The sequence below is a fragment of the Ixodes scapularis genome, unplaced genomic scaffold (genome assembly GCF_016920785.2).
Source record: "Ixodes scapularis isolate PalLabHiFi unplaced genomic scaffold, ASM1692078v2 PGA_scaffold0__279_contigs__length_252992795, whole genome shotgun sequence".
NCBI classification, from domain to species: Eukaryota; Metazoa; Arthropoda; class Arachnida; order Ixodida; family Ixodidae; genus Ixodes; species Ixodes scapularis.
In genome coordinates this window covers 91,120,042-91,184,917 of record NW_024609835.1, presented here as the reverse complement: position 1 = coordinate 91,184,917, position 64,876 = coordinate 91,120,042, and the positions used below count along the sequence as shown (strand labels likewise).

At 42.6% G+C, this 64,876-nt stretch overlaps 1 protein-coding gene across 3 annotated transcripts; it reads left to right on the top strand.

The window, feature by feature from the left end:
- The first annotated feature begins 5,145 nt into the window (after nt 1-5,145).
- LOC8033959 (adhesive plaque matrix protein 2) lies at nt 5,146-24,240 on the top strand. Of its 3 annotated transcripts, none has more exons than XM_029978040.4 (8): nt 5,146-5,420; nt 7,958-8,122; nt 17,554-17,658; nt 18,432-18,507; nt 18,940-18,995; nt 21,550-21,637; nt 22,784-22,823; nt 23,286-23,932. In XM_029978040.4, exons 1-8 carry the CDS (start codon nt 5,303-5,305, stop codon nt 23,313-23,315), a joined length of 678 nt encoding a protein of 225 aa, XP_029833900.2. In that variant the 5' UTR covers nt 5,146-5,302; the 3' UTR covers nt 23,316-23,932. The 3 variants fall into 3 exon arrangements, with proteins under 3 accessions (XP_029833900.2, XP_029833898.2, XP_002407006.3); XM_029978038.2 differs by lacking the exon at nt 23,286-23,932 and adding an exon at nt 24,063-24,240 and having other exon boundaries at nt 5,179-5,420; XM_002406962.3 differs by lacking the exon at nt 23,286-23,932 and having other exon boundaries at nt 5,179-5,420; nt 22,608-22,807.
- The last annotated feature ends 40,636 nt before the right edge of the window (nt 24,241-64,876 follow it).

Below are 64,876 nucleotides of genomic sequence, written 5' to 3'. Positions count from 1 at the left end.
TCATTAAAAGGTGTCATTTTGTCTCTCTGTGATCAGAAGAGGTTTACGGTGTTGAGGATGTTATGGTTCATTATGAAGTGAACTGCTGTCAAAGAAAATGCCGCACATTTTACGTTCGTGATGTAAGGAACATTTCCTCGCCTGGCCAAGTTGCGACCGGTCGTCGAGCAATAAAGATCTTCCAGCCCCTAATACATACCAGTTTGTGTATCACATTGGCTGGCAACAGGCACGTAGTCAGAAGGGGGGGGGGGGGGGGGGCATGGGGCTCGGGCCCTCGCCCCGCGAAATCTTCCATTTTGCTGGGGCCTCCCCTCCCCCTCATACAGCATTTTGTAATGGGCGCCCCCCCCCCCTCCCCAACTCGAAACAAAATCCTGGCTACGTGCCTGGCTGGCAATGCTGTCATCACAAGACATTTAGAGATACCACGACCCTAAAAGAGCGCTGGATATTGTCACCGGCCGCTATGAGATAATCTTTGGCATTTACGGTGAAGATATGAGGAAAGCTAGGTCACTTTTCGCCATAGAAACTCTGGAGGCATGACGTCTTTGCGTGCAGTTATGATGAACTTCGGCTTGACAGAGATTTATTTGGTCATTTTCCTATTCAGTGTCTGAATATTTGCCCGAACCTAATTTTTTATAGCAGTAGCTGTTCTGAGTTCACCTTTATATAGCATGAAGTACTGTAATTATTAGAAGTTGCGTGTATGCTATTCTGGTGATATCTGACTCTTTCGTTGTCATGTATAAAGTTAATACGAATAGTTATGTGTAACACTGATTTGCAGTAACGCCTCTCGGTCATAGTCGCACTATTTTTCACACAGTAAGATATTTACGGCATCCTTGAGAACGCATCTATACTCGTTATTTTTGGATGATTCAAATCAATCCAAAACTCCATACCAATTTCAAGATCACCATATGACAGCCTTCCAACGGAGCAACAGTGTCAACAGTGTTCGATTTCCTCGTCATCCTTCTCGCCTGCCCTGGATATATATTACTCCGCGACATTTGTTCCAACATCTCTTAGTGCTTTTCTTTACAGAACGTTTCAATTTAAGGAGATATCAGTGATCTTGCTCGGTACAACGGAATACATCTTCGTAATGGCTCTTGGGGCAGGTTTGTTTGATGTTCATTTATGGTGAACAGAAGGCGGTTTGAAAGCCCCCCCCCCCCCCCCCCCCATCGTAGGCACTTCCAGAATAAATTCATTTTACAGGGACGTCTCTTTCTGGCACTCTGCTTTAGTGTTTTGCGTCGTGATTTTTTTTATGAATCGGTATTGTTTTTGTTACTATAAGTGTTAAATTCGTTCGTGCAGTATGACTCATTGGTTGGTCAGGCATATAAAATAAGGTAGTGTCATTGCTTTTTGTTTTGTTCCTTTCGTGTGCCCTTTTTGTTTACATTTATCATCGAAAAAATCTATTTATTGTCTGTAGCGACGAACTTAGTATTGTAAGAGATCTCTCGTCCCATCCGCGCAGTGGCTGGATTTGTGTTTTCTTTTTCTTTCGGCTGCTATGAAACACGCCGTTATCTTCTTTTTTTCTTTTTTTTTTTTGCTGTAAATTGGCTGCCGAGCATTGAAAATGCTGTGTAACTTGGTGTCGTATTCTGAGTTCGTCTTCGGGCCACCAGATACCATATGCGTCTGAATTAAACTAATGGCCCACTTAAAAAAGTAAAGGGCTCTTTTTAGTATTTTATATAACTTTCTTAAAAGGGTTGCAATATTTAGCCGACACCAGCAGTGCAATGCAGAGCATGTTGATGCTTGACTTCTTAGTGAAACGAAAGTTAATAGATATCTGCACTTAAATCAGCATTGTTTCAAAGTAAACATGACAGCTTGACATATAAAAGTCCTTAAGAAATATTGTGCGCTTAAAAAGAGCAATGCTGAACCAGAGTTGAAGAGGAAAAAAAAAGGTAATCCGTTGCTCAGTTGCCCGAACCCCGCTCTTCTACCGCTATGCGAATACAAATCCAACTCTATTTCATTCGCAACTTTCAATGCGAAGATCTGTAGGAGAAATCTGAATGTGCCTACACTCTCGCAAAAAAATGGCATATTCTTACACCTTTTGTCACATAAAAGACCCGACAAAAGTTTACTTCGACGTACAGCGCGCTGACGTCGAATCGACGCTACCAACTTTCCCCAGCGGCTTAATAGCCTGGTGGTACAACTCAATAAAAAAGCTAGTATACGTATTACTGGCCAAAAACATAATCGGTATTTTTTTGGCCCTTCTGCAAAACCTCATTGCTTTCTTTCTGTGGACATTGATACGTACATTAGCAGTTAAATAAGTTATATCGCACCGTTATCAAGCCCCTCGTAAAAGATGGTGCCGTCTATTCGACGTCAGTGCGCCCTCCAATGAACTGAAGCTTTAGGTAAATTATAAGGCACAAAAAATGTAAGATGACACCCTTCTTTTTTTTTTTTTAAAGAGTACGCAAACTTTTGCAGTCTTTTTTTTTTACAATTTTATCTATGGGTTGGTGTTTCTCTCTAAACAAGCGGCAGCGGATTTTACAATGCTCATCTTATTCCGATAATTTTCTGCTTGTAAGTGAGCTTGTAAGTGATAAGCAAATAGAAATAAAAAAAAAAATTTCTTCTTGCGAGCATTCGCAAGCACTCAGGGCAACATGGATTTCGAAGGTTTTATTCATGTGAAACTCAACTCCTGACCTTTACTCATGACTTTCACGTAACACTTGACAGGGGTTCCCGGGCTGACTGCATATTTCTTGATTTCTCAAAAACTTTCGACAAGGTTCTTTACGCGCTGCTTCTTCATAAACTCCGTAAACTTGACATAGATCTTAATATAATCGCTTGGATAGAATCGTTTCTATCAGACCGTTACTAATTTGTTCACGCTAACGGAACTGATTCTTCAACATCATGTGTCAAGTCCGGTGTCCCACAAGGTTCCGTATTAGGTCCACGTTTATTTCTTATACATATTAATGATCTTCCCACGCATGTATCCTCTTCTATTAGCCTATTTGCTGGTGACTGCGTAATTTATAAGAAAATTATAAACGACTCTGACATATCTGCTCTTCAGACCGATATTTACAACGTCACCCACTGGTGCGATAATTGGCTTATGGAACTTAACACCTTTAAATGTAAATCCATGAGAGTGCCCCGTCAAAATAACACTTGTCCCTCCTACTGCAATAATAACTCCACCTTGCTTTCTGTGTCAACCTATAATATCTCGGTGTTCATATAACTAGCGATCTCTTCTGGAACATCCATGTAGAATATATCCCTAACAACGATAATCGCTTATTAGGCTATGTTAGAAGAAATTTTTTCCTTGCCCCTGTTTCGCTTAAGCTTCTCCTATATAAAACTTTAGTGCGCACCAAACTTGAATATGCGGGCTCTATCTGGAACCCTGGTGTATTCCTAGCATCATCCATTGAATCCATTCAAAATCAATCCGCACGTTTTAAACTTTCTAACTATCATCGTACAGCCAGCGTCATCTCCATGAAAGTGTCTCTACATTTGCATAACCTCTCCTTTCGTAGAAAAATAGCTCGCCTCTGCTTATTTCACAGAATTTATCACTCTAACCCAGCACTTCGAACCTCATTATTTTCAGAACCATCATACATATCGCCCCGCACCGATCATCCACTAAATGTTGGAATCTCCTACTGCATCACCTCCAACCTTTATGCCTCCTTCCTACCCCTGACCTCCGTCGACTGGAATCACGTTCCCGCATCTGTAGTCTTACTTACTGACGCTGCTGATTTCAAAGCCACTATAACTGATGTTCTTAATAATGTTCCATAGCGATTCTGTACCTTGTGTTTTGTTTTTTTGCGTTTCGTTTTCATTGTTCACTTTATATTGATGTATGATTCCACTCCTCTCTGTAATGCCTTCAGGCCCTGATAATGAAATTAAATGAAATTACCAAAAATATAGTGTCAACGTTTCCGCTTGGAAACAACCGCAGTGGCAAAAACATTTGGTTAATGAAACAAACAGTTATTCCAGCATTTCAAATAAATGTTCTGTTTTCTGTGCACTCAAAAGGAAGAGAAACGGAAAAAGGAGTAACGTAGAACACCCACACGTATTAACATGCGAATAAAACATTGTCTAAACTCCACAAACACCTCAAATGCCTGTCTTCAATTTTCTGACAAATAACCATCCCTTGAGCGGCGTTTAATGTCGAAGCCATGGCGTCGGTTTTTAATAGGCCTGTTCTCTTTTTTGCTTCAATATCTAAAACGGTATCACCGAGTTATAAAATGCGATAGCACCACCCCAGGACTCACACTAAACAAAAATTTGCGAATATTTTTTTAAGTGGCATTTTTTGTTATTTTAAGAAAAAAGGTTTCGGTGGCCACATCGAAGCGTTTGCGCATGGGGAATTACGCGTACGTGCTGTCCTTCTTTCCTTATCACACATTCGGTGGTCGCGGAACGAGGTGCTCACAGGGTGTGCCGCACTTTTCATCCTGCCTCGCAAGAGAAAGGAGCTGGCTGAGGGAAAGATAGCTGTACAGGAGCGGCGACGTTGGGCGTACGACCGTGCTCAACGTTCCAAAGAAACACCTGAGAGAGAGAGAGCGGGGGCAGAGAGACCAACCTTTAACTGCGGGTAGAGAAGCAAGGCGGGCTCTTTCTGCTACGATGGAAGGTCGTGAGAAGAACGGAGAAGGCGACAAAGGATTTGTACATAGCTACTCGCTTTAGGGTTCGCCGCAATTTAATCGGAGGAAGATATCCTTCATTCAAGAAAAGCAAAGGTACCTAAATTCGACATAACGTGCAGTTGGCCACATCAGAAGCACGCACCCAGTAAAAATTATTTTAATATTTGCATTGTTTGTTTTTGTTTGCAAGCAAGTTTATGTAGTATAGTTTTCTCTGTGAAGCTTCTTGACTGCAAGATAGTATTCTCATACCAAGGCTGTCTTTTTTTATCAAAAGTGGCTAACGATAAAAAAATCAGGACTTTTCGCTAATGGACCACAACCTGGATAAAAAATAATGTTTTTTTCTTTTCTTCTTCTCCGGCGTGTTGCTCGTTTCCGAGAATTATCTGTCACCGTAACGCGCAGCTACCATCGTATAGACTTTCAACGATATCCCGATAAGCGACGCCCGCATTGTCGTCCGCCAACAGACAAGACCGTGAGACGGCTAGAGATAACCGACTGCGGCTACGCACTCCACACTGTTCTCTATACTTGATTTAGAAAGAAACGCTCACAAAAGCTAGCAGAATATGATCCCACTAATGTTAATAATTTGCACCGTTGGTGTAGTCAACGTAAGCGGTTCTTCAGACTTACCGCCTCAAGTGCCACAAGCACAACTCGAAGATAAGAGCACCGATTTGAATGGTGAGAAACTTTTTTTTACTCATTTTATCACAGTTTATGTGTGCCGGCCATCCAGTCCGTGATTTGTGGGATAATTACAACTTAAAAAGGACAACTGCGTCTCTCCTTACTGGCAGAACACAGTTGTAATCAAGCGGTACGATCTATGCAGGACATCCAGCGAACGAGAGGATTAAAAAAAACACATCTTGTTCCAGGAAAATGAGCGGACAAATTATAATTCGCATTGCTCTGACGGAAATGACTTTTTCGAGCTCCCCCCCCCCCCCCCCCCCCCCGCTCCCCCCACACACACACCATCCGTCATCTTTATATTCTCACACTTTCCTAGATCACATCAATTCCCCTGTCTCTGCATTCAGAGATAGAAACTAAGCGACTTTTTTATTATTATTCTTAGAGTGCAGGGCCATCTGGGGAAAAAATGGGAATACTCGGGTGGGATGTGCCACAGGAACCTTGTGGGTAGTGATAGGCAGATAGGTCATCGCAGTGACAGGCGATTCACAACAGCTCTTTTAATGACTGCAAACAGTACCAGAGTTCTGCCGACTATTGCTCGTATCTCGCACTCAGCACAGAGGGTTATAATGTAAGGGTTATCGAGGGAGAAATAAATCACTGTTTTAGGGGTTTTTCCTTATTCACGAAAACATAACACAAACAATCGAAATCCAAGTCGCCGCCAGAACTAGGCACTAGCGGTTGGAACAAGGATATCAATGGGGAATTATATATTTCTCAAGTAATGACAAAATTTTTAAAGATATTGTGTGACAAGTATGTAGCGACCCCTCTAGTCCACCCGTCTGTGGCCGCCAGGCTCGGCGGGCAACATTGGTCACCTCGCCAATAAACACCGTGGAGCGCACGCCGCCCCGGTCAGTCATCGTCCACCCTCGCAACCAGGCTGCGAGTCGTTTCCTCTCGGCGGGTGCTTCGGCCCCCTTCGTCCACGTTCTCAAAGAATCCTGACATATTAATGTTAAAAAAAGTTTTAATTTTGCCGCTTCCGGCAGAAAACACTATTCGGTTTCACGTATTGAGGTTTGTGTTTGCCTCCAATTTTCTGATGAGAACTTCCCAGAATGAAAGAGACTCCCTGATTTCGAATAATGCACACGAAAACAACTACTTTGTTCCGGCTTCACCTGGGTTGAAGGATATAACTCTCTTGACGCGGTAGCATTAGAACGCTCGTTTTGATGAAAACACTTCTGTTTCTTTTGTTTGACAGTTGTCGCGTGCGACGCTCCCATTGTTCCGAAGCGCTGACGTAAGCACGCGTCAACATCTCCCTCTCACCCCAACACTGACAAACTGACAGACACCTCCAGGTCTTCATCAAAACGAGCCCTTTCGTCTTCGCCAAAGTAATGCGCACAGCTGGAGAGGAGTCATAAGGGAGGCGCCGCGCAACACTTCCTAGATGACAAAGCCGTAGTGCTGAACGAAATGGCTTAATCAGAGAGGGCTAACGCTGGACACAGATTGGAAATAAGTGCTGTGACAGCGCTCGGCTTCAAGTCAAGTTTGAGCCTAACGTTGACGCAATCGTCGGGTCTAATTTGTGCCAACGTTGGCCTCCTCTGATGATGCCATCTCAATTAGCACTACGGCTTTGTTTTCTAAGAGGTGTTGCGCCGCGGCGCGGTAGAAGGCGGGCGAGCTCAGAGGCCGATCTGCTGTCGTCGGTTTTTCTTTGCTCTGAGTTCCCGTAGTAGCGGTGTGTGGGCTGTGATGTGTGCGCGTAGTTAAAGCGATGGATGCGGTTCATTCGACGAGTAATATGGATGCGGTTCCTTCCACTAGTGATATGGGTGTGGTTCTTTCCGCGAGTAATATGGATGACTGTATTCAAGGGCGTCGACCTACCCTGACAGGCGGAGTACAAAAAAGCGTGAAAAAAATTACAGAAAGGTCTATTCATGGGTTCTTGGGGAATACGCAAGCATACTCCTTGAAAAACGCCTCAGACGCCTTTTTTGCAAAATGATTGCACTGACCCCGTAACGAGGCCAAAAGGAGGCAGCAAAAAATAGAGGAAGCAAGAGAGAAAGCCGAAAGAAAAAAGTGAAGGGGTCAGCATTAGCCTTCCCCAAAAGAGGGCAGGTGTGGCGTATCCAAGAGTCATGCTAACACATTCCCTAAGAATCCATGAAAATTTCCTCCAGTATTTTTTGTATTTAATTTTATTAGTGATCTTACACGACGATTGATTAAACTATGAAAAACGCAAAACTTAGAATAAAAGAGTTACTAATAAAATTTGCGCTTTGTTGTTTTTCATTGTGTGCAAATATATTAAGGGTGCAGGCGAGCTGGTGAATATTAATCATGTTGAATTAACCTGAGAATGGGGACGAAAATAAACATTAATACATATAAGGAGCAAAAATAGAGAGGACGACGTCGGTGAGACGTCGTACTGTCTATTTTCTATGCCCTCTACGTATTGATCTTTCGCTTCTTCACCAGTCTCAGGTTCTTTCAACTTAGTTTTCATTGTGTGTATTATTTTGTGTGTCTTTTTCCAGAGGAAGATCGATGTTTAACCGACTTCAAGGATGAGGCTGAAATATTTGAAGGAAAACTCGAATGTCAAAAGGACAGTGAAAATGGCTATAAACTTGCTTGCGTGGGACAATATAGGGAGTATATGAGCTACAAAAAAGGAGATCTAACAATAGAGATATGTGAACGTAAGTACAATATGAACACATCTCACTCCTTACTGTACTCTCATTGTTTTCAATATGTATAAACTATATGCGGTATTGTGAATTCATTGAAGATCAACGTGATTTTAGCGAGTGTATGATTTGCAATGTTTGTAACGGCCACAACGAGAATGAAGATACTCTATTACACGTCTTATTTGTTGTTAAGAGAGATGCAGACTTTTCCAACACAAGGAAACGGTATTGGGACATCCAGCAAATGTTGATGACGTACCATAAAGCAAAATATCACAACATGATATAGCGCGCTGGCCTTCTGTGTGAATTTGCCATTAAAAGCCTCATTTTCGATCTAAACCAGTGCCTTCTTTTTTACTTAAATTTGAAAAGTATATTAGTCTCACATTAAATCTAGAAGTTTTCAGCTTTTTTATAACCAAATTTTTTATTGGAGGAGTGTAGTAGCGGCGCTTTCATTATGCCATCCCTCCACCAATCGGATAGGTAATTTGTCACGATTTTTTAGAAAAGGATTTTTGAACGAATTATTTTTCACGCAGTACATGGCATGTTCCATCAGAAGAATATTCTAATAATTGTTCACATCTTTATCAGTCACTCTAAAGCATACACGCAACCAAATTCAACATATATTTTATCTTCACCGCACATCACCGCTTCTAGCAATGAGCGTTCCTTGAATTAGATTTTTTAATTTACAGACGGCAATAATGAGGTATTTCTACTCTCATGTGGCCAGAATTTTAAATGACAAGTTCAGAACCTGTAAACTCAAAATATAACATTATCATCATGATAACGATTCAGTTAGGTCCAATTTACGCGCCTGTAAATTTATGTTAAAACCGCCGCAGCTGATTTAGCATTAACATTCACGTGATCTAGCGAAGAAAAAAAACGGTCATGGTGATGTTGCAGTGGGTATTTATTTAAACAACTACCTGATAAATTGACCTACAAGAAATCTTAGCAGGCTCAATATCACGTCGCACTGGTATTGGTTCTTCAGGAAGTATATGGCGTAAGCGTGTCAGGAAAATAATTTGCTGCATTTTTCTTTGCGTCTTTTAATAAATCTATTCTTCCCATATTTTTAAGTTCCCCACGTTCTCCTAGGTGACTAGACCAACCATTGTTTTCTCTTTGATAAGCAATTATTGAAAAAAGTGGGAGATTTTTTCTTGGAAACTTTGGTTATTTCTTGTGCGCCTGCGTTCTAACAAACCACTCGAAGCATCATGTTTTGTGTTCTATTGTGCGAGCGAAATAAAATAAAAATACTAAAATATTTTACCTAAAATTAGGAATGTGAAACGTCATGTCCAGTTTCAGGTGTTAGACTTGATGTTTTATTTTAAACCTCCTTTCAACCTCGCCAGGAGCTACGGACTCTTGTGCGCACATCTAAATATCGTTACTTTAAAGCCACGATGCACAACTTTTTCATAGAAAATCCAAAAAAATGTTCTTGGTTCATGTGACAAAAGAAAAGTATGATGATTAAGGAGCTTATTAATACCGGGGAGACATTTGCCGATGAAGTGAGCATAGCAAGTGAGCTTAATTATTTTTTTTCTCTTCTGTCTTCACGGTTGATAACTGTATGCTGCCTTCATTTAAACATGTCAGTTCTGGAATCAGTGACTTGCTGGTTTCTACAAAAGGTATCTTTAACAGTCTTTTGCAATTAGACACTAGAAATTCGAGTGGCCCGGATAGAATTCCTAACGCTTTCGGTACTCGGGCCGTTGCTATTTTTGGTTTTTATCAATGACCTGCGAGCTGATAAGCACTCGATGCAATGCCAGTTTTTTGGGGTTTTTTTCCTGATTGTGTATCGTTTTCAAATATATCTTGTGTATCTAATCAAAAAAGCGCTTCGAGGAGAGTATTCAAATGGTGGTTTCATTTTGGTGTGAAAAATGGCAAATGTATCTGAATGTCAACAAATGTGTGCAGATGTCACTTACACTGAAGAAGGTGTCTATCTTTTTTTTTCTTATTTCATCCATTCAAATGCCCTAGAAGTAGTTAATGAATACAAGTATGTGGAAGTAACTATCACGTCCAACTTAAGCTGGGCTAGTCATATTGAGCAGACTGTCACAAATGCGTCAAGTAAATTGCGGTCGCTACGTAAGAAAATGTGTCACTGTATTCCTGCGCTGACGGTCTATAAATCGCTGATTCGTCCTTTGCTAAAATATGCTGATGTTTTATGGGACCCGCACTCGCAATCGCTCATTGACAATTGGAAGGCCTTCAAAAAATCGCTTAGGTTTATTCACAACTCATACGGCAAAGATTCACACATGTCACCGTTGTAGACCGCCTCCGGAGTGTCTATATTTTCATGTCGGAGTAAAGTAAAGCATTTGAAAATTTTCGCATAATATAATTCATAATAAAGCTGGTTTAAAATTTTCTGATTATGTTCAGTATAACGCGAGTCATGATACAAGGCAGGAGCACGAAAATTTGCTCTCTGAGTTGCGCTGTAGAAAAGTTGTTTTTAAATACTGCTTTTCTCCTCGTTCTGTTTGTGAGTGGAATGAGCTGCCACCAAGTGTGATGGCGATTGCTTCTACCGCTTTATTTGCGAGTGCAGTTGGTGAATTGTTTACTGTCACCGATGACTAAGCTACATGTTAATTGTTGTTTGTTCATTCGACCCATTGGTGGTTTCTGATGTGGTCTATCATGCATTGGCCCTCCAAAATCGGCCGGCAGTATTCTCAAATAAATAAATAAACTTAATTCAAAGGCCACTAGCGCTGAAACACATTCGGTTTCGCCCCCTTATGGCTTCCGCTTGTTGCGCGACGATTAGAATTCGCCTCACAGTCACGTCATGAGTTGCAAAAATATTGACATATTGACCATTTATCCTCAGTTACAAACTACAGCTCGATGGTGTGTGTAAAAATAACAATGCAAGCTTGGAGTGATTGTATTTTTAACATTTTACTTGCGAGATATACGAAAAGTGCTTAAAACATACATTTTATATTAATGTTTGACAAGATCGATTAAAAAAAGAAAGCTGAAATAAAAAAAAATTGTGGTAACATTGCAAGTTATAGATCTGCTGCCCGTGAGCAACACCAGGTGAAAGTCAGAAGGAGGCTTCCTTGCGTAACCTCTACGGATCACTATGAAATGTCAATATTATCTGCACACACGATAGCCTCAAGTAAAACAATCACCTACCGCAGTATATTAGTGGCAAAAGAAAAACACTCATTCGTATTTTTCGCCCCAAAAACCTGGGTAAAACGTCCTCTTTGTCGTCGCGTATTTGCGCTACAAATTGCTTCTTTTTTTTTTTCTCCTCGTTGTCTTATTTTTTCACTAGATGGCCCCGTAGTTTCGAGCTTGAAGACTATTGTCAGATCAATCGGTAAAAAAAAAATTAAAAAACAGGTGATGGAACCTGTTACTGTTAAACAAAAGGAAAATTATTATGCGGTTTTTTGCCAGTTGGCAATAGTCGGTAACAAAGGGACGATGTTGGTCACCACTCGTCAACAAACTGTGGTGACGTTGGTCAACAGTTTTCAACCAACATCGTCACGTTTAAGAAACTGAAAGTAGGCTAATTTCCATCGAAAAAAGAAAAAAAAAATGGAAGCCGTTTACAACTCCCTGTAATGCCGAATTAGAGCGCAGCTCTTGAGGAGGAGTAGGGAAGGGTACAGAGGGGGGGGGGGGGGGGGGTCATGCGACCTCAGGGGGGTCACGTGACCTCGGGGGTGGGGTAGGGGGTCACGTGACGCCCCAGAGACATTTTTCCAAGCGGGAAAATTTTTTCGCTAAATTTAGCGGGGAAATTTTTTCGCTAGATTAAGCAGTTAAACTTTTCCGCTAGATCTGGCGGGGAAATGTTTCCGCTAGATTTAGCGGGGAAATTTTTCTGCTAAATTAGCGGTGAAATTTACCCATAATGCACCGCGCATTTACGTTGACGGCGACGCCGACGCCTCTCGAGCCGGAAACGGGCGCCTAAGAACTGCACTCTAAAACAATTAATCCAAACAACAACGTCAGAGTGAGTGTATGGCCAAACCCGAATTGCGACCGAAGCGACGCTTTTGGTCCCGCACCTCGCTAACGGTCACTGACTGCTGAAAGAAACGCAGGGCGTGGAGTCTTGCAAGAATATTATTATCGCTCAGCAGCCAGACTGCGGCTTTAGCCAATGACAGCGCCCAAGAACCAATCACGAAGCGTGAACATAGAAGGCCACGCCCTATGTTTTTTTTTTTTTTTTGTATTTCTTCTTAAGCTGTAAGGAACTGTATTAGCGTACGATCACCAACAAAACCCTCGGGTTCAAGGCATATTCACTGCACTTTGTAATCGGTTTAGCGGATGATAGCGTACGCGCAAAAAGGATAAAGAACGCTAGGCTGTCGACTGCTCTTTAAATTTAAGGAAAGGAAGTCTTGTACGCTGGCGAATAACGGTCCCACTTGCATTGCACAACGACATTCTGAGCTTCAACACTGCAGAGAGAGACTCCGTGTGTCGGTGGTTTTTCCCAGCACTGTGAAGGCCATGAATGAGGCGGGGCTGTTCGATTCGAACCGCGATTCGCCCGTTCCTAATATTTCAGACCCGCATTTGCCGAGCTCTTTCCAACGTTTGCGGAAACCTAGTAGCGCGAGCATGTTTATGATTGATGCAACGTTCAAAAATTGTACCCGACTTTGGGTTAGTTAGTCCTTTCGAACAATGCTGTTATATATTTCTTGTTATTGTTGTTTCTTTTTGTAAGCAATAACTGGTTATAGTCCGCGGCGACTTTTCTTGGCAATGCATTGGAAGGTAGAGACACGCGTTTCCTCTCCCATTTTGAGCGCTGAATAAAGCTGTGCGCCGTCTCCCCTCCCCTTCCCGGAAATGCCACAAAAAGTTGTCACCCAGTATAGCAGACAAACTATCGCATAAGCAAGTTCTAGCCTTTTGTAGTTCGCATTAAGCATATGATGTCATTGAGCTTAGTGCGTACGCGAATTATGCTGGCTGAACTTGCTAGCAGTCGGCAAAGAGTCAAGCTCCCTGCATTTGTTTTGTTAAAAAGAATACATTCATTAAGGACTTTATTTTCACATATTACGTCATACAAAGTGTTTCCCTGGCGCTTTCCTTAAATTTAGTACATTGTCTACTCGGCAAATTACGTTGCAATCAATTGATTTTTTTACACGGTTGTAATTAGTATGTTACACATCGTTTTATATCTATTTTGTCTTGATCATTTAGATGTATTCCTAATAAAACCCAATCAGTTCCATGTATACTTTTCATTTTATTTCTTGATAGGACGTTTTAAGGGCACGTCTTAAGTTTCGCTTTCTCGCTTGAAAGGCTTGATGTATCCGGTGTGTTCTCACGAGAAGTTGGATCGAGACAGTGGACTATTTTCTCCTGCCAGTTTAAGAGCTGCTGCCTCGGTCCATTCGCTTTCACTTTTGTCATATATAAACGTTTCCGGCGAGAGATGCGAAACCAATGAAATCCCAAGGAACCCCCTTTCCCCAATTCCTAAAAAAAAAAAAATAAGCTTCGCACTATTTGTTTCGGGTACTTTGCAGAGTAATGCTAGAAAGGTTCGAGCTATGGCATATAATCACATTGATGAGTAGTTTTTAAAAATGCTTCGTAATTCTGGAATAAAAATGCTTTTGACAAAAAGAACGTTAGGGAACAAACGACCCGGTGCTGGTTGAACGTCATTGGCTAACCCCCCCCCCCCCCTTCCCTTCCACACACACAGACTTGGATGAGAAAGGACGGACAAATAGAAAACCTGAAATACAGATGATTATTTTGTTTACAAACGATTTTCATTATATAGTTTTCAAGCTCCACAAAAATAGAAGTGAAAGAGAGAAAGACAAAGGGGAAAAGAAAATATAAAACATGTTTTCCACAATAAACAGAGAGACAGTGACCACCATTTGGAAACAAAACAACAAAGAAACTTTTGTATAAAAGGATTGAGAAGCAGTGACCTCCGCTGAACAGCACATTACAGAAACTTTTTTTTTTATGTAAATGATCACAAAGGCATTGACCAAATGTAAACCACGTCTCAGAGTTTGATCTAGAAGCACTCAAACGCGCCCAGTGTATTGCTGACGGTACAAACAATATAAAAAAGTAATCTAAAAGACAAAAATACAGAAAAACGAACTGTCCTTGAAAGAACTTTTAACCATGAAATTCCCAACAATACCTGCTAGGACGTGGATAAGTGTTACCGAACGCCGAGAGATAAAACTTCTTTTCAATTTTGTGTCTAAAGTGAGAGAGGGCTTATTTAAGAATGTCCATGCTTAATGATAGTTAAGATTCCTTTACCAACCTCTTCGATCGTCGTTTTCTGTTAGGACTATTGGGGCTGAGACCACAAAGGCACACAATTAATACACTCAATTAGATGTTTTGATAGTTCAGAATACAGATCCTTGTTTTCGACACAGCGTTTGTGTTCGGTGAGACGATCGTTCAGACAGCGCATGGTCCGTCCTATGTAGCATAAACATCAGTCAAACAGGATCTTCTATCCTGTTCCCGGCACAACTGTTTTTTTTGTTTTTTGTTTTTTCAGCGTTTCTTAGTGCAACCGGCTTTGGCGGAAGCAAATGAAGTCATTCGTCTCAATTTATAACCATTTGAAAGCACTGTCCTAACACCATACTTGTTTCGATTGAAGCAATATTATTAAAAAAAAAATCTGGCATAAAAACAGAAGAACCCCGCGCTTCGTTGGTTTAGGAATACCATGACATGTTTTCTTAACGAAGATGAGGACCAGCAAACATCTGTGCATCGTTTCCGTTTAGAAAAAGTGACAGGGCATTCTTAGGGCCTGGCCACACTAACGGCGACGGCGCGGCCGGTCTGTGCCGCTGGGCGGCACTGCCGTCCGTCGTCCCAGCGCCAGGGGCACATTGGCCTCCGTTTTGCGGGCGTCGCGTGACAGCACTGGCACTGGCGTCCTTAAGATTGCGTGAGTGCCTCGGCCGGATTTCCCGCGCTTTCGTCGTCTCCTCTTCGTAATTGTGTTTTTCCGTTTCTACTTAACTTTCGTATATATCGGCGTCGAAACCGCACTCGCTGTCTACATTGCAGGTGTCGATGATGATCTGGTTGTCAGCGTGGATGTTATCATCCTAACCTGCTCCAGGGGCGGATCCAGAACTCCGTTTGGGGGGGGGGGGGGGGGGGGGGGGTAGGGGGGAACATTTGTAAGGATGCTTTTCTCCCATTTTTTCGTGAGCACCGGGGGGTCCACCCATGTCATATTGCCCTCCAAGAAAGGGGGAGGGTGGGGGGGTCTGCTTGGTTTGGGGGGGGGGGGCCACCCCCGTCGCCCCCCCCCCCCCCCCCCCTTGGATCCACCACTGGCCTGCTCGTTGATCTTGCGACATCGCCGCGCTCTGAAGGGAGGGAGGCGCAGGTTCCGGGTCCGGCCGAGTTGGTACTACCGAAACACCCAGGGACGGGCCAGGGCTTTGCTGCCTCGGCTGCGCGCCAAAGATGAAGGCTACTTTCGAGAGTGTCATCAAATAAATGCGACATTCGTCACAACGCCGGCGACATGCAACGAGTGCCATTGAGAAACTCGCCTGTAATACCGGATTAACCTCCGATAATTTCTCAACGGTTGCTCCTAGCGTCCTTATCTAGGTAGTCTAGCTCCGCCCTGTCATACAGAAAGGAGAAACGTCGCGCAGTGTCAAGGAAATTCTATGCTAAAAAAAAAACACTGGGAGAAATATGGATGGCAGACGAAATTAAATTACGCTAGCTTCCTTTGCAACGTAAAACAAAAAAAGACGCGCGGAGAAAAGGCTTGCGCGTTGCCAGGGCATCGCAACGTCACTATCTACACCACCTCCCATCGAATCCTTTCTTCTGCGGCAAGAAACGGCACGTCCTCAACCGCGCACGGCTGGTTGCCTGGACATCGCCGACCGGTGAGCCGCTGAGGGCCAAAACTGGTTTAGGCCACCAGCTCGCGGCGGCCTGAGGCGGGAGGCAGGCCTCCGCGACGCTAGTGTGGTCGGGCCTTTAAACCCACGAACACCGTCGTTTTTACGTTTTTTATCGAATTTATCATAATCTTGGATTCACTCGCAAGAGGTATGGTGTTATAACAGTGTTCAGAAATTGTTACAAACTGAGTTGAATGACTCCTTTTGCTTCCGCCAGAGCCGGCTGCACTAATAAACGTAGAAAGAAAAAAAGTCAGTTGCGAGTGAGGACTAATATAAACGATGCCGTTCGATTTTGGTTTATGCTACATAGGAGAGACCAACCGCTATCTCAACCATCGTCTCACCGAACACAAACGCTTTGTCAAAAACAAAGGTCCCTACTCTGAAGTATTGACATATAATTGAGTGTAATAATTGTCTGCCTTTGTGGCACTATACCTCAATAGTCCTTACAAAAAAAAAAAGATGACCACCAACGTTTGGTAAAATAATCTATAGCAATAATGAACCATGGGAATGATGTATATAAGCTCTCTCTCACTTCAGACACAAAACTGAGAAGATCCCATCAAATTTGTTCCCTCGGCGTTTGGTAAAACTTCTTACTACATTCTAGCAGGTATTGTTGGAATTTTTTGGGTTAAAAAAAATTCAAGGTCAGTTCCTACATTGATTTATGGTCTTTTAGATTACACCTTCTTATCGTGTTCATGCTGTCACTTTCCATCACTTAGGATGATCACAGTTCCCATAATATATACAAAATTGGCTCTTGATTCCAGCAGATCATAATACCGTGTCTCTATAGCTTATAAACAAGAACTAATACATGTACCCCGACGAGACAAACAGTGATAGGAATTCTGGAGCACAACGACAACGAACCACGTGCAAGCACGCGTCGTACCGCGTCCCACGCGGTGTCGTGTGCTTCGAGAATACCCTCTATTGGATATATTTTGTTTCAGTGCATTAATAATACAGATAGAAAACGCCTGAAAGACGGTGGAGTGGCGGAGGATGTAGCATACCCGACCGGATATTGGCAGTCCCCGTAGCTCAAATTCCGGCTCCATTAAAGATTTTGTCTTGCGGCGACTTCGTAGACTGTTTCATTCGATCAAGTATGGTTCATCCATCTGCATATTGTTGAATATACACTAAAAAGTCTCAATCGAATTTATTTTGTTTTAATTTTGTTTAAGTTGCTTTACTGTAAATGATCGTAAAATTTTTCATAAACTTCACTTCTAAAATTTTACTTTTTTTATGCAAAGGGTATTTATAAGTCGCCATCTTTTTCTAGAATTTTACTACTAGATCGTAGAAAGACGAAAGTTACTTTAAAAGAACAATTTTGAAAAGTCGAAATTCTTATTTTAATACCACAAGCTCAAACATATTTGCCTTTCTATTTTGCAGTGAAAGAATGTCAAGAATATTGCACAGAAGAGGGAGAAGAGTGTCTAGAAAACGAATGCGTCTGCAAAAAGTCGCACTTCGTTAGTGAAGGCAGCAAATGCATTCGTAAGGAATAATTCTATATTTCATCCAAGTCGAAATAAGTGTTAATCATCAGCCGTGAGTTTGCTCCAACAAATCGAATGCTTTTTTTATGTATACACTTCGCTACACTTTCAGCGCGAACACGACTTTTTTGGTTTTATGCGATTTACTTCAGAAGTGTACTAGAAAGCATCAAAATTTAACACTTATCATTTACCGTAGTTTTGATTACAGTCTTTCAATACTAAAAGAAAAAAAAGAAAAAACCGACTAAGGTTTGTTCGTGATCATATTGTCGTGGTCGCTACGTTGTAATTTCTCTTGAATTGGTTTACTTAATGAAGTGATCTTATATGTAATTGTAGAGTCTCTGCCAAGCTAGGAAATAAATTTCTGTGAAAATGTATCGGTCTTTAAGGGCGCTATTTTACCTTAGCAATATTGGAAAAATGCAATAGCTCCTTCACATTTGAGTTAAAAATATATTGTGAAGTTTTACCGATATAAGGTATAAATGTGAATGTGGTGTTCTAATTGGCGCAAAGTTGTACGTTGAAAACTAACCGACATTTTTAATTATATGAAATGTTTACACACAATCGTATATCACACCGGTATCTATCTTGTCGGAAGCTGCTTTTGATTACAAAGTTCAGAATAAGGTGAGGACATAATGATTGACAGTATACCTATTGCACTTTGGGCTCATCACTTTCGGATGCGTGAAAGTCGAGGAAGTAGAGCTTTACGTAAATTAACATCTATAAAAATTATACGTCTGAAATGTTTTTCAGCCTACTGCATAAAAAAAGATCCCTGCCAAAACGGCGGCAAGTGCACGCTAAGCGAAAAAACTCCTTTTCATTGCAGGTAGGTCTAACTTATTGCAATCTTGCTTCCTCCATGTCTTTGCGATAATTATTTTAAATTGCCTGGTGTTTGTTTTGATACATTGCTTAGAGTCTGCGGTGAAAGTTTTATATATCGTGTGAATATCATAAGAACGTCGTCTGAGCTATTTAACTAAATCATTCTGAACGAATGCTTTACATGTGCGAGTATCCTGCATAGAATTGCTATTCTTGCTGGCAAGACAAATGGGCTCAGTGTTTTTTTTTCTTTTTTTTTTTGTTAATTACATGTGTAGTGTATAATCATTTATTTACACATAAACGAGTGATTTTGAGGTCCGTGAGACATGTTTTCAAATACCCGGTTTACGTTATTTTCGAGTTCAGTTTTCCCCTGTTCTTTGTAGGATCGTGCAAAATTGTTTCTTGATGAGTTTCATTTCTTTTTGAGGTGCAAACCCGGATTTAAAGGACCTTTATGTGAACTTGAAGATGTCATAATGGCGAGTAAGTAATTTCGTATGTTTATTCGACATAATTTTATATTACCAATTATGTTTTTTTTTTATTTTGTGAGTGTTTTAAAACACGCATGTCACACAAAAGTTTAAATGAAATTTGCACTCAAAACATTACGCTCTTTAAACCCAGAACTCACACAAGGCACTCTCTATAAGGTTATCATCCTAAAATGCATTCCTTCTGAGAAAACTGTATTCTTAAGACATTATAATTCTTACAGCTTATCAAGTCATGCAAAGGTCATTCGAGCTTTAAAATAACGAAGTTAACCATCGCGTTCAACAGTAGCACCTCTGAGCATTCGGATGTTGTTTTAAATACAGATGTGTAAGAATCGTTTGCTCAGTTCAAGCTTATTTGAAACGAGTATCATTAGAGGCTAGTCGGGTGCAAAATGGTTACTGACCAAATGCACAGTAAACAGAAGAAAATAGAGTAAAACATTACGTTCTATGAACGATTTTATTACCTACTTAGTTTTTTTTTTTACTTTTAGTCAACTTGTTGAACAAAGCGCCCAACAAACAGGAGGTAAACAATTCGGGTGTAATGTTAACCCACGAGAAGCGTTGTGAGCAAGGTTGTAACCGACAGCGGCAATCTTACGCACAAAGGCGTGGGTAACAGTGCTAATCCGCTCCTCTTATAAGCATAATAAAAAAAACTCAGCGTGGTATATATTTGTCCACTACCTTCTTTAGGCCAAATCTATAGGCTGTGAGGTTCCGTTTGTTCAATAATCATGGATATCCAAGTAAACATCACTGTTCTAGTAAACCGAATCCACGAGACGCTCTAGACGGTTCGTAGCTTCTACTGTCGTATTAAAATAAAAAAAAGAAGTGAGGAATATGAAGGAAATTATTGCGTCAAGTATTGTTAAAAATGAAGCTTAGGTGAGTTTGTGATTCATAATGGAAGTTCTGAGTGTCTCCGTTTTTGTCTTTCTTTTTATTGCGCGGTCGGTGCTATTTAGAAACAGACAGTTTAAGAACAGTAAACTATGAAAAAAGTAATTTACAATCTGCAATACAAATGAACCTACGACCGATAACTCGTTAGTACAATGGACACGTGTGGTGCAAAACAAAATTTTTGGAGCGATCGCTACCGTTCGTTTACCACCGCCACAAACGCTCTACTCTATAATAGTAACAAAATAAGGACGCGAGCAGACCACGGAAAATTGTTAGGACTAAGTACAAAAAAGGCTCAGGTACACTTAATCACTTCTCATGAGTTGGGGGTGCGAAAGCATGCGCGCCGCTTCTTTCACTCCCTTCTTTCGTCTGCGCTGCGTAATGGACCTTTTCCGAGAACCGTTCTGTGCACGCGCGAGCGCCCGATGCCAAGCGGTGGAAGTCGGAACGAAAAATCGAAGAAATTCGGAAGGAGGCTCTATATCAGCGAATAGAACACGTAACTGGAGCTTATATGTAATTGTGTTACACAAAAAAAGATCGTCGACGGAAAGGAAAACACGACGTTTGGGTGGACGCCACGGATGCCCCTCTTTAAAGTCGCGTTGGGCAGGCGCCGCTGCTGAGAGAGCGAAGAAACTGGTAGCGTAGTTCTCATTATCGATTGGTAGCGCAGGTAGGTCACTTCCTCGATTTTTAGTTCGTGCGGCCACCGCCTGGTGCCGTCGGTACGTGGAAAAGGTCCATTGCGTCGAAGGTCGAGTGTGCGCCCTGTCCTCGGCGCGCTGACCTTGGGCGTGGAGCGCTGGAGCCCCTGTCTCGCGGACACGCAGCGCAATGGAGTGGCGGTCGTTGAAACTGACGCGCAGCGGCCAATGGAAGCCTCGACGACCTGCGCCAGCCAATGAGACCGAAGCCGAAATCTATCAAATTTACTCCGCTTTTTTTTTTTTTTTTTTTTTTTGGGGGGGGGGGGGGGGTGGTCGGGGAAACTAGGTCCCGTTTCGCTAGGCTTTTCGCGTGGTTTCACAGCTGGGAGCTGGCTTCACTTTGGAGAAAGAACTTAAGGTGCCGTTGGGCGCGGCTTCAAAACTGATGACGTCGGCTCGCTCCTTGGGACAGTTAATGCTTTCGCATTAAAAAAGCTCCAAAAAAGGAATAAAAAAAGAAAATCGAAGGATATGCGTTCTCGCTCCTGCCGCGAGGAGTTGAGGTGCTCTAGTGCATGTCACATTTATTTACAAGGCACGACACGACATCAGTACTTCCCAGAAGCAAACTTGCGAAAAGACCTCTGAAGTGGTGTTTTGCTTCTGCTTCGTATATATAAAAGAAGCGGCAGCGATACAGACCCAGTGGGACCACCTCTATCCGCGCCTATTCCCCGCAATTTAGGGGCGGTCGAAATGCATGGGATCGTGGTCAACCTTGTACTCTAAATTCATCATATTAACTGTACAATAATATCCAAGTGGTTCGTTTTTATTTCGCTCCTAATGAATTGTTGTGGGAAAAAATTTTGTGAGATCATTGGATTCTTATTTTGAATAGTCCCAATTATTTTTTTAATATTTCAACATGATTGCTCAAAATAAATTTTTCTTGTTCACAACTTTCAGCTACCATAAGGAATACGGTGGTAGTGGGAGTCGTCTTCGGCATTTTAATTGTCCTCTGCTTGGCGGTCGCCATCGTTATCATTCAAAGGTGAGAACATTTTCGATCACAACTTGAATATCTTTTTAACTGAGCTTATCTGGTAATAATCCTTCAAACTGGCTTCTTATGAAAAAAATAGCACGCTATCAATCTAGTTCTAACCTGTAGAATGCTGTTCAGACAGCATTCTACTGGTGAAAAAGAAATGTTTTCCTGGAATTTGACGCATCTTAGATTCACTTTACAGCACAATTAGACGCTCAGAATTTCACTTATTCTAAACTTTTCTGTGCCTATTTCAAATACTAAATCCACAGGGTGTCAGCGAAGCAAAGCAAAGCAGAGTTTTACGCGACTGAAAGATAAATTACCTATGTATCCCACAAATCCCCAAGATCTGTTCAACTGTAGCGGCACCCGTTGGCTTAGGAATTGAAAGTTTCAGAATCTGACCTATTCAAAGTCTAAACTTGGAGCCCGATTTCGGAACTGTTCAATGAGAAAATAGCGGCCAATTAGCCCGCGGCTGCACAGATGGAGGGATGAATAGAGCTCTTTGCCAAAACAACGCCAATTTTCTCATTGAAGCTTCCCGAAGAGCGCTTCTAACTCCTCAATCAGATAGCTTTGAGTTATAAACATATGAACTTACCGCTAGAATTTTAACCTAATAGGCTCTAAGTTTTTTGGTAACGCGTAGTTTAGTTCTCGGCGGATGCATTTCTTTGCAATCTTTGCTTCGCACTTGATATCTTTATTTACAATAGCGCACAACGTCAGAAGCCCAACAACGCTATAATAGCATTGCGTTGGTGGTTAGCGTATAGTGTTCCCACGCAGTTTAATATCCTGAAATGAACATATTAGTTCGGATGTAAAACATATTGCGGACATATAAAAAAGCAAATTTAGAAACGTTCTGTTACTTTTTTACGGTATTGCTATGACCCTATACTCAATACACACACTTGTTATTTGAGATTTTGTTTAGCATTTATTATTTGCTTTGATGTTCCAGACTCGAAAAGAAGCTACCGCAGCGAAATACTGTGTTGGTAAACGCGGATTCAGCATGGCAAACTCGCTTATACGCGACAACAAACGGGCCGTGTCTGAAATTTTCTTATTTTATCTCGCGTTCACGTGCGTAACCATGCGCCCGAGTGGTTTACAGATGCATGTATTATCTTTCAGGCTAAAAAACAAAATTGCCATGCATGAGAATGCTAATGAGGTAAGTAAATCAAAAAAACAAATTCGCCCTTGTGATAGAAAATGAAGCGTAAAGTAATTATATGCGTTGCTGTGTGTCCGAGGGAGCATTCTCTGCAAATGGCATTTATAAAATTAACGTGCACGCATTGCTCAAAGAACTTTCAGCTATAAAAATATGCTCCTCGATATTAAGTTTAAACTGCATTGGCATTGGTCTTTTTTTAAGAGATTCGTGAAAGCTTAAGTTATTTTTAGTCCTTTTATACTTCAATTGAAAACAAAATCTTTAACTATTTGAGCATATATCAATTCGTTATTGAAATCTGACGCTTGAAATATACTTCCTGCATTATATTACATTTATAACACTGGCTTTTAGCACATCGCAAACAAGCAATATTCTATCTTCTATGTGCCATTAAATGTCTTTATTAATCCCCTATTATTCAGAAAGTAACTATCGCTTTACTTTTTTTCGTAGGTCTACGACAACCAGGCAGCAGATTTATAAAAATGAAAAGACGTTTTTCGTGCATCTCGTAAATTATTAACACAACGCTCACTCTATGAGGACAAGTTGTGACGAACTTAAAAGAACAAAAGTTTTTTTCGCACCTCATTTACAAATAGCTAAAATAATATAAGTGATATCAACATACTTGCAGTCACAAAGGGCAGCTTAAACGGGATGTGTTCGCGAACACCGGCAAAACTGTCCCTGCAAAAAAGCACGTAAAACAGAAAAACCATTTTGTGCCATTCTAGTCCCTGTTGGGGGGCGAATTTAGCGAAGTGCATAGCGTGTCAGATAACGAGGCCCTTAATTAAATTACTAATTTAACTTGTTAGTAAAGAAACACATGTAACTACAAATAGATACTTGCTGGCGGGATCAAAACCTACTAAGTCACTGAAGTTTAGAAACCTTTGAAGCACTCAAAAAGGGTGGTGGTGCGCCCATGTTTCAGCCTGAGCTACAGAGCAAGACTGGCAGAGCCAAAATGCGGATGATAAAAGCTGGGAAAACCATGCTCGTGCGTAGAATTCGGATGCAGTTTCAAGCCCCGGAAAACAAAGAACGGTCTCCAAATATTTGTAAAATTAAAAGTTTCAGGAAGTTTCAACAAAGATGTTTTAACTACTCCAGCAGTTCAGATGTTTAAGCAATATTACACTCAAACCGCCAGACAAGGAAATCATTAAAATCATGAGACATACAATTCCGTCTCGAACGGTGATGTGTGCCTCTTTTATGTAGGTTCTCGTCTTGGTGCCTACGTATAATACTTCTGCTTCAAAATGCTTTGACCTGGTACCCAACGAGACGAAGACAGCGAGAGACAAGGACTAAGCCCTTAGGCTCGGCGCAAGAATACACAGATGCCCGCTGTATCTTGAGGCTTTGATTTTTTCAATCCATAAACAAACATTATCAACATGGCATATACCTCTTGACAATGCAAGGAATAATACATGTCATCCAATATTTAGTTGTTTTTTTCCTGCATTACTTTTAGGGGGGGGGGGGGGGGGGGTCTAGAGGGGAATTAAATATGTGTACCTTCAACTGAGTTGGCCTTTGATAAGCAAATGCATTCACAACCTGTCTGGGACGAGTAAATTCTGAAAAGAACTCGTACTTCAGAAACTGCACTAATTATAAGTTTATTATCATGAGACCGTTTCGTGTTTGTATACAACTCTATTTTTTTTATTGACGCAATCAACGTAGTGAGCGGCCTTGCGGATATTGTGTTGAAAAAAAACCGTCAGCCTTTTTACTCTGGTGAAGAGGGAAGACCAGCGAAGCTGTACTATGGGGGGAATGAAGTATTTATAAAAGTAATGATTAAGGTGTGATTGGGTAATTGGTTATTTGAACGATTACAGAATTAGACATATAAACGATATGGGGTTGTTATTTATTTCGTAACTACAGTGACCATAGCCTTGTGATCGCTGAGGTACACTGCCATAGGGTGTACGCTTACGGCCGGCACGTTCTTTGTCAAGATGAGGTCCATAGACATGCGATGCCTGGTCGTGGACACCGTAAGTTCGTTCACACATGCAAGCCCGAAGCGCTTGAGCATAAACGAAGTTAACAATTTTTGCCTCCTGGCGTGCAATGTCAGCGCCAGACGCCAGACGTGTCGTCAGACTACGCCAGACTGCGCCAGACTACGCCAGACTACGTCAGACTACGCCAGACTACGTCAGACTACGCCAGACGTGTCGTCGTCGAGCATGACCCAGCCGAAGACGTCCATCATGAATGGATCGATGTCTCTATTGGGCGTCGAGGGTTGACGTACACGACGGCGACCAGCGGGCCATCGCGCACCTTGACGGGAAGGCTGGAAAGGTTGCCGCCCTTTATGAGTTATGACAGCAACCAGATTGGTCGTCTGGTTGCCGCCGTCGCTTATAGATTGCTAGAGCTGTCCAGAGTTTTATGTAGTTTTGTGTCGACATTTACGACATTTGTTTGGTACCGGGCACGAATCTGGGGAAACTAGCCCTAAACAGCTCCGCTGTGAAAGTTTTGTATTCGTTTATCTAATCAAACTATTTAGAACTGAACCTACCCAGGTAGCACGCTAGAGAAACGTCCAACTTGGCAAACTAAAGAACCTAACTTGGGCTCAGTTAGGTTTTGCCCCATGGCGCCTGTCAGTGACAAAGTGCGTTGCCTAACTATAGCCCTAACCTATGAAATGCCAAAGTTCGGATTTTTCTTGTCCGCCAGAAGAACGGCAAAGTGCCATACTCGAGCCATAACTGTCAAGGTAACGCCTAATTTGGGTACTCCGGGAATGCCAAAGGTTGCCTTTTTTCTGGTCCGCCACACGAATGTTAAAATGAATGCCATACTTGAGCCATAGCTACCAAAGTAACGCCTAATTTGGAGATCCCGGATATGCCAAAGCCTGGAATTTGTTCTCGTCCGCCACAGGAGTGCCAAAGTAAGTACAATACTTGAGCTATAACTGCCAAAGTAACGCCTAATTTGACGATTTCGGACATGTCGACGTTTAGCTTTTATCTGGTCCGCCACAGGAGGGGCGACGTAAGTGCCAGACTTAAGCCATAACTGCTAAAGTAAATTCTGATTTGGAGATTCGGGGCATACCAAAGTTTCGCTTTTCTCTGGCTAGCCACTGGAGCGTTAAAAGTGCCAAAGAAAGCCCAGAAGCCTGCCGAAGTTTGACATCTCTCTGATTTGCCACAAAAGCTCTCTTGTACGCGATGCAGAACAAAATTAATTTAAACAAGCCTTCAAAGGACGATGGTCAGATATCATCATCTCTGTCCCCAAGCAGCATGACGATACTTGGCAGTGCAGTGCCGGTACCGGTTAAAAGCCGGTTCCCATATCACCCAAATGCCCAGTTATGCACCATCTCTTGATATCCGGCAGGTATTGGCGTACCGTCGTTTCGCCCCGACCTAGTGTTGGCGCAATGTCAGGCTAATACTCTACGGTGCATCCACTCCGTATTGACCGGACGTCGCGAAAATCTGCGTTGTGTAGGTCGTCGCATATCAATCCCAAACACGGATCATCCAAATTGCTTTCAATCGCTCCCATAGGTTTATTAAACCAATATCATTACACACAGCTTATTCTAGATACAATTACAAAACTTATACTTCTTTGTAAAATAAAAACCAAATAATTAAATAGAGTTAACACTGTTTTCAAGCCAATGAAAGCTCATAAATTAAAACACGAGAAACTGGGGAGATGGAGAGGGAAGCAGGACTACTATCATAAGCATTCTTGCAGTGCACTTACTAGTGAAAGAGCGATATTATGTAATCCTCGATAGATGCATAATCCGACTCGTTCATCGCAGAGCAACACAAACTCGAAATAGAAGCTTGCCCACATGAAACTGAAACCTCGTCGTCGGCGAAGAGCGGTTTTTTAAGAAGTGATGAAGTGCAGGCGAGCTGTTGAATCGACACCTTGTAAACCCTAATGGCGAATTTCACTGGGTGCTTGGGAGCGCACCGGGACCAGTTGAAAAGATCCGGAATGGAGCACACGATCCGAACGGGGTCGCGCCACCTACGGATCCCCTGTGGAACATGACCACTGTTCCGGGGTCGGCGAATGCCTTCCCGTCATCCAACTGCCCGGGAATCCCCTTTCCGCGGCCGCCGCGGTCGTTTCGAAGAGGTTTTCGCAAATCGCAGCGCTAACGGCTCAGGAGATTCTAGAAAAGATTGCCGGAATGCCCCTAGCGCGGCAAAACCTTCTCTTCTCTTTCCTGGCAAACGAACTGGCTGTCGAGCCAAGGGGCAAGCAAGCGGCCAATACGAATTCTTCTGCGGCGAGATGGGCGAGATCAGGTGAGATGCCCCGTGAGAAAGGAAGTCCATTATTTGATTTCGAAATAGTGCAACCAACCTCTGCTGCGCTGTCATCGCGCGACACAGCAGAGGCTGGTTGCACTATCTCTCCACGGGGCGCGGTGCCGCCGGGTCTGAGATGCGCTCCAATAGCAAACCGAAGCTTAAAAACCCGTCGATTTTGTGCGGTTTTTTAGAAAGCCGTAAAATGCTTCGCGTGCCTTTTATCGTTCTGCAATTTGTTTATTTAATGTTTTTCGATGGTGCTGACCAATTTTCTAGTTTAAACCATGCCCTAAACACATTATTAAAAAAGTGAAAGCCGTTTACAACTCCCTGTAACGCCGAACTGGAGCGCAGCTCTTGAGGAGGAGGACTGAAGGGTACTGAGGACGCCGTGTTCTCGAGGGGGGGTCACGTGACCCCCTCCGAGGTCACGGGACCTCTGGAGGGGGTCACGTAACTCCCCAGGTCACGTGACCCCCCCCCCCCCCGGTCACGTGACCAAATTTTCCCCGCTAGATTTTCCGGGGAAATTTTTTCCGCTAGATTTAGCGGGAAATTTCTCCGCTAGATTTGGCGGGGAAATTTTTCCACTAGATTTAGCGGGGAAAATTTTTCCGCTAGATTTACCGGGGGAATCGTTCCGCTAGATTTAGCGGGGAAATTTATTCCGCTAGATTTAGCGGCGAAATTTTTCCGCTAGATTTAGCGGGGAAATTTTTTCCGCTAGATTTAGCGGGGAAATTTCCCCGCTAGATTTGGCGGAGAAATTTTTCCGTTTGATTTAGCGGGGAAATTTTTTCCGCTAGATTTAGCGGGGAAAATTTTCTGCTAGATCTAGCGGGGAAATTTTTCCGCTAGATTTAGCGGGGAAATTTTACCGCTAGATTTAGCGGAGAAATTTATGTCGCTAGATTTAGCGAGAAAATTTTTCCGCTAGATCTAGCCGGAAAATTTTTTCCGCTAAATTTAGCGGGGAAATTTTTCCGCTAGATTTACCGGGGAAATTTTCCCTCTAGATTTAGCGGGGAAATTTTTCCGCTAGATTTAGCGGGGAAATTTACCGATAATGCACCGCGCGGTAACGCCGACGGCGACGCCGACGGCGACGCCGCTCAAGCCGGAAACGGGCGCCTAAGAGCTGCGCTCTAAAAGTTAATTATGCAAAAATAATCAACAACTTAATTATTCCGGCTTTTAATCATTTTCCTATGTGAGCCCCTGGCCCAGGACCAAAACGCCGCAAGCCTTTTTTTGCTGCGATGGGTAGATTTCGCAGGAGCGATTTTACCTCCGTTCTCTCAAACACACTGGATATATATCACTCCCCTTACATATTTGTTCTGCACCCTCCTTCTCTTCCGTGTCCTCTCCCTCGTCCGTACCCTCTCCCGCCATATCCTCCCCTCTTTCTCTTCCGAATCATCCCCTTCTCCCCCTCCGTAGCCTTCCCCCTCCACCTCCGTAGCCTCACCTCCTCATGCTTCATGCATTCCCCTCCTCCGCCGTACCCTCAAATCCATTTCCTCTGTACCCTACCCTTCTCCTCCTGCGTACTCTCCCCCTCCTCTGTTAACACAGCACCTCCCACAGGTTCCCCCTTAAACTTAGCTAGAAAATTGAGGCCACATATTCTCAACACCAATTCAATTCCCCGCTAAATTTAGTGGGGAAACTGAATTGGGGTGCAGGTCTCTGACGTCCCATAATGCAACACTCCGCATTCAAATTCCCGATAAATTCAGCGGCAAAACTGTCGTCACATTACCTCAACACCACTTTAGTTTTCCCGCTAAATTTAGCGGGGAAGCAGTTACGCCCCATAATTCAACGCGCTCAATTACACCGACGGCGACGCCGGCAGCTACGGCGACGACGACGGCAACGATGACGGCACCGATGACGCCGACGCCACTCAACGCGGAAATGGTCACCTAAGAGCTGCGCTCTGAAAAAGAAAACAACGTCTACAATGTGTGGATGCCCGATGACCCGTAGTAGGAGTGTATGGTGAGGGTATCATGCAAGGGACTCGTAGTGGAAGTGTATTGCGATGTGTTCTTCCCTAATGCGAGTTTCTTATTAAATTTATTCCATTTTTATATGTTGCTTTTTGTGATGTATTTCTTGTTGTACTGAATGTCAGTGTGAAATGTATGCAATAATGCAAATCTCATAAACATGTAGTGGTGGTCAAGAGGAGGAGGAAGAAACTAGACCAAGAGGTGAGGAAGAATTACTAAAGAATAGTCGATAGTCAACTTTATGTGTATGTCTTGCCCTGTTTCTGTGTAATTGTTTAATGCTCAAGCTGCTCCCCACCATCAGTGACAACGTACAAACTAGCTCAACCCAAACCTGTAATTAGGCTTCCATTCTCGTTCGTTGTAGCAAATTTCCGTAACTTTAGTTCCGTTGAGTAAACCATTTTAACTCCAAATACCGTGAAATAACATACTTTTAGTGGCAGTCAACATAACTGAGCTCTTAAAAATAGCATAATGTTAAAATCACTGTCTACAGTATAATAATGCGAAAAGGGTGACTATATCGCCTGTGCAGTTGAGACTGGAGGGGCAAAAAGGAAGACAATATTTTTTTGTGAGAATAAACTTGGCATTGAGAGAGAAGGCTACCCGGTGCTTTCCGATTCATTAATAGAAAACAGCACATGGTGTCAAATATGCAAGGACCGAAGACTAAACAGGACCGATGAACGATGGCAACCGCAAACTCATTTCAGTGCCAACCTCCCACGGAATACAATTTTGCAAGTGACGCGCCGATTCGAACGTTTTCGTGTCACCAGTGGTCTCTCCACAAAACCTGAGTCAGAACAGGTGACCTCTCTTTTATACTTTATGGGTGATAAAGGGGACGATATTTTACAGTCATTCAACCTAACTGCATCCGGGATACAGAAATACGAAGAAGTCCTTTCGGCCTTCGCACGACACTTCATAGTTTGTCAGAACCTCATCTATGAGAGAGCGACAATTCACAAGAGCAGCCAGCAACACGGCGAACGCGTCGAAACATTTATCACGAAACGTCATAGCCTCGCTAACCGCTCATTCACACTGGAAGCGGATCCGCGTTAGCAAAGCGGTTGCGAACGCGGTTGTATAGATCTTTCCAATGTTCACAAATCCACAGCTCAGCGTGCGATCTCCACAGCTCAGCACGCGCGTGTGCGTCGCTTCGGAAAGCGAGCAAATCACGCGCGATACGCAGGAACACTGAAAATGAAACCGGCCAGCAGCCCTTTTCTGGAAAGGTCTATAAAGATCCAGTACAATTGCACGCGCACTTGATGTCATCGAGTGCGCGTGAAATTGTACTGGATCTTTATAACAACTATGGTGCCTGGAACGCGTCTCCGACTGGTGTGTTTAGCGTCCTATGCTGCCCATACATCAAAAGTGGTCCCCAAGGGGCAACAATTGACGTCACAGAAACCGAAGTGTTTAGCTGTTGACTGTCGCGATCCTGGCCGTTGGTCGTAGACATGCTGACGAAAAGCGCGAGCGAACACTCGCGTTCGCTCGCGCTTTGTCCCAGGAGTCCCAACTTTCGGCTGCTGCAGCTTCCGTGGAATGTCACAGTGGGGAGCGACCTGCAGCACAACAGTAGAGTGCCTTCATACACACGCGCGCTTTTGCTTGAGTGGTGACATCTCAGCCATTTTTCTGCCCAATCGTTTTTTTTTTATGCATTTTGAAGTGCACGCAATCCGGTGTCACTCAGCTCGAGCGCGTAGCTTTGGCTGATGCATAGACGCCATTTTGCCGACCAAGTCACGCACCGAGTGCGCGAGAGCGTCACGCGCTGGCACATTCAGGGCAACAATGGATGTCTTCACCCTGAGACAGACAGACATGTAGGCACCCTACACAACAGGCGTCTGATATCCACCACAGCTGCTGAGACAGTACCAGGGTCGCGACCGGCGACAGCATGACACTTCTATGACGTCATCAGGCGGAAATCGAGGGACCACATTTTTGGGCGCGGTAAACACACCAGTCGGAGACGCGTTCCAGGCACCATAATACAACCGCGTTCACAACCGCTTTGCAAACGCGGATCCGCAGTGTGAATGAGCAGAAAGATTTGCAAATTCGGTGTTCTACACGAGGATACGATTTCAGACCATATTGTCGTCGGGGTTTCCAATTACTAGCTGTCAGATAGAATGCAACTAGACCCAAAAATTTACACACCAGAAGGCTACAAACCTTGCTCCACAGTCAGAAGCTGTGGAGAAACGGCAAGTTGCTCTCCGTAAATCAAGAGAAGCAAAAGTTGATAGAGTATTAAAAAAAAAAAAACGTAATTGCACGAAAAGGAAAAGAAAGAACTGAATATCCGACGAAGAGTTTCGGTTCAGTTTACCAACCCCTGAGAACATCTGTTCAAGGTGTGGCTACGGACAACATAAACAAGTCAAGTGTCCCTCACAAAAATCAACGTGCAGCAAACGCAAAAAACTTGGACACTACTCACGGGTTTGCTGAACCTCTGAAGTCCTAATTGAAGTAAAAACGCCGGCGACCCGATTTCTTGGCACCATGTTGTCATCAGATTAACAGCGATGGAATGGCATGGTCGACATCCGAGACGTTTCCATAATATTCAAAGTGGACACGGGTGCTGACGTGACAGCAATTCCTAATAGGGTATACGAAAACCTGGTTTTTAAGTAATTCTTCTTACGGAATTCCAAGAAGGTTCAAAAGGGCCCAAGTCAGAATCTCGTGTTTGTGGCGTCATGAACCAGATCCTTGACTACAAGGACAAGATAATAAGGAATGATCTCTACGTTTTAAACAAACTTGAAGAGCGTCTTCTCTAAAGGGATGCAAGCAAGCAACTGGGCATAGTTCAGCGTCTTAATCAAGTCGGTGCCTTACGTAATGGTATGGGTGACCCAAAAACAGCGCACCCAAAGTTATTTTCAGGGTTGGGCTACGCCAAAATCCTGTACAAGGTTAAACTTAGATCAGACGCTGAACCTTTGGCACTAATGACACCAAGAAAAACATTCCACCCCTAGGGAAGACCAAGTCTCAACTTGAAGAAATGGTCAAAATGGGTGTCATCGATTCCATTCAAGAGCCAACTGAATGGTGCTCTAAAATTGTGCTTGTGAGAAAACCCAATGGAGAGGTCCGAACATGAGTAGACTTAATTGAACTGAACAAATTCGTTGAAAGGAAAGTTCACCCACTGCCTATGGGAGAACACGATGGAGCACTACATTTTTCAAAGATCGATGCCAATTCAGTATTTTGGCACTTTGAGCCTGTGGATTAATCTAAAGCTCTAACGGCAATCATCACACCCTTTGGAAAATTAAAGTGTAAGAGACTAGCCTTTCGAATATTATCCGCTCTATAATTGTTCCAAAAAAGTGGAAGCCGTTTACAACTCCCTGTAACGCCGAATTAAAGCGCAGCTCTTGAGGAGGAGAAGGGAAGGGTACTGGGGGGGTGAAGTGACCTTGGGGGGTCACGTGACCTTGGGGGGTCACGTGACCTTGAGGGGGTCACGTGACGATGCCGATGATGTCATTAGTGACGTCACTGATGACGTCATCAGTGACGCTGACGATGCGGACTCCGATCACGTCATCAGCGATGATGACGATGACGATGCGGATGTCGGGGACGTCATCAGTGACGTCACTGATGATGTCATTCGTGATGATGACAATGACGATGCGGATGCCGTTGACGTCATCAGTGACGTCACTGGTCACGTCATCAGTGATGATGACGATGACGATGCGGATGCCGGTGAGGTCATCAGTGACGTCACTGATGACGTCACCAGTGATGATGACGATGACGATGCGGATGCCGGTGACGTCATCTGGGAGGTCACGTGACCTCGGCGGTGGGGTCACGTGACCCTGGGGGGTGGTCACATGACCTCGGAGGGTGTCACGTCTTCGGGGGGTCACGTGACCTCAGGGTGGTCACGTGACCTCAGGCGTGTCACGTGACCTCGGGGGTGTCCCGTGACTTCGGGGGTCACGTGACTTCGGGGGGGTCACGTGACCTCCGGGGGTGTCACGTGACTTGGTGGTCACGTGACCCTGGGGAGGGGTCACGTGACCTTGGGGGTCATGTGACCTTGGGATGACCTTGGGGGTCGCGTGACCTTGGGGTGACCTTGGGGGTCGTGTGACCTTGGGGTAACCTTGGTTACGCCGACGCCGACGGCGACGGCGACGCCGCTCAAGCCGGGAACGAACCTCTAAGAGCTGCGCTCTAAAAAAGATGCCCCAGTTCCAGAACGGTCTGAAAGGTGTTTTGGAAAATATGGATGATATCGTTATCCATGCAAGATCTCAACAAGAACATGACGAGAGACAGGCAAGCTTTGGGTGGTCTTGAGGCGAAATAAATTACTCTGAATCCAGGCAAGCACGAATTTAATAAGGGTCAAGTTCACAAGTCAGATAATTGCTAGCGGAGGAATACGTCCAGACAGCGCAAAAATCACGGTCATTTGTGCCCTGAAGTTTCCTTCCGCTGTTCATTAACTGAGGCACTTCCTCAATATCATAAATTATCCAGCAAAGTTCATGTCTATTATGTCAACTGTCGCCTTTCAACTTAGCTTTCTATTGAGCTCAAAAAGTAAATGAGTGTGGGCAACGGAACCGCAGAGAAGCTTTGACCAGCTCAATAGTGGGATTTAAACAAGTCAAGTACTGTGCTGTTGCTATTTGACTTTGCAAAAAACACAATGATCGCAACCGATCCTTCATCATATGGCTTGGGAGCTGTGCTTCGCCATATTCAGATTGATGAATCTTACATACCGGTTGCATACGTGTCACTCACACTCACAGAAACAGAAAGGAGGTATGGGCAGGTGGCAAAGGAAGGCCTAGCGGTAGTTGGGGCGTGAGAAAGGTTTCAAGATTTTGTCCACTGGTCTTTACATTAAAATTGAAACCGACCACAAGCCGCTGGCGCCAATCTTCAAGCCTAAAAACCTACCTGACATCACACTCCTACTCCAAAGAATGCAGATGACAAAGATTCTCCTATGTGATGAAACACATTCCAGGAAAAGTGCCAATTGCAGCGGACACATTGTCCTGACAGTTTCTAAAAGAAACAGGACAGCACGTTTTAAAACAAGAAGTAGCTGCATATGTTAACGAAGTAACTGCTGATCTTCATGCGAAAAAAAAGAGACTCCTGGAAATACAAAAACAGGCCAATTACCCTACTTGTTTGCAGTTGGCACGGTACAGCGAAGAAGGCTGGCCATATCAGAAAGAAGTTGAAAGTTACTGGCAGCATTGATCAGAGATTGCAGCTAAGGCTGGCCTATTCATGAGAGGATATAGACTCATAATCCCAATATCCATACGCCCCAAATTTCTACGAAGAATCCACCAGGGACATCAAGGAATCACGAAGAGCAGAGCTCGAGCAAAAGCCTTCGTGTGGTGGCTTGGACTTTCAACACCCTCAAAAGTATTCTGCGTAGCTGACCAGAGTGCATAAAGGAAGAACAAAATCAACATCAGCCTTTGATCATCATCATCGTAAACTTTATTAATTGATAAAGTGAAAGCACCTTGCGGTCTCTGGTCGGTGCCCTTAGTCCAGGGCTCCGTTGGCCGCCCAGATTCGGCGGGCTCGCTCAACGAGTCGCTGCTGGTCATCGAGCTCTGTGCCGGAAAGGGCCGCCTCCCAGGAGGAAAAGGTGGGGAAGGAATTGGGGTGATACCCTCACCGAGAAGGTGACGCAATTCCCAGATGGAGTGGTACAGGTTAGGGTGATCGCTGCCACATCCCGGTCAGGTGCCTGGGATGCCTCAAGTTTTCAGAGCGTCCTTGGCAAAATATCGACATAGATTTGTTTTATCTGTCAAGAAAGAACAACCATTTTGTGACAGGTCAATACTCAAGGTCCGCAGAAATTGCACTTTTGAATACTACGTCCCGTCCTCAACGTCTATATTAACAAGGTTTTCATGGTTGTCAAGTTTATTTTTCCTCCCCTTCAAATGTCGTTTTTCGGTGTTTATTTTTTACCGAAAAGTAGGAGCTTATCGGAGTTTATTTTTGTTTGGTTTACAATTCTGCAAAATGCGGGGTTTCATTTCGCAGTGATTTCTTTTAAAAATAATTAAATAATATCCGTATATAAACGTATGCTAAATGAAAAATAAAACGCACTTGTATCAATTAATACTTCTTCAGCTAGATTTGGCACTAGTGTCATTGCCATGGGCAATATTATTTGCCCCACGACAAACGTTGCACACAACTGTTGCTTCTACAAACGTCGGAACCTCAAAATAAATAAAATCCTGGAGGTCGCCGCTGGGAAGCTCATATTAATCTTATGGTATTCCATCAACTACCCGCGGCCGCGCGAGGTGGAGTAGTAAACAATGTAAAATAGAAGATTTAAGTGCTCCTTCCTCTTCCCCATGTTATGCCATCTTTATGGCCCATGGCTTTCACTGTTAAAGAAACACAACCTCTCCTTCCTCCGAAGTACTAATATTATGGCCCAAACTGGAAACTAAAGCCGTGACTTTTGTCGTGACCCGAAAGTAAAATGACCTGTTTGTTGTCCTTAATGATCCTCGACCAAATAAGAGGTAACACTTGTTTCGACAGTGGTTCAAGATTTGAAAGATGACTTTAGGGGCATTTGAAATTTTGGCTAAACATTGAAATTTTCGCTAAACATTCACAAAACATGCCGAGAGAAATTCGTGAAGCATTTCACACTCGTCAACACGGTCCCGATCTATACGTAAGTTCAAAGTTAGTTTCGCTGTCCAGCGAAAAGTTCGAGTTTGTTCGGAATTTGGACAGGTTTGTTTAATACTTTGTTTCAGCTTCTGTGGGAAAAGTCTTATGCCTACAACCGTATACAAGCAGGTAAAAGCGGTGTCCACACACCACGAAGCCACTTGCGAACAGGTGCGCACAAAGCATTAGGGATCCCGCTGTAGTTTTGGCTTCGCTCAGACCTGAGGTGGAAGAATGTATGGTCATATATTTCTCTACTATTTGATTTCCTTTTTTATTTTTTTTTATTTTTTTATGGTACCTTATGTTATAAATTTTCTAAATGACACGTGGCACTGAAGACGTCCTACATGTGGGATTCTTCTTCTTTTTTTTTCTTTCTTTGTCCCCTTATGTTGATCCGCTCTAATGAGACGAAAAAGAGAGTAAGTCGTGAGTCAGCGCTGTATCTGTGTCCATTCTTCTCCTTGTCCATGTGTTCGTTTGTGCTGTTTTAATTATATGTTTTCTCTTGACAAAGTGGTTCTCAAATACGTTTTTTCCGAAATTAAAACATGACTTTGTGAAATACATTTAGTGACTGATTGCCTTAAATTTGTTAGGTCATACATGAAAAGAATGCGCCCGCATTTCATTTGATATTTATGTTTACTCAGATGGCCTGAAACTTAAATCTTGGTTAGTCAGCTTCAGGTACAATAAAGGCCTGTTCACACATGCAGCGGAGCGCTACAAGCATAACGCTCCTCGCGCTAAGCGCGTGCTGACGGGAGCGTTCACCAGCTTTGTATCGCACCGTCAAAACTGTTGCTCATGGCAGACGATAAGTAGCTGACGGCACGTGAGGAGCGCTACATCAGCGCTTCGCTGCATGCGGAAACCGGCCTTAACCATACTCGCTATAGGTCTGATCTGACTTCAGCAAAGAAATAAAACGAAAACGGGTTGCCTACGTTGAAGTGTCAAACTCAGATGTCAGAAAGAACACGTAGAAATGCAATGGATCATTGATTTCCAATTAGTGGGTGTAAGCATGATGCTGCGGATTCCGCTTCATTGTCTTCGACACGCTAGGCGTAACCCGACCTGTGGTGACCCAGTCTTGGGAAACGTCTAGGAGGTCTCCAGTCACGGCCCTGTAAACGTTGTCGTTGGCTCACTCAATGGGCGTTGTACTTGAATTCGCTGGCGACCCGCTCCTCACCTGGCACAACCTGAGGTCGAAGTAAATAGAGAAGAATCTACAGGAACTCTATAAATGTCTGCCTTTTTACAAAATGTGTTTTAGCAGATTGGTTCGCAACCGTGAGGCCTAATTATGCGGTGTAGTTGTGTCATTGAGCTGCCAAAAATAGTGAGAAGAACAAAAACATTTGTGACGTTGTCAGTCATTATGCAGGTGGCGCAAGCTCTCAGTGTCGACTGATCATCTGATGATAACATTTTTATTGCTTAAATTGCACGGATGTGTTCTGATTTTTAGTATCGCAGCCTATTGCCATTAGGTTTTCGCGCGCATGTAGACGCGCGTCTGTGGATGTTTTCCGGGGTAACATGTTAAGGAAGCTGTTCCGCGGGACTTTTCTTGCCAGTCAAGAGTAATGCAATCTGCAAAAAGTTTTGATAATTGTTTTTTTATTAAAAAGCCGCTTTAAAAGCACGCGCTTTGAAATGAACATCAAGATTGAAGCTCCATTCAGTATTTCAAATTTACCTTACTCGGCATAAAAAGCACAATTGTCTTTGGAAAAACACAATTGTATTAAGATAAGATCTCAAAAAACACTTACAACCCTTAAAATTAGGAAAACTTGCTACATTTCGCCAATAATGTAGAAACGTTCCTTTGTTCATCTATTACTTGTCAGGCATCCCGTGGCGATTCTATTGTGCTCGCACATCCACAGCAGAAAAGTCTTTGAAGCAGATTTTATATTTTGCCATTCAATGTCTTGAAATAATAATATGTATTAGTGCTCAAGCCGCAACTAAAGTTCATGATGTGACTTATAAATAGAGATCATTAAACTAATTCAAATAAAGTCGATTTAAATTATGTAGTAAAACTAAAATTGCCCAGCTTTATACGCCACAAAAATTAGTTTCTGATATTTAATGTTCACACTTTATCCAGGTAGTAAATATATGTCTAAAAATAATCATTAAAAAAAGTTGAAAATTGAGATTAATTATTAGGTTCTCAATGACACCGCTTGAGATATCGCACCAACATTCTGCCTTCAAATAAAGACAAAAAATCATCAGATGGTCTATATTTCAGTCACATTTACGACAAACGTCTCCTATTTTCGTCCCACATATCCCCACTCTCCCTGCTTGTCTCGCCATTGTGTAGATTGACGTTCGGCCGCCGACATCCAGTTAATGTAGAAAGCACACACAAAATAAAACTCCACAAAGTTCAACGTTACACGCAGGATGCTAAGAATAGAAACGAAAACTTCGGTCCCCTAGATTTGACATAGACTCTGCACGCATTTCACTTGTCAAGTAAAATAAATAAACTAAAAGATTCTAGGAGGAGTGTGGACTGACGGGAGCTCTGCCGACAAGGGTGTCTACTGCCAAGTCATGTGAAACGCTGTAGCAAAAAATGCTTTGAACCTTGACTGTTTTTCCTTGGCGGAGCTCACGGCGCAAAAAAAAAAAAAACTAATGTTTTTGTGTCGGCCGTTTTTATTGGAATCCGGTGCATTTTTATACATATATCACAAGACAGTCAAGGCAGCTGATCTTAGTTTCTGGAATTGTAAAATCTCGAGGCATGCTGAAGGGTACTAAACGTACACTAAGGATGGGCTTTTTAGTCAGTGGCATGCATACTAAAATTAAGATTGAATAATGAACCAGTTGGTGCATCATCGAAAGGAAGGGCCCAAGAAACAGGGACGAAGAGTAGACAGAGACGTGGCGTATTCACAGCTAAAGGTATATTGAAATAAAACTTACTATTAATACCTTCTATCTGGCTGTTCGCATAGAAAAAAAAGCTCCTTATCTGTCAGGTGTAGTGACGGCGCTCTGACGCACGTGCTTTCTACTTGCTGTTATTGGGCGGTTTTGTCTGCGTGACTCCCGAGAAATGTTGTGCTTTTCCATTGCGCGTTTTTCAATAGACTGGTTTTAATTACGTCTTTGCCTACTTCCTTATTCCTGTTTCTTCGGCGCTTTTGTCCAACGGCATACTTCAAGTTTAAAAGAGCTTAACAACTTCATTGAATATTTTATTGTGTTATTAATTACTCGGTTGTCCCGTTACGCTAGCTGCGTTCATTTGCTTCACGTTCAATATGCGCGAGCATTAGTAGTGCAAACTTATGCCTAGAATTCTGAATACTATTGATAGTCGAACGCGAATCAAATGATCGATTATAAAATCAATTGTTGGTACTATCCTTATTCGCCTTTCGTAAAACAGTTCATAGTAATAACAATAGTAAAATAGCCATAGTTAGCCATCGTAAAACCACCAATAGCACCATCGATAGCCTACTACAGGGAAGTTATCGATAGCCAACTATTGTACAACTATGGGGATGGTTGAGCGTGTTTGTGTTTAAATTACGATTACGAAAGATGGACATGGAAGGGAAACAAACGACAGCCTATGTCGTATGTTCGTCGTTCATGTCGCTCTTTCGTTATCGTAATACAACTCTCGTTTGTCGACATTCGTATATCCATGGTCGACTATAGTTATGCTCTCAAATAGCTTTCGTATAGGCAACGTAAAAGCCCGCTCGGAAACTCTCGCGACACTCAGGAAAAAACACCATTGAAAGTAGTAAGCTTCATATATCTGTCGAAAAATAATCTGAAAACCATTTATAAACTCTGCACAAACGGTAGAAACATTCTTTACAAACTATCGACAGTGATCTGTAGCAAAACGCACCGATAGCATACTATGAAACAAATATCAGAATTATATTAAAAGACTGTTCATAGTAAACTCTCATTGAGTTTCATGAAATGTTGTTGAAGTTCGAGCTTTTGCTTTTCAAATACCTTTCTGTAGATTGGCCGTTTTTTAATCAGCCGGTTTTAATTACAAATATAAATTTCAGTTTATTCCCCCTCATTACAAAGCTGCGAATCGACGACATCCGAAAGTTTACCTGAATTTGTGAGAAACAAAAAGTGATTAATTGCGTATGTTTGGCGACATGACTTTAATCGAAGAAAGTGAAAAGAGCCTCGTTGTTTCGAACAAACAGAATCAGTTAGTGTCATATTTTGAAAAAAATATTGTACTTAAAATAGCAAAAACATAAACAGAAGTAACTAAGCATCTTCGATTGATATAAACTTGTTATACGGTAAAGTACGTATATTAAGTGTCTACAACACAATATTTGTGAAATTTATTTATTGACTAGGCGTATTTTATGGTACATCACATGAGGAGTGCTAGACAATGCAATTTCTTTTATAGCTATACCTAAATTATTCAACACTCAAAGGTATAAAATCTGCAATATCATAACCGAACTAAAGGTGTCAACATATTAGGGAAAACAAGTCTAAGTTTTTTTGTTATCACCCAGTTTCTGATTTTTACTAGCTGATTATGATAATAAAAAATAATAATAAATAAAAATTCTTTATCTTGCTTGTTCCCACAAACCACCACATCTGTCTTCTGAGTGGTGCACACTGCTCTGACATCAAAACTAAAACCAGAATTAAAACTCCAACTAAAAATGCTAGAAAAGCAAAGCTAAAACCGATACAAGAGATGCATTGGCACACTCAAAACGAAAAGATATCTTTACGTATATCTAAAATAAAAATTGGGAACCAGGTAAAAATATCACAGTTATTCTAATGTACATTGTTATATATCTTAAATTGTTTTAACGGCTCCATAGAGAAAAAACAGGACTACTAAAAATTTTAACAGCTTTGGCTGTCCTGAGACGGAGCATAAAACTATCGACCGTAATAAATTCATTATTTTGACGTTGTCATGAGCAACATGGTGCGAAAATAAAAAGTATCTGAGGTTCCTCCTTTCAGACAACTCAAGCAACACAATTCGGCAAAGTAAAATTTAATAGTGGTAAAATATCTCCTTCCAATGATACTGCTTTACACTATTTTAATCATTCGTATTTTTTGTATATTTTCTAGTCCAAGGATTTGTTATACGGTCAAGGAATTTCAAATGAAAGAGCCGAATTCCAGCCATGATCGACCTAGATTTATATAGCTGCAATAGGCAGAAATGTGTTGAAAACTTGAGATACAGTCGTGAAATTACGCCCCAATAAGGGGACTCCGCACTTTTTTGAAAGCACGGAAAATACAGTCTTTTGGAGTTTAAGTGATAATCGATTTACGGAGCACTATTTCAATACACACTCGATGACGGTTTGAAGGCGATAACAATCAGATATTGAATTCACACCTAAATACACTTCATTTCATTCACAATTAAAAAAAATCTTTGCAGTGGTTACAGAATGAACAATATTGTTCAGGAATGAAAGAAACAAAAGCGATTGCAGGATTGCGCCCTAAGGTACTCCGGATCTTGAAGTTAATTCGTCAGAGTAACTATTAAAACGCGAACGGAATTTCGTTGACCACTCAGATAGCTATTAAATAAGTCACACATATGAAGGTTTGAAACCAAGCAAGGCAAGCTTATGTAATTGCAAGTCATGACTAACATGGTCAAACGCTTTGAGATGTTGAAATCAATAGTGTAAACTTTTTCTCTACTGGAAATAACTGGGGCAGTGTCATCCGAAAATGACCGTTTTTATACCGCAGAGCTCCCCTTCAAAGGCCTTTAACTTTAGTCAAAGGCCTTTGAAGAGTAGGTCTGCGGAATAAAAACGGTCATTTTTGGATTACACGTTGCTCCAGTTATTTCCAGTGGAGGAAAAGTTTGCACTATTTATTTACTCCCGCGCCTAGGACGGGAATGGGCGGTCAAGCACAAAGCCTCAACATCCCTTCTCGACCCAGTCTTGGGTTTTTAGTCAAATGTTTAATCACCACCAGCTCGTTTGTGCCCTAGCCTTTTGATCTTTAAAAGCCCGTGTTGAACTTCAGATATCGTAGAGTTCAAGTGAGACTATACGCGCCTATTTACAACCTTTTCAGACACTTTTGTGAATCCAGATAAAACTGAAACAGGACGGTAAATATTGACTAAGGTACAATCATCGGCACTAAAATTATAAACCACGCCTGAGAATTCTCCCAGAGCTCATGAAATTATGCCTGTGCAAAAGACAAGTTAAAGATGGGGCTCAGGGTGGGGGGAAATAAGAAACAGCAACCTTTTAAGGTAAACATATGTGTACCATTGATTGCCGTCGATAGCTCAGGTTCTAGTTTATTTATGGCTTGTAAAATTATCCTCGTTCTCTACAGTAAACATCGAAAAAACATTAAGGAAATCAACACCTACATGACAATAAGGAACACTGATTTACAAGGGATAACAATAGCTAAAGAACTCGGCAATACAATTTGCGTTTTCGGCTGACTAAAGGAGGTAACCCGAGTCATCACGCAGACGTATTTTGTTTTCTTTTTCACGAAAGTGCTGCTTAGCGAAACGTTAGAATTTCTTGAGACTGTGACATTACCAGATTCGACATTACGACAAGACTCTCGAGAACACTCTTGCTCAGAAAGCCGTGTTTCGAGTTCATGGAGGCATTTTCTGCCTTAAGGGTCTTAACTTCGGCAGTCAAAACGTCCAACTTCACAGACGGTTTGTTTAGAAGCAGGACGAGGTCGGTCACTGCCGCCGGCTGCGGTTCTTCGGAAGCGCTCTTAAATGTGAACGTAAATGCGACGCATCCACCGCATCATGGACATCGCCATTACTGCCGAGCCGTTTATCGAAAGAATTTCGGCGGAGGCTGATGGACTCTGTGCATTTATCGGCACTCTTACCGCGTTGCATTACCTACTCGTATTCATCTTGCCCAGCGCTATTGCATTTCCGGTGGAATCGCCGATTGCACGAACCCGAGGAGAGCAGTAAGGACTCTCGCTTTGCATAAAAACGAACAAAACACGCACCTAACACATCCGTTGGATCGCTATCGAAGCAACATACATAAGCGGATATAGATATATATGTATATATATATATTTTTTTTTTTTTTTTTTTGTGGAGAACATGTGTTGTATTTTTTCAGTGGCCATGCCTTTGAAAGGTAATATATGTGACCATTGGAGACTAAACGAATTACAGACACCAAACTTGTAAAACTGAACTAATTATTTTTATATAAGCTGAAGTCTATATCAGCAGAAGTCCTGAAGCTGTCGTAAATATCTAGAGGTCCTAAAAGCTCAAGCTGGAGGAAATCTTGGAAAACTAGCAGAGTCAAAAATCACGCTGATTCATCAACCGTGTCTGTCCGACATTTAATTTTCGCAGGTGCAACCGGTATCCAGCAAATGAACACCCCAATTTTTTAAATAAAACTCTTAATAACAATTATTGACGAACTCAAAAATATATTTCTAATTGTATACCAGGGCAATAACAATTCGAGCAAAAATATTGGAAAATAGCAAACTCAAATTTGCTTTCCCACGGAGCACAGTAGTCGGTAAGACCATAAACCAAGGCTAACCCCTCTGCCTTTCTTTTCAACACTTCACTTCTTCCAATTGTTAATCTTTAAAGGGAAGCTGAAACACTTCTTGAAAAAAACGAGTTAGAGGTGAATTCTGGCGTATTTTTATCCCGTGAATCTGAATATCACTTTTGTTTTCCCTGAAGATGCAACTAAAAGCGAGAAAAAGCGAAAAACCATTCGACCAGTCGTGACGTCATACTAGGATCTTCGGGCCGCCAAGCGCGTGTCGCTCGTGTGGGCAGCGCGTGCAACGGCAAGCTTGCCAGGTATATTTCCCCGCACTGACACCAGTCGTGACGTCTCTTTCTGACCTTTCTGAAAATAGCAAGAGTGCGCGTGCATAGCTTTGACAGGCGCTGAAGATGCGCGAGAGCAGAGATTCTGAAAGCTCCTAGTGTGACGTCACACCCCGGGAAGGAGGGGCTTCGGCGGTACTTTAAAAATTAATTTCTGAAGCCTCCGTGCACCAAATTGAAAAATAATCTTGATATTCCTGATCCTGGAGGTAGAATGAAGGCCATTGAAATGTTTTTTCTCAAATAGAGAACCGCTTCAGTTTCCCTTTAATTTAAAAAAGCACGAAAGATGACAAAACAAAAGTCTGGTGAGGTAGTGCAGGTGTGTAAGTACTGCAAACGCTCCGACTTGATAAGGGACTAAGGTTTCTTAAACACCAACGCAACTCTGCTATGTCACGCTGCGAGGGCAACGCTTCAGGCGCACTTCCGGTCTGGACTGTTTCCGGAATGCGCCACGAGGGCCGTGCACTGATGCGTTCTTTTGTAATAAACCAAAATAAAACCCGCCTTCTTGTCAAAACGCAGTGACTGGGGCCGCAATAAAAGAGACAAGAAATGTATCAGAACAGTTTTCACGTGTTTTTTGATTCCCCAGTTTGTCCGAGAACACGGATAGGTGCAGCGAAAAGGAAAAACCAGACGCCGTCGGAAAACAATCGCTTGTGCGGGAAGCACTTTGGGTTGAATTTACGAAGACTTGTAGTTGTCGCATTATTTTTTTTTTATCCAACATGCTCGCCGAAAAACCCTCAAGTTGACCGATCCATTCACGGGCCAGGTTCAGTGCGTCTTCAAGTTTAAACGGCCGTGTTTTCGTTCAAACTGTAGTTTGCTCTTTCAAACTGTCGTCTGCACACAACGGCCCGTAGGCCCCACGTTGACTCCATAATTTCACCTTGAAGTGCAGGACTCTAGAGAATTTTTAATTTGAAGGATGTTTAGGGCGAGTAGGTTCGATGTAGAAAGTTAATACAAGCGTATGTTTATCATTTTTACCGGTGGCCATCGCCGACTTCTTATGCCTGATTCCCATGGTCCGAATATGCTCGCCATTTTCAATCTCAAAGTAGAAAATGACAGCCACCGTCCCCACCTCCTTTGCAGCTTAAGCGACGTCTCTACTAAAAATAGCGAGCAGAATCTCATCCCGTGAATCAGGCTTTGGCGTCCATTTTGCGACGCCGACGCGGAATGAGTGACAGCGCGCCCCATTATCCACACGAAGGTTTACGGTGTAACGATCCTCGTTAATTTTTGAGAGGCAAATCAAGTAGTGAGACATTGCTGGGAACTGGTAGAATCAACCACTCCAACGCGAAAAGGAGCAGGGGGACTCAAACCGACATCAGCAACATTGGATTTCAATGTTTGTTTGTTTTTTTGTTTCTTCACGGTCGACGTCACACTTCTTGCCCACGCCTAATCGCGCATGCGCGGCACCGGTGGCTTGCCTCAACCTGGACGTTAAAGGGGCACTGACACATCAAAATCATATTTTTTTTTATTATCCGAAACAATTGAAAACGATGCCGGGACATTACCCTCAAAATTTGAGATTTGGGAATTCAGTATTCGTGAAGTAAAAAAACAATTTCCAAATGCCGAATTCGAAGTTCCCGCGCGATCGGCGCCGGTGCCTTGACGTCAAAAATTGAGGAGACCTGAGAGTCCGCTTTCCTGTCACCACTCCCTGCTGTTGCCATGGCGACCCAAAGCGAGGAGGATAGGAGCGAGCGCCGGCTAGCGCCGGCGTTGCGGCGGACCGGTTTTGAGCGGTGTCGCCTGCTTTCCGTTGGAGGATACAAATCCAGGAGACGGCACCACAACGAACTCCCGATTTTTGGTATTTCAAAAAGAAGGGCCGTAGTGCGTTCGCAATTGCGTTAAAAAACATGTTTTAAGATTGCCGTAATTAAATGTTATAGAGATGTCGCCTACAAAGCTTCTAAATTTCCTGATTTTTGACGTCACCGATCAAAAGACGCGAGGAGGCGAGAGGCGGGAAAATCAAACGCCAAAAATAAAAAGGCGCGCGCGCGCGCGTGAAAATTTTTTTTCGCGATGCGGTTTTTTTTGCGTGTCTATGACTACAACTTGCATCGTTTTAGACAATAAAAATAAATACGACCTTTGGGGTGTCAGTGCCCCTTTAAGGTTTGTTTATAACCATGAGCTGGTATATATAGTTGACACCCCGGCGTGAAAGTTTTGCTAAAACATACTAATTGTGACTTAAATGCAGAAGTTACAGAAGCGAAAAGGTAATTAACATTTAATTACAACTTCGTTTGGAGAAACGCAATTCGTCGCAATAAGGAATTGCTCAAGAATTAAATAAGTTATCAAATTCCATTAATTGAAAACCTTCTCGTGCAAACATTAAAGTAGTCATGCCAATCCTCCGCACACACAACAACTATGCCTTCAACCTTCTTCCGATGTCGCAGAAAACCTTGGAGGTCCATGAGCTGCTGATTCTTAAGAAACAAAACACATTACATAGACATAGAGAAGAAGAATTCGAATCAAATACCTTAGGCAAATTATTCTCCGCGCCTTCCACTTTTTCTAAAAAATATTGTTTAAACCTATTTTCATTCTCAGGTTATTATGAATGCTAAAAGTATAACTATCCTGAGTTTGTCATTCTGAAACGCTCACGAAATTTGAAACGGTGCCTTCTAGAAGAGCCGTCTCACTGCAAGGGCAGTGCTTTAGGGCAATTCTCAATTGGATTTCGTCAATTGAAATGACGAAAGGGCGATTCGTTCATGGGCTCGGTCCTTTTGTTTTCGTGCCTTCTTTGCCCTCGTTTTGTTCGCGCTTTTAAAGCTTTTAATAAGCCCTGTGGCACTTTGAAATGTGCATTCACAAGTGCAATGTAGTATACTTCGTTTCATCATAAGTCCAGACGCAGTCGACGCTACAAGCTCAAGGGACCAATCATGGAGCGTCGAAAGCGAAATCAAAAGCGAACCAACATAATGTTCGTCATGTTGGTCTTGTATGAACGGTGTACCAATAATGTATAAGGAACGCCGAGTGACTAGCGCTTTTGACACAGTGTGATTCGTTCCATCAGCTTGTAACGTCAGCTGCGTCTGGACAGAAGTTGAAACAAAGTATAAAAGCTGATTATGCGCCGAACAGCCTTCAGTTGTTTTTTTAATCTTTTTTATTAAGTTTGGTACGTAAAAAACTGCTTAATTCTATAAATTTACTAAGGTGTGTTCTTTTTTTTTTTTTTTTTGCAAACGTTAGGCCTTTTTTATTAGGCCGGTACGTAAAAAACTGCTTAATCCTATAAATAAACGTAAGTGTTCTTTTTTTTCTTTTTTTGAAAACGCTATAAGAAAAACGTACAACTCCCGGTAATATTGTTAGAATTACGAATAACGGCGAGTTCCGCACGCAATCTACAGGCGCACGCTATTCGAAAACTCGCTAGTACGTTGTAGGCATCAAAATATTGCCCTCATCACCGGTTTTCAGTTTCTGTAAGGTACTGCTAGTTTATTTCGTTTCGCAATACAATAATACGCAATATTAGAGTGGGAACAGCGCTCTCTGCAAAACTGCGCATGCACCTTATTCTGCAGGAAAGATGCGGACAATGAAATTTCGCAGAGTTTGCACCGAATGAAGAGACTTTGATCAGACTTTCAACTTTGAACGCGTAAGTATATCCTTCTGCCAATAGCTCGAGGAGCCGGTAAGTGCAAACAAAACTTCGTCAAGAAAAATAAAGTCAACGAAAAAAAATATTTTTTCTTACAGGAAACAAAGATTTTAATGTGAAACTCCGAAACAACACCAACGCTGTCACAATGCTAAATGTCATACCTAAATATCTTTTTCAATATAGTTATAAATGCATTGAGTGACCCCGTTATTCGCCAAGCTATCTCCGTTGACCGCCGTGATTGGCTCGCCCGGGACTGTTTTGAAGGTATATACCCTGAAGAGTTGGCAAAGCTTTTCGACGGTTATCAAGCAGGTAAACCATTTCCAGCAATCAGCTGTGCACGCATATGTGGCGCTTGATATTCCGAGGACGAAAACTACTACGAAGGTTCAGAACATGTACCGCAGCCCAGTCGACAAAGGTGAAAGCGCGCAGAAGCGACTCCATTTGAATAAGATGCCGGGAAGGGCTGTTTGTTCGTTTGATGCTTGATTAATTTTACTTTCGTTGTTGTTTTTCTTTTCTTTTTCATTCAATTCGGCTAACGCAGGGCCCGGATTGGAAACGAGTGCGGCGTTAGCGGTCGGTTGAGGCTCGTGTCGTCACTGATTGGGGCCGAGCCTCAGCGGAACACTGACGTTGTACTCGCGACCAAGTCCTGCCCGCGTTTACCTTTTTAGGTGACTTTAAAAAATCAGCTGTACGACCATGCTTTCCGGGAGGTGTTGGCAGAAGGCGAATACTGGAATGGTTCTAAGCCCGTTCGGTCCACAATCTTTCTATCAAAAACTTAAATGATTAGGCTTTCCGAACTGCCTTTTCTATTCCAGCACACCATAGCATCTGTGTTCCGTGTTGTGCGCGGACCATTCAGCGTTCCGGAAGAAAATTTCCGGGCCCGCCTGAATGGCTCGCTAGTTGAGCGGGGGGACACCCTGCGCTGGAGAGTGGAACGGCTCTCCCTCTCTCTGTTTGGGAAGCTTATATAAGCAGCTCGTCCCGCTGCAAGGAGCTTTGACACTCCACAGCACATCAGCCAAGACAGCTCATCATGAGAGTTCTCGTGAGTTATTACCCTTACTCGTAATAATTTTTATGTCACAGTTGCAATCATCGTAGGGCAACGCATTCCTCAATGCGGCGGGAACACACTCCAGAGATTCAGTTACAGTCCGTATCACGTGCCGGGCCTAATTTCTTGAAGCTGCAAAGCGAGTCACCACAATCACGCTGGCTGTCTAAATTCTTTTGTTGACCAAGTTTCATGCTAAAGGTGCGCCGATTTGTGGTCAGTTTTCTCGTTGCTGTAGCATAAACATAGGCCATTTCAAAGCGCCCAAGGAACTCGGTACACTAAGTCATATACAGAGTGCTTCGCAGAAAAAATCTTGAACGTTTCATGTAAACATTTCACATCACGAAGGAATAAGATTGGTGGCATATTAGTCATTACCCAAAAGCCTAGTTATTGAGGTAAATATTTATTATAACGACAAATGTTACTCAAAGAAAACTTACATCTACGAACACGATCACACATCTGTGTCGTCGTGTCTGTCCCGGTGTTTATTATTTCTGTAAAGTATAATTCCACCAACGTCATAAGCTCCCAAACATGTATAATATATTCCTAAATAAATTATACTTCGTAACATTTTGTTTGGAAAAAATCAGCGAGTCGGTACAATTAAGATCTTCGCCATCATTATTTCAAACAATTAAATAAGTCAATTTTAGATATTTGGAGCGCGTATTTTGCTTTTTCTACAGGTTGTCGTGGCTATCATACTAGCCCTTGTGACCGCAGTCATTGCGGGGCACCACCGAGGCTACGGAGCCTATGGGGGCCACGGCCACCACCACCACCATCATCACCACCACCACCACCGTCCGTACGCTGCATATGGCCACCACCACCATGCTGCCGCGTACGGACACCATCACGGTGGGGCGTACGGACACCATCATCACGCGGCACATCACCACCACCACCACGCTCGGCACCATGGAGCTTACCACAAACACCACCACTACGGCGGCTACGGGCGCTAAAGGAGGAGCATCCATGCTTATGAAAGGTGGGTGCATCGACTAACAGATGCTGAAGCCAGGATTTTGAGTTCGCATTATACACATATAAACGCCTAAACGAGACTCCAGAATTTGTTTTATTAAGTTTGAGGAAAGCCAGAAAAACTACAAATGAGAGCTCTCCTTAAATATGAGAAACCCCGATTGTACGATAAAAAATCATTGCCTTAAGTTTTTTTTCTTTTTTAAGGAGTGATTTATTGAACACTTCGCGAGGCTGTGTGTATGTTAAGGGCAAATGGGCTTTGCAGTTTACAGAAATATCAGTCGTTAGGATTGGTATAACCCGATAAAAACAACCCAAAAACGTTCATGGAGGGAAGCCGCATCAAATGAGCTTGTCCAGTCAATGGTAATTTGCTTGAAGGTATTATAAATTTTTAATCTTGTGTATTTATATCAATTCTTTGGCAGTCATTTAGAAGGTTAGCATAAAGCTGAATATCGGTCCTCGCCTGAACTGATGAGCGGGTCACCCGACATTATACTATAGTACTTGAGTTATTAAAAGAAAATATAAAGGTGGACATTTCGACGAACTACCGCTAGGTTAGGAAAAATTAATTTCTAGAACAGTAAATAACCTTACGAAGCTCTACTGAACGTGATCAAGATGACGCCTGATCACACGTCACTGTGGCTCTCAGGGTAGGACGGCTTGTTTAAGTAGGTCTTCCCAATCCTCCCCGTAGATACGTTTATTGCGGAGTAGTGTTTTGATAGACTTGTTGACGTTGTACTACCATATTTGCGTATGTAAAAATGTTGCTACAAGAAAACTGGTACCAAGATCAACAAAAACAGCTAAAACAATTCCTTTTTTTTTCAGGGCATACCACCTGAAGCATTCACCTCTAAAGGTATCCGAAATTGTGTTTTGTGGGGGAATAATATATATGTATAGAAAACTATAGGTAAATTGAATAAACTTCAATATAAAATATTTTATATAAATGTGTCTGTCACTGGCGTTGGCTAGAAGGTGTTAGTAAACGTCCATTGAAGTTTTTGCTTCTAATTCGGAAGCGACAGTGTATGACAAACAAAATAGCTTCCTACACAATTACAAATGCGTTATTTAGTCGTAATATAAAAAACATTGAAATCTGAACGCGCTGAACACATTGAAAACACGCTGGCACGCTGGCCCTGTTTCTAAGGCAACCCTGCCACTGCATTTCACTAGAGCGAAGGTTTTTAAATGTTTCCAATATCAAGTTGATGTACTATCTATGATAAACGGTCGCTTATACCATTGTCAAATGTTTTCCGCATCATTAGTGAAAGAATAATTCGCAAATAATTAGAAAATGTAATAAAATCCTAGGTATTCGACTACTACCCTATAGACAACGCCAGTGTGCTTTCTCGTCGTATGGAATCACAGAAGCTCGTAACGCGCTCGGTCGTACGCAGACGCAAGTACGTGAACGAACCTTTACTCTGTTTTCGGAGTCACTTGAGCAGTGAAGTAGTCAAAAAGAACTCGGAGTTTCAGGTTTGGTTTTATCCTCAGCGCCCCCAGCGCTCCCCTCTATAATTGTCGATATTTCAAGTTTTGTGACGGGCAGAGTAGAGCACCGCAACCGACCGACATCACCGATGGTTGCGGCGCTAATCGAAGTCGGGAGAGATAAGAAAACGCAAGTGTGGACTCTTCTCCCTTCGTCGAAGAACCTCGGTTTACAACGGAAACGAAAGCAAAGGAGAAGGAATTTTGATTACCTAGGAGAGATGGCACCACAAAAGCATAATGCAAGACAAATGAAAATAAAAAATGCACTTTATTCTTGCTTAAAGTACAGTGTATTTAAACTTAACTTTCAATTAAGCAGGAAATTGCGCAACTTGCTCACTTAAAAATTACCCCGTGCTACTAATGATTCCCAATACCGCACGGGTGGCAGCAGATAGGGAAATAGACGACCTCTCCTTTGCATTCACGCCGCGGAATCGCAGTATCTTGGAAGGTTTGTTTTTTCTCACCTGGTTCAAGATAAACAGTAGAATAAGTACAAATTGTAAATGCTTTAAACGTTAAGTTCGTTTCAAATTGTCTTTAAATTGTTGCGTAATAGAACTCAAGGGTAAAGGAGTTGCGGTGGGGACGGGGGATCACTCTTTACGGATTAGAGTCTCACTTCCGAGTACTTGCGACTTCACTGTTTTTTCCTTGAAGAAGGCTTTGTGTGGCAAAACCCCTCTAACGAACACAAATCTGTTGCTTTTGAGTGGAGCTCTGTTGTCACGTTCCTCGTTTTTATGTTACACCAGTATAACGCGCGAATGTATTTTGTCACAACGTAGTTCTTGATAAGAGAATTGTTTGCGAAACTTTAAACTTATGCAAAGTGGGTGCCCAAATTATTCACTCAGAATTTTGCTTCGTGCTAAAAATCAGCTACATCTGCGCGAGAGTATTAAGAATACATGAAATTAAAATAAAACCTTACCTTCTTTTATGACTGGGAACATGTTTTAGTGACGCGTGTTTTGGTATTATTAACAAGTATTCCTCGAAAGTGATCATTCCAAGATTTACGATATTTATGTCGCCTAGTTTTATTATTCGGATGATAACACGAATGTAGTATCATTTTGTTTGCCTAGGGTTTACCACAAAAAAATAAATGTAAACAGTGTTTTTGGGAGCTATCCGAGCACACCGAATTCATGAGATGTTGACAGTTTTCAACTTGAAAGCATTTGATGAAGCAAAATAAAAGTTATTAGTCAAAAGCCACAGCTAAGAAACCAGGAACAATTTACATAATCGTAGCCATCATGACGTACTATTCGACTCTGGCACATCTAGTTATTATCTCCCTTTAAACGTCCGGCCACGATATTCTATCTCAAAATTACACAGCTCATACTTGACAAAAGATTTCACAGAATATTTCGGTTGTTAACTGGCGAACGGTGTGATATGTCGTAACAGATGCGTCTTTGCTCATAAAATGTAAATAACATATATTTAAGTTTTGTTTATTATTATTACTTTTATACATCCCAATTACTTAAAAAAAATATCACGCCATTAAAAAAAAAGCCAGTGCTTTTACTTTATCGAAAAATATTTAAGGAGATGCAGTAGCTCCAATCTACGGAAGGAGTTCGGCGAATAATTTGACTGAATTTATGTGTAGAACTAATTCAAGATAGGCCGCGTTGTGGCATTGAGCAGGACGGTTCACGTTATTACGTCAAGTTCGTTGTCACAGCTAAAGTTTGATTTTGCTATATCTAATATTTTGTCATTTGCAGAAATCTAACTGTAGATATCAGCGATCGGCTCTTCAGAGTGATTTTTTGGGTAGGTGGACCCACCAGATTATTATAAAATGTGAGAACAGTCGCAAATGTCAATCTTCGAAACAAACATTTTTTCACTTATATAACGATTTCCAGATTGTATCGCATAATTTTATAACAAATATTTTTTTGATACCAAGCACTGAGACAGAAATACAATATACTCAGTTAGGGCAAGCTTTGTAAGACGATAAACTAAATACTCCAATTTATTTTATTAATTTCAGTCATCAAAAAGGAGAATAGGGAAACCAAGTTACAGCTTATTCTCAGTAGTATAAAGAATACTTGGCATATCATAAAGTATGGAGAATATGTTGTACCCAGAAGGCGAAGAGATATTCTTCGAAGGGAACTCAAACGTTTTGTTGAATATTTCTTGCATCTTTCCGTCGTCGTTGGAGCTTGATGCCAGCAGGACAATTTTAAGCCAGCCATGCTGTTTTTGTGATTGTGAAACATCCCCGATAGCTCTGCCTGTGGTCCTAGAGGTATAAACAGACAAAACAAACACGATTAGAATACAAAATCCAATTCCAATTGAAGACAATGTTGGATTTGACAGTTGATTATAGTTCTTATGGTCACCCCTATTCACCCTCTCAGGTTCACAAAAGTGGTCTATTAAACTAAAAAGTTTTGACGATGTTCTTGGATAATGATATCTATCCTACACAACTAATGTGAAAGCCATGCATTTTCAGAACCAAAGAAAGAAACCTAAACTAAAGCAGACATAATTGTTTTCTTTTATTTTTGCTTCATTTAAATATTAATGGACAGGCGTGCAGTGGGTATTTAGGATAAAGATAATTGTGAATTCTTCGCGAAGAAACAATAATTTTCCTTAACACGGCAAATTCTTGCGTCCGCCGCGTCCGCCACGTACAATTCATTCGAAAAGTGGATCATTACACGTTTTCAAGAAATCAGGCGGTCTGTAGCGCTACATTTACCAGGTTCATTTACGAAGCTTCTTGCAACATAGAGTACATGGCACAAGTTTATTTAAAAGAATTCACGTTTTTCTAATATTTGTTGATAGGTTTGGTTCTCTAATATGTAATCTACAAGTACATAACTCTCGATGATGGAAGTTATAAACATCTGACACGCAGAAAAGGCACTTTCCGAATATGCCTTTCATATATGCACAAAACGCGTAAAGCTACACTTGAATGGCACCCGGACATGCAAGGCAACCTCTACGCAACAATATTACATACTGTCCAGCTAGTAACTAAACGGAACGCTAGCAGTTTCCTTCTGGCTTGTTCGCACAGCGGCCCATATACCACTTGACCAAGCACCATTTTATCACAATCCGTAGAAAAGGCCAGAAATAAAATTTATCCTTGCGAAATCAGAATACCGTGACCAGTAGTAGCACGAATTCCACTCTGATGCAACCTTCCTAACAACCGAAACGGGGAGTGGATTCACCCAGGGAGGTCTTACACGCTACGGGGCGTCGCGGTCATGAGCAGAGAGTACACGCAAGACTGGTGGTGACCTCACAGGCGGGGTCGGGACAAAAGTGAAAGTCATCTGCGCGGTTGACCGCACGCGAAGGTGAGAGTTGCGTAGCTGGGAGACTATAACAAAAAGAAACGTGGGATGATGTTGTTGTTGTTGTTTTCACTATCGGAGACATGACAACGCAGACAGAATGTGGCGCTTAATTAATTCAAACAGAAGGCTTGCTTAATCGTTGTTTCGACATCCATACGACAAATTATGTAGGGCATCGGAGGACCAATATTACAGTAAATTTTGCTAAACTATTAGGGTACTATTTATGAGCAAAATGGCCTCTGGGATAAATAGAAAGCGAAATTAAGGACGAAGATAAGACAAAACATGCATTTTGTCCTGTCTTCGTCCCTTATGTCGCTTCTCTTTTAAATCTCACCCACGCGCATCAATTCTTTGAGAACGGCCTCTCATTGCACGATTGGTATACTGATGTGGAGTAGCGAACTTAAAGAAAGCATGACACATCATCACATAAAAGATCAACATGTACGTTAACCTCATAATTTGAGTCACTGATGGTAAAATATGATAGTCAGGAGTGGTTCGCTCAGTCAATTTTTGGTAGCTTGCGCGTAATAGACTCTTGGTCGGAGGAACTCAGCGTCGGCAGTTTCTACTGTGTGTGTTAGTTACAGCCAACAAAACCAACTGAACCGCGGCGCGGTTGTTTTACACACTTGATAGAGTACTGAACATTGCTTGAACAAGAGTAATGATTGGGCCCCTAATGAATTGCGTGTCATTTATTCAACACATTACCCAAGTATAATGCCTAAGGCCGACATGTAACTATACAATAACAAATTTTCATTGACCACTAATATATATGACAAACAAGACTTCCCTAGAATCAGTTCGGAGGGCGAAAGTTTGTTATAAGGTCTTCATAATAAATAATAACGTGCTGAGAGTCCGCAAGAAAACCAGAGCCTCTGTTTCTCAATGAAAAAGAAAGTAGACATCGCGGAGAGCTCAAACTTCTTTAGAACGTAGCCCCAGCCGCTCGAGCAAGATGCCAAAGAGTGAACACTTACCGTTACCGGATTAGAAAGTTACAAGTGAAAAACTGTTTTCGTCTATGAGAGGACGCCGTCCTTGAGAAGCAGCAGAAGGAATGCCGCTCTTTGTGACCTCATCTCACAGAGGGTGCCTCCATCGCCTGAGAGTTTGTGGTGTGTTTCGGTTTCGGTCTGGCAGTTTGCGACACAGTATTGTCGCACTCTTTCTCATGTCTCGGTTTGGGTAGAATTCCAGGTAAACGATAAGACTGTGATCGCGCAAGCGAGCTGGTGTATATTAACCATTTTCTTGGACCACCTGAGACTGGGTGGAGAACTAGAAGAACCAAAGGGGGAAGGGACAGGAACAGAAAGAGAGAAGCCGTCGTCTCAAAAGACGACGCTTTCTGTCTTTCTGTTCCTGTCCTTTCTACTTTAGATTATTCTAGTTCTCCACCCAGCCTCAGATGGTTCAAGAAAATGGTGAATTCTAGGTTGTTGTTGGCTGTTTTAAGCAAGCTTAGGACCGCTAAACAGTGTATCTCCATTTTTCCTCTCTTTATTCCGAATAAAGATGTTTTGTTGCTTCATCAGTTGGCTTGGAATTTCCGCTGTTGTGATGCGAGCCGTTCACTGATGTACGGGTTGGACATAGCGTGCGACACCGCACTGCATGCGATCAAGGTAGCAAAGCGAGCTATATCTGAGGAGAAAAGGGGGCGCATACAAAGAACCCTCTTTGCGTAAGGATTCAGAGACACGGGTAAGCATTCACGACAAGAGTGGCCAGGCTACGTGACGAGAGCATTTGGCAGCCCTGAACAGTTTCTTTGTCAGTGTAATATGCGGAGAGGAAATCGTCTGCTTCTTGCTCAAAAGTTGCGGTGATGTCAGAAAGACGCCGGGCTCTGATTGAAGGATAACGTGTAGACCTCGAAGCAAGCTGTCTTAAGGTCTACCCACTATCCATCGTTCAGAACCAATCAGAGCTCGGTGTTCAGACGTCACCACAACCCCTGCAAAAGAAGCAGACGAACCTGCGCTCAGTATTAACATAAATTAACCGTACACTTGACGGGAAGGTGCAAGTTCGTTTCGAAGACTGCTGTCAGCCCAGTTCTAGGTAGAGCCCTGCGACTCTACTTCAGTCGGAACCAGGGCTTTGACGTGGTCTCCTAGGCGCCAAGTGCAGAGGCCAAGCCTGGTCTCGTACTCTCAGAATGCGCCGCAGCTCGCATCGCGTCCTTGATAAGAGCGAACGCTACCTCCATGCGCTGCTTTAAGGCGTCGGATGTGGAGATGCGGCCCTTGTACACCTGGGATTTTACGAACCCCCAAACGTAAAAGTCACGAATTGTGAGGTCGCGCGATCGGGCCGGCCATGGCATGTTCGGCGATTATCAGCTCATCCAGCGTCCTGGGAAGGTGGTGTCCAACCAGTGCCTGATACTTGTCGCCCTGTGGGGTGGCGCACCATCTTGCATAAAAACGCATACATTATGCTGCGTTTGCAGTGCTTCCAACTCGGGAAGAAACTTATCCTGCATTATCTGCAGGTAGATTTCTCCAGACACGTTGCCGTCGAAGAAAAAGGGGCCAAAGACGCCCTTATTCCTGGTTCCGCACGAGACAGTTACTTTAGGTGACTGCAAAGCACTCTCAAGCATCTAGGGCGGATTCGTCGAACTCCAATAGCGGAAGTTCTGAGTGCTGACCTGCCCGTCCAAGTGAAATGTCGCCTCATCACTAAACAACAAAAACTGCAAATGTGATGAATCTTGTGCAATCCTGAGGAGCCCGTCCCGTCGAAAGTGTAGTCGCTTCTCGTAGTCAGCGGGCAACAACTCACGAACCCGGCCAAGCTTTTACGGCCGCATCTCCCGCATAGCTTTGTGCACGGTGTGCTTAGATACAGCAAAAAAACGTGCGCCTCTTCGCAAAGATAAGTGGGGATCTGCCTCGAAGACACCAACGATGGCGGAGACGTGCCTTTTGCACATCGAAGATGACGTGAAAGACGTGCGTTTTGTACTTTACGTTACTTTCTTTTGCAAAACGCCCGGCCCACGTCCAGATCACCGCCTTGAAAGAAGGCCGTAAATCGAACTCCGAGAAGAACTTGCGCTTACCCCTTTTTAAAGCTTCCGAGTTCGGCGTGCCGCAGCACGACCTGATTCAGTTGTTTGCGCGTTAACTGCCGCTTATGGAACACCAGCTGGAAATAAAATAAAACTGAACTTAAACAGTCAATGCAGGTGCGCGTAGATGACGGTCGACGTTCCTGCAGACAAGCCGACGATGACTGCCTCGTTATTTATCGGAATGCCCTTATTGAAAAAATGAGTGACTACAATTTCAAATTATTTATTTTGTTTTGTCTCCTTCGATTACCAACTGACAAAGTTGGGGACAAGGATGCGATACTTTTGTCGGGTATTGTGACTTTGCCGCCAGTCGTTCGGGTTAGAGAAGTGAGGGAGCGCGGGAAGCGTCGAGGGCAAGTGGCGCCACCTGTGAGATGGCGTCGCAAACAGCGGCATTGCTTCCGCTGCTTCTCACGGATGCCGTCATTTCTTAGACGAAAAGAGTTGTTCACTTCTAACTTTGTATTCCGCAAATGTTGAGTGTTAAAATGTTTTAGCAACTTGCTCGAATGGCTGGAGATATGTTTTGACTATGTTTGAGCTCTCCGCGATGTCTAGTTTATTTTTACGGTGCGAAAAACAGGGTTCTGGTTTTCTCGCGGAACCCGCGGGAAAATGTGAGGTGTAGTAATAAGCAGGTCAAGAAAGAATTTATGGCAGCTTCGTGAACATTCTTCCCATTCCTCTTCCCCAAGGCACTGTTGCCTACTGCGAAAATTACCTTCTCTCCTTACATATTGCTTATTTCCCTTCCTTTCAACATATTCAAATATTGATCATTAGTGGGTATATGCTTTTACTGCGGAGCTATTAAGGGCAAGTTTCCCCAGTTTTCTTTCCGTGGACCGATAAATCTCGACACATAACTTTGGTCGGCTACCACCATCTATGGGTGACGACGGCAACCAGACAACCGGTTTGGGGGTTGTCTGGTTCCCACCCTTGCTCATAGATGGCGGCAACCTTTCCAGCCTTTTCACTTTGGTTTTCACCAGAGTGCAAAGGCTGAATTTCTCAAGGCGTCGTAGATCTCATCCTCGAGAACGATGCCTAGAGGATGACGTCCTCTAGACGTCGTCCTCAAAGTCGTCCTGGAAGTCGTCTTTGAGGTCGTGCTGGAAGTCGTCTTTGAAGTCGTCCTAGACGTCGTCCTTGAGGTTGTCCTAAAGGTCGTTCTTGTGGTCGTTCGAGAGGTTGTCCTCAAGGTCGTCCTAGAAGTCATCCTTGAGGTCGTCCTAGAAGTCATACTCGAAATTGTCCTCGAGGTCGTCCTAGAAGTTGATCTTGAGATTGTCCTAGACGTTGTCCTCGTCATCCTAGAAGTCGTCCCTGAGGTTGTCCTAGAAGTCGTCTGCGAGGCCGTCCTAGACGTCGTCCCTGAGGTCGTCCTAGGCATCGTCCTTGAGGTCGCCCTAAACGTCGTCCCTGAGGTCGTCCTAAGCGTCGTCCTCTAGGCGTCATCCTCGAGGTCGTTATAGAAGTCGTTCTTGCGGTTGTCAGACGTCGGCGTCGCCGCTAACGTAACCGCGCGGTGCATTATGGGAAATATCCCATAGTGCACCGCGCGGGGAGGAGGAGGAGGGAGAGGAGGAGGAGGGGATGGGGAGGAGGGAGGGGAGGAGGAGGGAGGAGGCAGGAGGAGAGGAGGGGAGGAGATTGAAGGAGGAGGAGAGGAGGAGGTGAAGGAGGAGGAGGAGGAGGAGGGCAGGAGGAAGAGGGGGAGGGGAGGAGGAGTAGCAGGGAGGATGAGGAGTTGAGGAGGAGGTAGATGGGGTATATCCTCCCCTGAGTTTCCTTCCCTCCTCCTCCTCAAGAGCTGCGCTCCATTTCAGCGTCACAGGGGCCGTGTTCCAAGATTTACTCGGTCTTACACCAGGGTAAGGGTTTTATACCTTTGGCGTTCTAAAACCCACCCACGTCCATCGTTTTTCAATCTGTGCTTTCACGTGATACGATCCGCCGGAGTAGCTTGGATGCATTTGGGTTAGATTTGGAACACAGCCAGGGTATTGTAAACGTCTCGTTTTTTTTTAATCATTTATTTCGCTGCGGTGCACCCTCGTTTATCTTGCCAGGATTGGTCATTGCACAAAGTTATATAAGCATTTAAGGAAAGGCATGTTTTAGCTCTAGGTAAATAAAACTTTACGGCTTTCCTTGCTAAGCTCCAGCGAAGCACTGAATAATATTTTAGACTACCTGAAGACATCACACTGACATATTTATTTATTTATTAAATACTGCAAATCAAATATGGTTTTAGCAGGCAGGAAGAAGAAACAATGCCAATGTCCTTGCAAATCACGAACAAAATCAAGAAAATCTCACATCGGGGGAGAAATAGTCAGACGAGGTTCCCGAGCACATATAAAGAACAGCAGATTGCTGCTGAAGGGCCTAAAGGAGTACCGGTGAAAACAAGGAAATAAAGAAACACTCGGGAAGTCCACAGTTTAAGCTGAAAATAGAAATAACAAACTTGGCATGAAAACACGAGTAATCATTTGGACAGGCACAAACTAATCTTCCGAAAATAAATTATGAAACACTTCTCTGAAACACAAAGAATAAATGACTACTCAAGAAAAAAATTAAAATCGTCGTCTGTACGAGGAACAAAGGAATACTTAACCAGATTAATATTTGTGTAAAACGGCGTTAAGGAATGCTGGTGGTTCAATCCCCCCCCCCCCCCCCCTGTTTGCTTCGATTTGAATGAACATCGTACCGGCGTGCGATCATGTCTCATTACTGCATTATGCACCTAAAAAACCCTTGGCTAAAGGTCGTACTGCTCTGGCTTAATTTCTCATCCGATCTGAGAGACAATTCACACTTTGAAGCAAACTAAGTTCAAGCTGTATAAACATACAGACACCACAAAATGATGGTGATGGTGATAAGCACGGCGTGTTAAAACTACTTTAAACAAGGTATGTGGATTAAAAGCTAGCTTCGGTTTATAAAGTACATGCAAACATTTAAGGAGTGTTTTCTATGACGGAGCTCCAGAGTTGCCATATAATTGGTCTTCATCGTGCCAGAGGGTGAATCTGTTCTAGGAAATTTTCCGCAATAAACTTAACCACTTACCTTTGCACCTTTATTACACAGTAGAATTATGCTTTATATAAGGGTCCCAGACAATGCTACCATAATTCATTTTTTGATTAACAAAAAAGTTGTTAGCCAACAATTTAATGAGTGAAAGAGCACGTTTTAATGTGTGCTTTACAAAAACCAGTTGTCTGATAGTTGCCGAAGAAATATTTTTTATGTGCGTAGACATTTCAAATTTTAAGTCATATTTAAACCGAGGTACTTATATTCTTCGACCAGAGTAACGTGCAAGCTATTTAAATCGTATTAAAATTGAATATTTTTCTTTTTGGCTGTGACTGGCAAACAGTTTTTTTTTTTCATGATTTAATCTCAAACCCCGAGTATCGCAAAACCTGTACAATGCTTAGGCTTGACATGAGCAGTAATTGATCACCGGTAGAGGCTATTTCTTTTTATCAATACACAGTTGTAAGGACATAGGCGAATATCTACACAGAGATCGATAAATGTCACGATAGCATTATTGTAAATTAAAAATAGCAATGGAAAAAAACACTTCCTTACGGTGTCTCAGAAGTCACATCGCTTATCTCCGAACAGCTCTAATTAATCTTCAGAAATTGTTTTCGGTTGTGCAAGTAGCATTAGACCTATTTTCCGATCAAAGAATCAATATTAACGTTTTATAATTAAGTTATTAGTTTGCTGAGGGGCACTAAGTCAAAAGCCTTACTAAAATTTAAAAAAATGCATAAACCTGGCCTCTTCTGTTTTTAATTTTGGATCCAAATTCGTGAAACGTGGAGACATGCTGAGTAAATGTAGAATTTTTTTTCTAAATCCGAGCTAATTGGGCGCAAGTAAATTATTAGCCTTGAGAAACTCGGTAATTTCGTTGGTAATCATGTGTTGCGTCCCAATAGCTTGCAAGATATGGATGTTACAAAAATGGGCCGGTGGTTACATCTTGAAATATGGTCACCTTTTTCAAACACCGGTACAACCCGTTCCTAATGCCAATCGTCTGGCAGAGTACTTGGTAAAAAGGAAACGCGAAAGATTACGGTTAAAAAACGCACTAGCATTTCAGCATATCAATGTAAACGTGCGTTAGGAATCCTATCAAAATCGCAGGAAGATATCATTTTTAAATATGTTAGCCGATAAAACACTCCCTCGTAAGATTTAAAGTATGCAGGAAAGCAAGACGATATTTCTCTAGCGGACCTAAGCATGTCGCGCCGAGAGAAACCCGATTTGAAGTAAGCATTGAAGTGTGGAGCAATTCCGTTCGGATCCGAAAGTTGTACATCATCTACCCTGATGTAATCAACAAGCCTTTTTCGATAATGTAGATAATACCAATATTTTCGGCAGTCGTTTTTCGTAAAATTTTTAAGCGTACAAAAAACTTCTAAATAAAATATAAGTTACACAGTGTTTATACCTGCTTTGACGAAATACGTTTTCATTATATTGAGAAATGAGGTTCGCGAATGTTGGCAATGCAAACATCCTGTGTTCAAAAAATCACATATTGTAAGGTAACACTAGCTCAAACCCTTCATACTACTCGGGTGACGGCAGAGTGATCTCCAAGAAAATGACTGCTCCATGACACCACGGAAGCACAGTCAGCCTGATAAAGTAGATAATTTAAAGATGCTACTTAAAAAAAAATTACGTTGATAGAAGCGAGTAGCAAATATGAATTATAAAAATAACCCCTGACGCAGCAGTTCGACTTGCATTAATGTCCTTCGTCAGCGAATGAAAACATTCACCGGTAGGTCCAGATGAGCCTAATCTGCGCCTGCGCTTATGGATCTAGAAACACTTTGCTGGGGGCATAGATCTTCCTGCAACATTTATTATTAAACTCTTCATTACGTTGAACCACCTGTTAAGTCAATTACTTATATCCTAAAGAACTTTGACCAGTTGTTTTTACGTTTTGTAGATTTGCTGACTAGAATAATTCCCACGACAACATTATTATCGTTCTTATGTTCCCCAATACATTTTTTTTTAGTTTCGACGTTTTGGAGCCATAAATCTATTAAGTGAATGGGTAAGAAACGTACTCTGCACAGACGGTTTCACACTGATCCCACGTTGTAAAGTGTTGGTGCGAGCGCTGACAAAATCCCCGCTGCGGAATGCACTTCCCTATTCTTGGATTGAAGGAGAAGTAGAGCGAACGGCAGTTGATTTCCTGGTGTTCTGTGTTCGGAACGCAAACTTTCCTTGCGCAATTATCCCAAACTGAAACAAGAGAGCATACAATATGTGTTTTAAAGGCTAGAACAATGGCTGTCGGTGAAGGGTCGAAGTTCCATAAAGATTAATTTAAGGTTAAAAACGCTTTGTAGTTTATTTAGACGAACAACAGAAATGTCCAAGAAAATGTTTTCAATCTCTTTCACATGGATTGCTTTGGCTCAAGGAAGGTGGCTTTTAAAGAGAATCAAGAAGGGCTTGATTATTAAAAACCGGAATAAATCAAATTTAGAAGCACTAATAAAAGCTATGCCAATTTTGTTGTATATTCTGAACAACTTATACATGTCTTCAAAAGTGTGTGTGTCCTATGCAGACTTGTGCCTAACTTAAATACTACACTCAATATAGTGTATTTCAAATATTTAGGTAGTATTTCAATATGCTGCAAATGCATTCCATTTAGAGTATTCGCTACTCTATCTTAATTACACTTCTCTCTGTGTTGTACTCACTATTTCAAATATATTTTTAAAATAAATTTTGTTTCTGACGGGAATAGAGATCGTTCGACTCCATTGCAAAGCTGAAACGATTACAGACTTGAAGGCAAGCGAAAAACCCCAGGACAAGAAACAAGACAAGAACAAAACGCAGACTTCGAATGCCAACAAAAAACCAAATGGAAAGTACGCCAGCCCTCGTGTGTCCTCTTCTCCTCTTGTCTTCTTTTTTTTTTTTTTTTCTTTTAGAAAAACATGGGACTCGAGTCTAGCAAAGTTCTGTAGCTTCATCTAAATCTTACAACTATTGTCTGAAGCTAGAGCGGTACTGTCAGCGGAAGATTCTGACGGCAAAGCTTGGTACCGTCAGAATGAACTAGTTTCGGAAATCGCCGGTTCAGGGGGATCTGGTATGGAAATGCAAAGGCACGTTTTCAATTGAGCGCAAGCACTTCCTCGGCCAAGGAAGCTAGACCCTGTTGGCTTATGAAGCTGCAGTGACATAGACTGGACTCCCCCAAAGCCCCTTGTGTGCCTATTGTGGCTTAACGTTTGCTCCCAAGCTCCTTCAAAGTGTTTGTTTCATCTCCTTCCAAATGCGCACATTATTTCATTCTCAAAATCTTTCAATATAGTTTTCCGCCAGGCGGAGCCAGGGATTAAACGCGGTTTCGTTGACACTGTCTTGTGTTACTTGTGTTTACCTCGTGAACTTCCCAATATTTTTTGACAGTTTGACGGTACAGGCGCTCCTACTTCTTCTTGGCTGGGGAAACCAAATTCTCTCTCTTGGTTGTTGATCAGCAAGAGGTTACTGTCCTCTAGCCAGTCTTTATCCTGCGCGTGCATGTTTGTTGTTCACCCACGTTCTCATCCTCAAGTCTGGCTGCCTGGTCAACTTCGACTTCGGCTTTTAGGGATATGCGATGCCGTACTATCCGTCAAGTACGCCGAATCGCGTCAAAGCATGTTGCTAACTTATTGCGAAATGCCGCATGAGCCAAGCCTGCCGCCAAACTAAAGCCCGCGAGTTGCCATGCCTACAATACTTGAGTCTCCTTTGTTCCTAAAATTTTTCGGAACCCATTATGTTGCATATCCTGACTAATTTGAAAGTAAACTTCGATTGCAGCAGCTGAGCCGCTTCTTGAAAGTCATAAAGTTTACAGCAGAATGTGATTTTAAGCGTAGTCTTCAGAAGAAAAGCACCTCCTTTTGGATTTTTTATTCTTATATTACCAGCTTGGAACCTACTTGCCAAGTATGCTCGAATTACTTGTTCAAAGTATTTGTACTCTTCTCGAGATAGCTAGAAGTGAAAGTAACTTAATTACTACTCTAACTACATATTCGAATGGGCATTTATTATTTTTTCTTATACACTTTTGTTTACTATTTGGCACAACACAGGTGCTGTGGCGAAC

What these genes read in the sequence shown, in the direction of transcription:
- LOC8033959 (XM_029978038.2), top strand. Translation starts at nt 5,303, where the DNA reads ATGATCCCACTAATGTTAATAATTTGCACCGTTGGTGTAGTCAACGTA. An exon ending in AAAACTCCTTTTCATTGCAG is followed by an intron (nt 18,508 to 18,939) that starts GTAGGTCTAACT and finishes TTTCTTTTTGAG; the next exon opens with GTGCAAACCCGGATTTAAAG. An exon ending in TGAAGATGTCATAATGGCGA is followed by an intron (nt 18,996 to 21,549) that starts GTAAGTAATTTC and finishes CACAACTTTCAG; the next exon opens with CTACCATAAGGAATACGGTG.